This window comes from Zea mays, chromosome 5 (assembly GCF_902167145.1).
Source record: "Zea mays cultivar B73 chromosome 5, Zm-B73-REFERENCE-NAM-5.0, whole genome shotgun sequence".
NCBI classification, from domain to species: Eukaryota; Viridiplantae; Streptophyta; class Magnoliopsida; order Poales; family Poaceae; genus Zea; species Zea mays.
The window spans coordinates 58589564-58660647 of record NC_050100.1 but is presented as its reverse complement, the minus strand read 5'-3'; the positions used below and the strand labels follow the sequence as shown (position 1 = coordinate 58660647).

Here is a 71084-nt window from a genome sequence, read left to right as displayed (position 1 = left end):
TGGAGTAGGCAAGTTTTTGTACTTGGCCGAACCACGGGATAACCACCGTGTCATCTCTGTGATTGATTTCTTGTGGTTATTGTGTCTTGACTCCTCTCTAGCCACTTGGCCATACTTGTGCTAACACTTAACAAGTTTTTGTGGCTTAAGTTTTGAAGTTTTACAGGATCACCTATTCACCCCCCCCTCTAGGTGCTCTCAGGACTATGGTTACAAACTAACCAAAGTTCCTCTTCTATGTGATAATGAGAGTGCAATCCGCATGGCGGATAACCCCGTTGAGCATAGCCGCACTAAACACATAGCCATTCGGTATCATTTTCTTCGGGATCACCAACAAAAAGGGGATATCGAGATTTCTTACATTAACACTAAAGATCAATTAGCCGATATCTTTACCAAGCCACTTGATGAACAATCTTTTACCAAACTTAGGCATGAGCTTAATATTCTTGATTCTAGGAATTTCTTTTGCTAATTTGCACACATAGCACACAAGTATACCTTTGATCATGTCTCTTTTATATGCTATGACTAATGTGTTTTCAAGTGTATTTCAAACCAAGTCATAGGTATATTGAAAGGGAATTGGAGTCTTCGGCGAAGACAAAGGCTTCCACTCCACTCTACTACTCATCCTTCGCCGTCGCTCCGTGTCACTCTCTATCTTTGGGGGAAAGAGCAAAAGGACCTCATCTTTGGTATAATCTTCACTCATTTATTTTATGACCAAAGGAGGAGAAAGTACTTCGTTGGGCTCTAATAATTCCGTTTTTGGCGATTCATGCCAAAGGGGGAGAAAATATGAGCCCAAAGCAAAAGGACCGCACCACCATCCTATTTTTAAAATTAATGATTTTCAATTGGTCAATTTCAAATTAGTATCTTATTATGTTCTAAAGGGGAGGAAGTAGTATTTCAAAAATGATATATCAAAACCCTCTTGAACACTAAGAGGAGGATCTCATTTAGGGGGAGTTTTGTTTAGTCAAAGGAAAAGCATTTGGATCAAAGGGAGAAAATTTCAAATCTTGAAAATGCTTTTCAAAAATCTTATTCATTTATCTTTGACTATCTTGCAAAATGACTTTGAAAAGAATTTACAAAAGAATTTGCAAAAACAAAACTTGTGGTGCAAGCGTGGTCCAAAATATTAAAAATAAAGAAACAATCCATGCAAGAATTCTTATTGGCTCAACTCCAAGCAACCTTTGCACTTACATTATGCAAACTAGTTCAAATTATGCACTTTTATATTTGCTTTGGTTTGTGTTGGCATCAATCACCAAAAAGGGGGAGATTGAAAGGGAATTAGGCTTACACCTACTTCCTAATTGATTTTGGTGGTTGAATTGCCCAACACAAATAATTGGACTAACTAGTTTGCTCTAGATTATATGTTCTACAGGTGTCAAAGGTTCATCTACAACTATACTAAATCGACTGTCTGGAATACCGTAGATTATTCCGGACAGGAGAAGCTTTTTGGAAAAACAGGCCAAGCGCGGACCGTCCCGGCCCTTGCGGCGGACCGTCCGCGACACAAGGATGACCCTCGGACAGAACCAATGCAAAAATCCGAGTCTGCACTATGGACCGTCCGGAGGATAAGCGTGAACCGTTTGGGACCTCGCTCGGACCGTCCGGCCTCAGGCGCGGACAGTCCGGTAGGCAAGGATCCGGAAAACCCGAAGGTGACGGGTTCAGAAGAATGAATTATAGCGGCCTCGCGGACCGTCCGGGGTGCACGACCGGATCGTCCGCGACTGGGTCTGTCTGACATCTGACGTCGCATTAAATGCAATATAGCCGTTGATATAGTCGTTACTGCTGACCGTTGCGTTTTCAGCCGTTGATCTACAGGCGCGGACCGTCCGGACCAGGCGGGCGGACCGTCCGCGGTCGACAGAATGGAGCAACGGCTAGGAAGTGGTTGGTGGCTATAAATACAACCCCAACCACCTCCATTCACATCACCCAAGCATTCCAACCTTCAACATTCAATACAAGAGCTAGCAATCCATTCTAAGACACATTCAAAGCCTCCATCTCTCCAAGTTTCACAATTGAGAAAAGAGATCATTAGTGATTAGTGACTTGAGAGAGAAAGTGATCCGTGTGTTATTTGTCGCTCTTGTCGCTTGGATTTTGCAATCGTGCTTTCTTTCAATCCTTCTTGCGAACAACTCAATTGTAACCAAGGCAAGAGACACCAATTGTGTGGTGGTCCTTGCGGGGAAGTTTGTTCCCGTTTGATTGAGAAGAGAAAGCTCACTCGGTCCGAGGGACCGTTTGAGAGAGGGAAAGGGTTAAAAAAGACCCGGCCTTTGTGGCCTCCTCAACGGGGAGTAGGTTTGCGAGAACCAAACCTCGGTAAAACAAATCCGCGTGTCACACTTCTTATTTGCTTGCGATTTGTTTTCCACCCTCTCGCGGACTCAATTATATTTCTAACGCTAACCCGGCTTGTAGTTGTGATTAACTTTGTAAATTTCAGTTTCGCCCTATTCACCCCCCCTCTAGGCGACTATCAACGAGCACTGCTTCCTATTTGGGATCGAGCCCGGAGCCGATCCGGATTTGCTTGGAGGCGTCGCCGCTGGGGTCGAGGGGGACGGCCTTAACCGTCTCCACTGGCTCAAAGTTGCCGGCATGACGCTTCACGTCTGGCACCTCCTTAGAGAGGCTTTCCAGGTCGGCGATGAGGGCCTCGGACTCGGCGAGGGCCTCGGCGTACTCCACGCACTCCACGTCGCATTCGAACACGTGCTTGTACGTGGGGCCGACGGTGATGACCCCGTTGGGGCCCGACATCTTGAGCTTCAGGTAGGTGTAGTTGGGGACGGCCATGAACTTCGCGTAGCATGGCCTTCCCAGTACCGCGTGGTAGGTTCCTCGGAACCCGACCACCTCGAACGTCAGGGTCTCCCTTCGGAAGTTGGAGGGCGTTCCGAACCAGACTAGAAGGTCGAGTTGTCCGAGGGGCTGGACGCGTTTCCCGGGAATGATCCCATGGAAGGGCGCAGCACCTGCTCGGACGGAGGACAGATCAACACGCAGGAGCCTGAGGGTTTTAGCGTAGAGGGTGTTGAGGCTGCTGCCTCCATCCATAAGGACCTTGGTGAGCCTGACGTCGCCGATGACGGGGTCGACGACGAGCGGGTATTTCCCTGGGCTCGGCACGTGGTCGGGGTGGTCGGCTTGGTCGAAGGTGATGGGCTTGTCGGACCAGTCTAGGTAGACTAGCGCCGCCACCTTCACCGAGCAGACCTCCCGGCGCTCTTGCTTGCGATGCCGAGCCGAGGCATTCGCCGCTTGCCCACCGTAGATCATGAAGCAGTCGCGGACCTCGGGGAACTCTCCTGCTTGGTGATCTTCCTTTTTGTCGTCGTCGCGGGCCCTGCCACCCTCCGCGGGTGGCCCGGCCCTGTGGAAGTGGCACCGAAGCATGACGCACTCCTCAAGGGTGTGCTTGACGGGCCCCTGGTGATAGGGGCACGGCTCTTTGAGCATCTTGTCGAAGAGGTTGGCACCTCCGGGGGGTTTCCGAGGGTTCTTGTACTCGGCGGCGGCGACAAGGTCCGCGTCGGCGACGTCGCGTTTCGCTTGCGACTTCTTCTTGCCTTTCTTCTTGGCGCCGCGCTGAGTAGACGCCTCGGGAGCATCTTCCGATGGGCGGCCCTGGGGCTGCTTGTCCTTTCGGAAGATAGCCTCGACCGCCTCCTGGCCGAAGGTGAACTTGGTGGCGATGTCCATCAGCTCGCTCGCCCTGGTGGGGGTCTTGCGACCCAACTTGCTCACCAGGTCGTGGCAGGTGGTGCCGGCGAGGAACGCGCCGATGACATCCGAGTCGGTGATGTTGGGCAGCTCGGTGCGCTGCTTCGAGGATCGCCGGATGTAGTCCCGGAGAGACTCTCCCGGCTGCTGCCGGCAGCTTCGGAGATCCCAGGAATTCCCGGGGCGCACGTACGTGCCCTGGAAATTGCCGGCGAAAGCATGGACCAGGTCGTCCCAGTTGGAGATCTGCCCCGGAGGCAGGTGCTCCAACCAGGCGCGAGCGGTGTCGGAGAGGAACAGGGGGAGGTTGCGGATGATGAGGTTGTCATCGTCCGTTCCACCCAGTTGGTAGGTCAGACGGTAGTCCGCGAGCCACAGTTCCGGTCTCGTCTCCCCCGAGTACTTTGTGATAGTAGTCGGGGGTCGGAACCGGGTCAGGAACGGTGCCCGTCGGATGGCCCGGCTGAAGGCCTGCGGACCGGGTGGCTCGGGCGAGGGACTCCGATCTTCCCCGCTGTCGTAGCGTCCCCCACGCCTGGGGTGGTAGCCTCGGCGCACCCTCTCGTCGAGGTGGGCCCAACGGTCGCGGTGATGGTACTCGTTGCCGAGGCGGCCCGGAGCCGCAGGCGCGGTGTTGCGCGTGCGCCCGGTGTAGACCGAGGCTTCCCGCATGAATCGGGAAGTCGCGGCATGAGGTTCCGAGGGGTATCCCTGCCTTCGGGAGGCAGAGCTCTCGGTCCGTCGGACCGCGGCGCCTTCCAGGAGATTCTTGAGCTCCCCCTGGATTCGCCGGCCCTCGGTGGTTGATGGCTCCGGCATCGCGCGGAGAAGCATCGCTGCTGCAGCCAGGTTCTGGCCGACCCCACTGGATGCGGGTGGTGGCCTGACCCTGACGTCATCGGCGACGCAGTGCTGGAAGCCCTGGGGCAGATGACGTATTTCTCCGGCCGGGGGTTGGCCCGCCCATGCCTGCCCGACGTCCCGGTGGATCGGCTCAAGTGCTCCTGCTCCCTCGTCGAGCCTGGCATGCACCCCGCGGATTTGCTCGAGCTGTGGGTCATGGCCCCCCGCCTGAACGGGGACCACAGCTAGCTCCCGTGGGATGTCAACACGGGGCACTGGCCTAGGGAGATCACCGTCCTCCGGCATGCCGAGATGATTGCCTTCGGAGGGACCCCCTAGATCGATGTGGAAACATTCGCGGCTTGGGCCGCAGTCCTCGTCGTCGAGGCTGCGGCTACCGTCAGAACAGTCGGAGAGGCAGTAGTCACATGCGGTCATGAAGTCCCGCATGGCACTGGGGTTGCCAAGTCCAGAGAAATCCCAACAGATGCTGGGTTCGTCGTCTTCCTCGGACCCAGAGGGCCCGTAGGTCGAGACGTCCGTCAGCCGGTCCCAAGGCGACCGCATGCGAAACCCCAGAGGGTTTGGACTCGCCTCTACGAGAGCGCCCGCCAAAGCAAGGTCGCTAGGCGGGTTGAGGCTGAATCCGAATGACGTGGGATGGGAATCGGTCGGTACCTCTTGGTCAACGAGCGGCGATAAAGTCACGTCGGGGACTGACTGCACCGTCGTCTCAGGTACGAGGGCGACGTCCAGCAAGCTTTGCGCAAGCGCGCTGGCGTCGTCCGCTTACTCGGGATTGGCGTGTCGCGGGGAGATGGCGCTCGTCTTCGTCTCAAGCGCGAAGTCGATACCCGGTGCGCCCCCCGTTGGGGTGCCGGCGCTGTCGACTCGCTCGACAGCCGACGAAGCGCTGCCTCCTGCTTGGCCTTGGTTGCCCTGCCTTCCCCTCCGTCGGCGGGGAAGAAGGCGGGATGAGCTCGAAGGTTGTTCTTCCGCCACGCGGGGAAGACGTCGTCGATTCCGCCGCCGGCGGGCGGGCTGTCGGTCGCCATTGTCGTTGTCGCGCGACGGTGGAAGGAGTATCATGTCGTAGCTGCCGTCGAAGGACATGAACTCAAGACTCCCGAAACGGAGCACCGTCCCGGGTTGGAGGGGTTGTTGGAGACTGCCCATCTGGAGCTTGACGGGAAGCTGTTCGTCAACACGCAGCAGGCCCCTACCTGGCGCGCCAACTGTCGGCGTTTCGAGACCGGGGGGTCCCTTGGGCCGACGAGTGAGTGTCGCCGCGTGCCTCAGCCCAGATGGGTCGAGCGCGAGGGCGAGCGCGAAGGGGGGAGAGCGAGGCGGCCGGAGACCGTCAGACCGGCGTGAGAGAGGTGGGAATCCCGCGGCCTTCGTGTTCGTCCCGCGCCCAGGTCGGGTGCGCTTGCAGTAGGGGGTTACAAGCGTCCACGCGGGAGAGGGAGCGAGCGGCCCCAAGCGAGCGCCTGTCTCGTTCTCGTCCCCGCGCGACCAACCTTCTCTAAGAGGGCCCTGGTCCTTCCTTTTATAGGCGTAAGGAGAGGATCCAGGTGTACAATGGGGGGTGTAGCAGAGTGCTATGTGTCTAGCGGAGGAGAGCTAGCGCCCTAAGTACATGCCGTTGTGGCAGCCGGAGAGATTTTGGCACCCAGCTGGTGTGATGTCGTGGCCGTCGGAGGAGCGATGGAGCCTGGCGGAGGGACAGCTGTCGGAGCGGTTGGGTCCTTGCTGACGTGCTCTTGCTTCCGTAAGGGGGCTGAGAGTCGCCGTCGTCACAGAGTACGCGGGGCGCCATCATTGCCTATCTGGCGGAGCTAGCCAGATGGGACGCCGGTCTTGTTTCCTGCGGCCCGAGTCAGCTCGGGGTAGGGTGATGATGGCGCCTCCTATTGACGTGGCTGGCCTGCGCCCTAGGTTGGGCGATGTGGAGGCTCCTCCGAAGCCGAGGTCGAGTCTGTCTTCCGTGGCCGAGGCCGAGTCCGAGCCCCTGGGTCGGGCGAGGCGGAGGTCATCGGCTGAGGCCAGGGCAGAGTCCGAGCCCTGGGGTCGGGCGAAGCGGAGTTCGTCGTCTTCTGGGACTTAGCCCGAGTCCGAGCCCTGGGTCGGGCGGAGCGGAGTTCGCCGTCTTCCGGGACTTAGCCCGAGTCCGAGCCCTGGGTCGGGCGGAGCGGAGTTCGCCGTCTTCCGGGACTTAGCCCGAGTCCGAGCCCTGGGTCGGGCGGAGCGGAGTTCGCCGTCTTCTGGGACTTAGTCCGAGTCCGAGCCCTGGGTCGGGCGGAGCGGAGTTTCCTATGGTCCCTTTCGGCAGGGCCTGACTGCCTGTCAGCCTCACTCTGTCAAATGACACCGCAGTCGGAGTGGCGCAGGCGGCGCTGTCCTTCTGTCAGGCCGGTCAGTGGAGCGGCGAAGTGACGGCGGTCACTTCGGCTCTGTCGGGGGGCGCAAGTCAGGATAAAGGTGTCAGACCACCTTTGCATTAAATGCTCCTGCGACTTAGTCGGTCGGTGCGGCGATTTAGTCAGGGTTGCTTCTTAGTGAAGGCAGGGCCTCGGGCGAGCCGGAAATATGTTCGCCGTTGGAGGGGGGCCTCGGGCGAGACGGAAATCCACCGAGGTCGGCTGCCCTTGTCCGAGGCTAGGCTCGAGCGAGGCGTGATCGAGTCGCTCGAATGGACTGATCCCTGACTTAATCGCATCCATCAGGCCTTAGCAGCTTTATGCTGATGGGGTTACGAGCTGAGAATTAGGAGTCTTGAGGGTACCCCTAATTATGGTCTCCGATATATATATATATATATATAGTATCATATTTTAACAAACTGTTTATCTAATTTAGCTAGTCAGATAACTAACTAAATTTGGACAGTGAAAGAATCAATTTGGAGAGTCAGAGTTTGACGGAGAGTTAAGTCCACCGCAACCGTTTCCACGAGCATCACGCGGTCCCCTCCCCTCCAACGACGGAAAACGGTTTGCCACTGCCTGGCCCGTGCGGCCGTGCCCATATCCCCCGCGGAAGGACGACGACGCAACTGGCAGTCACCGACGCGACGCGGGTCGTCTCCTCAGCCCTCCTGTTCAGCCTCCTCGCCAGCGATGGCTTCGGGCGCCGACGCCGCGGCGCTGGTGACCTCCGGCGCCGACGAGTGGGCAGCGGCGTGTCCGCCGCTGCGGCGGAACCTGCAGCTGCTCGCGCCTGACGAGGTGACCCGTGACCGCCGCCTGCTAATCTGTTATACTCATGTACCGAAGAAGAGGTCACGCCGTCGTACTGGCCGCCCTTCTGCTGTTGCCGATGGATTTGCCCGCGCTAGTAGATACTTCGCTCGAGCCGCGCCGATCTCACCCGTCATTCCAGTCGCCGCGGATTCCAAATTCTCTCGCTTCGTAGGCCACGATGCGATGCTCCGCGCCCTGGGTGTGCGGAGGCTCTGCCGTTTGGTTAGATTTCACTTGGTAGTTACGCTCGCATGCCGCGTAAGCGTAGGTGAATATTACTGATTAGATTGGAGGAGTTCAGGTGTGTAGCGCCTGATGATTCAACGCTGGACGGGTACAGCCAACTACCTCGACTCGCTGCCCATCTTTGAAGTCCCCTCACGTGCATGCCCGGCCGGCGGCCGGTGGGGGCGAAGTGGACCCGCCTCCACCGCTAACATTTAGGACTTCCTCCCTCCTAACACAATGATTCTAGAACAACTGTAGTTCAATTCTGTGATTTTCGTGATTGTGGCTGCTGGTTCCTAAAACAGTGCTGGTGGTGTCGTACTAGTGTGTTTAAGTTTAACTACCCTCTGCTCCTGACACAGGCCCACGGTGGGACTAGGAAGCATGGTTCTCATACTCATTTGGATACTGTAAACCATATATACTTGTGCTCGAGCATTAGTTTCCTGTGTAAAAATGGTATTACGAGTATGAATGTTTTGGTAATCTGTAGCATTCCTCTGTTCTCGATTGTGAGCAGTGTTCTTGTTAGTATAATAAATAATATAGTCCTGAGGACGAACAATTTAAGTCTAGCACAATGGTCCCCCAACTAATGTACATCTAACTCCCCCCCCCCCCCCCCCCCCCACCAAATCACGAATCGGGAAAGTACCTATTCGCCCTGGGTTCTCCCATTATTTCAGAACAAAGTGTATCTAAATGTATTAGTTCCGTCAGTGTGACGTTACCATGTTTTCTGTTATTGTTTTTCTCCTGCTACAATGATATTAATATATTATTGCCTGGTGGTTATAGGTTGAGCTAGCAAAAATGCTGTTGAATGAGGGCCAGATTCACCTATTTGAACACTGGCCTGAACCAGGCATTGATGACGACAAGAAAAGAGGCTTCTTTGATCAGGTGTGTATTTAACCTGAGAACATATAATGCAATGTAGTTTCATAAAAGTATATATTTTCTATGTTTTACAAATGTTTTGTAACTAAAGTATTAGCAAAAATCATTTTTTGAAGATGTGCCAATGTCCAAGACATCTCTTGTTTGTGAATGGAGTAGCACTATAATGTATGCAAGGAAGTCATAAACACAAATGATCAAAGTTTTTTTTCCTTTTATTCTAATTTTGTCAATTTGTGATTATCTTAGGTTCGCCGGCTTAATTCAAGCTATCCTGGAGGTCTGGTATCTTACATCAAGAATGCCAAAAAACTTCTTGCAGATTCAAAGGCAGGAAAAAACCCATATGATGGTTTCACCCCTTCTGTAAGTCTTTTTATCAACGGTTTCGTTTGGCCTAAATGTCTACCCTTTTCAGGGGCATTGTTCTATGAATAGTTTAATACAGCACAACCTGGAAAAAAATTCTTGAGATAAATTGATGCTTTTAAAATGGATGTTCTTTATGTTAGTTTGGGTAATTCTTTGCTTTTCCACTTTTCTTGATGATACAGCTAATAAACGTTGTCCTACCTTACAGGTGCCTTCAGGGGAAATTTTGAACTTCGGCGATGACAATTTTGTTTCACTGGAAGCAGCTGGGATAAAAGAAGCCCACAATGCTGCATTTGTTCTTGTAGCTGGAGGGCTTGGTGAAAGGCTTGGTTACAAAGGAATTAAGGTATGTTCTGAACGGCTAAGAGCAAACTAGTATCTAAGCTTGTGCCATGAGATAGTACAGTAGCTTGGCACACTTCAATTGGAACTCGAACTAGTTGTTGTAGTTGCTGTACTAGTATGGTGCCCCGTAACTCCAATTTTGCCAGTATTATTTGGTTATCTTTTTCTCTTACCGATAATATTATTAGGTTAACGTTTCTCTTGCTGAATGTTGATATTGCACATCATCTTGCATAGAAAATAAAAACACCATTTAGGACTTGGGTGGCGTTTGGTTCACGAAATGTAACGTAAATGGTAATGATAATGATTTACACTCAAATACCGGCGGTAACAAATTTGAATAAGACAGTATCCATTTGTAATGTGGTATCGATTACGATTAGACTTAAACAAACATGATTTAACATTATCAGTTACCTATTACGTTACCAATATATGAACCAAACGACACCTTGGTTGTAAGAAAGCTTAATGATTTACAGGTGGTAAAGTAAATTATTTCCTAGTTTAAAGCACTAATTGTATGTCTCGAAAACAGGATTAAGAGTATCTGTGCATCATTAGCTTGTTTTTTTGAACGTAATGCATCATTAGCTTGTGGCCTTGAAAGTTTAGAGATAATCCAACCATGTTTATGTAATTTCACACTGGTGATTTTGTTGCTTTCTTTGATCAGGTAGCACTTCCCCGGGAAACAACAACTGGAAAATGTTTCATTCAACATTATATAGAGTCTATCCTGGTTTTACAAGAGGCCAGCTGCAAAACGGTTGATGGTATGTACTCTACATATCTGTAGTGGATTAGTTACTTAAAAATACTTTGTCTATGGAGCCTCTCATTGTTTTAGTTCTTACAAATGAATTTCGTGCTTTACAATCAGGTCTTGATTTCATTTTATATTGTATTATGTCTCTTCGGTATCTGACGATCGCTTGATCTTGTTGTTAGTTTCAGCGAAAGGGCCTCTAGCCGAGTTGGTTAGGTGGTCTGAGTAGCACTCCTCAGGTCTTGGGTTCGATTCCCTGTGGGGCAAAATTTCATGTTGTGGTTAAAAAAATCCTCTCGTCCGTCCCACGCCAAAGCATAGGTCTATTATCCGGCCCCAATTGCGGTCGTTCTCACATGGGCTACGGTGCGGCTATGTATGGGTGGGGACTATGTATGAGTGGGGCAGGGGTTCAGGGGTTTTCTCGACCTACGTGAGAGCTAAGAAGATCTTCTTCTTAATATAATGTCGTGGGGGCGGTCTTACCGGGTCGAGTTAGTTGTTAGTTTCATTTTTTCACATAATACACTGGACCTTAGAGAATGATCAGGTGTTGATTTATTCTGATTGATAATAATCACCCGCCATGCAGATGGGTGCCAAAAAAAGATTCCATTTGTCATTATGACTTCTGATGATACAAATGCACTAACTATCAAGCTTTTGGAGTCAAACTCTTACTTTGGAATGGAACCATCTCAAGTGAAATTGCTAAAGCAGGTTCCTTCTATTGCTTTGTTCTTTTCATGTGCTAGTTACGAGAAAGAAATGTTCTTATATATGCAAAGCACATAGCAGTTACATTTGGTGTTGACTGTACATTCTTTTCCATTTTTAGGAAAAAGTAGCTTGTCTAGCTGACAATGATGCAAGGCTTGCATTAGACCCAAGTGACAAGTACAAAATTCAGGTTGGAAATTTCCATTCGAGGATCAGTAACATTGGATTTGAATATCGCACCATATCATTTCCCCATACAATGAGTTTCTGTCCACATTTCTTACTATCAGTTTTGTGACTTGGCAGACAAAGCCACATGGGCATGGAGATGTTCATTCTCTTCTTTATTCAAGTGGCTTGCTTGAGCAATGGTACGTTATCGATTAAAAAATTCACCACTGGGGATGTTTCCTTCCATTTGAAGAAAATTAGCAGCCATATATCATGAAGTAATTAAATGAAACTATACTATGTATTCTTTTGTTAGGAAGAGTGAAGGGCGGAAGTGGGTTCTCTTTTTCCAGGATACAAATGGATTGCTTTTCAATGTTTGTACACTGGCTTCCCTACTGCGTTATAATTTCACTGTTAAAAGATAAAGAGTTTTTTTACTATCCTTGAAAATGTACCAGGAGGTACCAAAATTATAGCGTGAAATCTGGCACCTAGGGTACCAATTGTAGTGCCTAGGTACCAAAAATGGGTACCTCCCTAGTAAATTGTGCTACCTCTTGGTATCTTTCCAAGGACCCTTATATATTCGTGGCTAACTGCTTCCTTTTTTTTACAGAGAACTGACTTGATTTTCGTGATTATTTTGTAGGCAATTCCGTCTGCTTTAGGTGTCAGTGCCACCAAGGGTTACAATGTAAATTCTCTCGCAGTTCCTAGGAAGGCTAAGGAAGCAATTGGAGGAATTACCAAACTTACTCATGTTGATGGTAGGTTTTACTACCATTTACCCCATTTGATTTGATTTTTTCACTGCTTTTAATTTTTGAACAAAAAATATGTAGACCATTGTGTTATTTTTAGCAAAAAGTTATGCAATGATGGCTTCAATCTTCTGTGGCCTATGGGTATGTAATCAAGAAAAATACCCTTATATCAAGGATTTAGGAGAATCATTTCTTCATGGTTCCATACTGATATTCTAATCGTCTAGTCCGTCCAATTGAACAAAATAATGCATTTCATTTCTTGTAACCACTGACGGTAGGTCTGTTTTGTCATACTTGTCATAACTCCATCTTGTGCACAGGTAGAACAATGGTCATCAATGTAGAGTACAATCAGCTTGATCCACTCCTTCGTGCAACTGGTTATCCTGATGGAGATACAAATTCTGAGACAGGCTATTCTCCATACCCTGGAAATATAAACCAGGTAAACTATATTTTCCAAAGGGATAATTTACCATATGACACGAGATCCATTGATTGTTCCGCTCTTATGATCTGGAGGTGTAATGCTAACACCAATGAGTTTTGTGGATGTTGTTACCTTCAATGTCACATTATGTGTGTTATAACCTTTCATGTTCATTTTGTCCATTGCTTTTGAAACTGGGTGGAATTTTGTCAAAGCTGTTATATGATCTTACATTCAAGCTACAAATTTTGTTGGGCTAATAAAAACACTGAGCTTTTCTAGTTGATACTGGAGCTTGGACCATACATTGAGGAGCTAAAGAAAACGCATGGTGCCATTTCTGAATTTGTAAATCCCAAGTAATTTTTTTTCTAGCCATTTGTTGTTAAGTACTATTTATAGTGATTAGTATTCTGATATTAGCCTTTATTTTATTTCTGTTTTGTGTACAAATTATATGATTTTTCGCCCTTTGTTTAACCCAAACCTCCGATCATTTTTGTCAATTTAGGTATACTGATTCGACCAAGACATCATTTAAATCATCCACTCGTCTAGAGTGCATGATGCAAGACTATCCAAAGACGTTGCCACCCTCAACAAAAGTTGGATTCACGGTAAGAGGCAGTTGATCGTCCACTAGTCAGATGCTCGTACATTGCTACATTTTTTTTATATATCACATAGATAGACTTTGTTCTAATAAAACACAAAAATATGTGTGTTCATTTGGTTAGTTGTGTGTGAATTTGGAGCCATCAAACAAGGTTCGAATCCCCACTTATGCACAAATTTACCTTATTTTTGTATAATGCTTCGCGTGTGACGCATGACAACGGTGGAACAGTAGAAATCGATGCTTTATAGTAGTAGAGATAGAGATAGAGAAGCACCACAAGGGAGTTAAAACCCTTCCTCCTTTCTTTAGGCACCTGCAACTCTGCCGATCACCACCAATCTTGGAACACAACTTCACTAGAAACAGGCGCGAGCTGTGACAAGCCAACCTGCGATAGCGCCAGGAACCAAACTTGCCTGGAAAAGACACAAGCCACCAGGATGTGCTGCACCGTTTCCTCTTCTTGGTCTAAGAGGAGACATTTCTCAGGATGGTCCAACCCGCAATGGCGCGGGAACTTTATTCTGGGTTGACCGTTGGTTGCACGCGAACTCCTTGACGGTTTTTGCCCCTAATCTGATCACTGCAATATGGAAATCCTACCATAAAAGTAGAACTGTACAAGAAGCATTGGCAAACAATCAATGGGTCAATGATATTCGGGGGAACATATCACAACAGGCTTTTGTCGAATTCTTTCTGCTGTGGGATATGCTGCAAGGTTTTGAACAATCTCCAGAGGTCTCCGACCAGCACATATGGTCTCCTTCCGCATCAGGAGTCTTTACTTCACAATCATCAAATGATCGTTTCTTTCTTGGTGCGGTCAGGTTTGAGCCGGTAAACCGTATCTGGAAGACATGGGCGTCGCCAAAGTGCAAATTTTTTCTATGGTTGGCAACTCATAATCGTTGCTGGACAACAGATCACCTAGCTCGACGAGGGTTGGAACATCTTGAGAAATGTCTCCTCTGTGACCAAGAAGAGGAAACAGTGCAACACATCCTGGTGGCTTGTGTCTTTTCCAGGCAAGTTTGGTTCCTGGCACTATCGCGGGTTCATAGCTCGCGCCCGTTTCTAGTGACGTTGTGTTCCAAGATTGGTGGCGATCGACAGAGTTGCTGGTGCCTAAAGAAAGGAGGAAGGGTTTTATCTCCCTTATGGTGCTTGTCGCATGGTGGCTTTGGAAACACCAAAACAATTGTGTGTTTGACGGGTCTGATCTAAGCACATCCAATATTATTCAGGATATAATAGAATATTGGAGAGTGGAAAGCCTTAATTGTATTGTATAGAGGAGGGTTACAATATATAGACTCAGAACCCTAACCCTAATGGGTCGGTGGCCCAACAGTGGTGTCGGCCCACATATACAACACACACAGTGTCTAACACCACCCGCAGTCGCAACGGGGGCACCGCACACGATGAGGTTGGAGTAGAAGCCGAAGGTAGGAGCCGATGGGTTGAAACGCCCCCGCAGTCGCAGCGTCGTGAAGGTACGAGTGTTGCGGCTAGAGTAGAGACCGGTGTGCACTCCATAAGGATGATAGCCCCTGGATGCCAAGGTAGCCGAAGTCGAGGTGGCCGTGGTCGGGAGACACGCAGTGGCAGCCTCGTTCTTTGGAGTTGTCGACGTTCGAGCGTCAATGATCGACAGGGCGACATAACAAAAGAAGAGCAGCAGCAGACCGAGGACCTTCTTGCTTCTTCCGTTGTCGGTCGTCGAGGAACCCCGCTAAGGAGGCCGGCAACAGCGTGCGCGTCTACGCCGGTCAGGGTGGTCGTGCCTGCGGTAGAGTAGAAGGGGTAACGACGGTTCCAGTCGGGAAAGCCACAACAACGACGAATCCAGCCATGAAGATGGCGATCCGGCCAAAGAGACGACGAATCTAGCTGGGAGGACCGCAACAACGGTGAATCCAGCCAAGAAAGTCGCGGCAACGACGGATCCAACGAAGGCGATGAAGGGGAGAGCGATGAGACGGGTCCAGCCGTGCAGGGGCCTGTGCCGGACCTAACAGTGGGGTTGACGCCGACGACGGGAGAAGCGCAAAGAAGCGGGAGGTGCTGCAAGGTGTCGACGCGGGCAGGGAGGTGGCGGCTGCTAGCGCATCTGGCTGTTGCCGCCGCTGTGGTGGCGGCTAGTGCGCCAGCAGCCTCCTCGGCGGTAGTGCCCGACCACCAACGACGGCGTCCACCCGCTAGCTCGACAAGCAACAGTGGCGCTCGCGCGTGGCTACACAGGCAGTAGGACGGCGATGCACGGGAGAGGGGGTTGCCACGCGGCCACTGGGGGCTCAGCGAAGCCGGCTAGGGGTGGTCGGCCAACAGGGAGAAGAGGGAGCTCGGCCACCATTTGCTGCACGCTTGGGGCTAAGGCTAACGACTGGAGATGGCGGCCGGTGTTGGAGGAGGCTGACGACGTCGGGGAAGATGAGCAACCAGAGCAACGCAGCGGGGAAGAGAGAGCGTCGCGCCGGCACCGGGGAAGGAGGTCGCGCACGCGCGGGGCTCCATGGTTAGTACCGCCGGGGCAGTGGGTCCGCGCCGGAGCGCGTCAGCACGGAGGAGGGGCGCAACAGGGGTGGCGACGCGACCTGGATGCGAGGGCGACGCGTCTAGGGTCGCGACCTCTTGTGGAGCCGCGCCGTGGCAGGCCACGGGTGCGCTGGCCTGGCGCGGGTGCGGGGCGGCCGGTGCGGTCCGGACGGCGAGCGCGGGGCGGATCTGGAGGCACGACCCAGAGCAGAGGAGGCTCCGCCCCGCCGTCACCTCCAGCAGCGCGCGGACGAGGGATGACTTGAGGGTGAGCAGAGAATCGGCGTCATAAGTGTTGCCGACGGGAGGGGGTAGCCAGGGGGAGGGGTGGGGGTGCTCCCAGGAGGGAATGACGAACCTCCCGGGGATAGCGGCGCCGTCAGGCCCTGGCGGCTGTTGTCCTGCTGAGGTGCAAAGGGTTAGCAGCTAGGAGAACATAATTTGATACCATATTGGAGAATGGAAATCCTTAATTGTATTGCATGGAGGGGGGTTACAATATATAGACTCAGAACCCTAACTCTAATGAGCCGGCGGCCCAACAGTGGTGTCGGCCCACATACATAACACACACATTGTCTAACATAAAAGATGCCAAGTTGTGGTGTCTAGCGGGGGCTACCGGATTGAGGAAAGTCTGGCCTTAGTTTGTATGTAGGGTCGTTGTCGTGTTCACTTTGTGCTCTCTTTTGTTTTTTTTTCTAATGTAAACAGTTTGTACCGGCCTATTTTGTGCCTTTTTCTCCTCTTAATATAATGATGCGTAGTTCTCCTGCGCGTTCGAGAAAAAAGTAGTACATAAGAGATTTAGTTTTAAGCATGTGTCGGTTAACCAACTTTATCAGTTGCACCATTAGGATCACTGGATCAGTACCCTGAAAGAGTGCCCTGTTTTCCAGCTTTCAGTTTTCTTCTACTCAATATAATCTGTGGGTCTCCCAATCCTGTTATTTTACCAATGCGGTATCTTGTTTATGATGTAGCTATAAGACAGCATTAGGATTTGTATGGATTCTTTGCAGTGCCTACACTCCAATTTATAATTATGGGCAATATCAGGAAATGAGAATTTGTATTGAAGAGTAGTTATCCACTTATCCTCACATGATATACTTTCTTAAAGAAAGCAATCTGTTTTCAGTATTCTGTTAGATATACTTTCTTAAAAAAGGCAATCTGTTTTCAGTATTCTGTTAGATATACTTTCTTAAAAAGGCAATCTGTTTTCAGTATTCTGTTAGGAATCCTAAGTGCAGTTCTGCCTTTTAGAGAAAAGGGGGAAACACCGAAACACTACAATCACAGCAGCGTGGGTGTAATCAAATGTTACTCCTGCTTCTTTATGAAGAACAACGCTAGACTGAGGGGGTGTTTGAATGCACTAGTGCTAATAGTTAGTGGCTAAAATTAGTTAGAGACATCCATACACCCTAGCTAATAGTTCAACTATTAGCTATTTTTAGTAAATTAGTTAATAGTTAGCTAACTATTTGTTAGCTAGCTAATTCCACTAGTAATTTTTTAGCTAACTAATCATTAGCTCTAGTGCATTAAAACACCCCCTGAATACCATACATGATGTTTATTATATGTGTTATTTCGTAATGGCAAAACATTCATGTTATTAACTATTATATATTTGGATTTTTTTGCTGCAAATTATTTTTCATGATTCATGCCCTAATTATCATATCCTTATCATGCCTTGGTGGCTTGATTTACTTAAATGCTAGGTGATGGATACATGGCTTGCTTATGCTCCTGTGAAGAATAATCCTGAAGACGCGGCTAAAGTACGGTTCCAAGTTCCCCAACTCACCCCACGGTGGTTTTCTTATTTTACTTGGTTAGATTTTACCATTGATTGCGAAGCACTTCTGCTAAGGGGACACAACCTTAGTTGATAGGTATGTTAATTGGTAGTGGACTAGTGGTAGGTACTTACATTGGGTCTTTCCCTGTAGTAAAGGTTCGATTTGGCTATAGTTCATTCATTCACCTCTTAGATTATCTTCAGCAACCTACTCATCCTCATACTTATATTTAAACTCCACTCTACGAACAGTACAGTCTACAGGTTAAAATAGTGCTTTAGGTGGCTATGGGTGAACTACTGGACACAGTCTAACGACACTATCTTTTTTTTGCGCATTTAAAGGTTATGTTACAGAGATTGTGCATCAGCCTTGGTCACGCTTCTGTTACTTTAAAGCACATGGCTTTCCCCCACAGATTTGCTTGCATGTGGTGTTTATATAATCATAAGATTTGATATGGCTTCTTGCAGGTTCCAAAAGGCAATCCTTATCATAGTGCAACCTCAGGAGAGATGGCAATTTACAGGGCAAACAGCCTTATTTTGAGAAAGGTGTGATTCCACGCGGACCAATGGCTACGGGCTAGTTCTCAAATTGTTTGTGCTCCAGCTTAACAGGCTCCTTTCCCTTCCCCTCCCTCTTTCCAGGCTGGTGCGCAGATAGCTGACCCTGTCGTTGATACCTTCAACGGGCAAGAGGTAGAGGTCTGGCCACGCGTAACCTGGAGTCCACGGTGGGGTCTCACCTTCCAGAGCGTCAAGGAGAAAGTGCATGGCAGCTGTTCAGTTTCTCAGAGGTCAGCTTTGGTCATCGATGGCCGGAGTGTCTTCCTCGACGGACTTTCATTGGACGGCACCCTTATTGTCAATGCTGTGGATGGTGCAGAGGTATTATGACATTAAGCACTGTCAAACCCAGAGTCCTGGCATAACACAGATGCATGCCTCGGTTCGGTTACTAATTAACTTAACCATGGAATATTTTTCTCATGCTACAAACTGTTCATGACCTGCTGCTTGCAGGTTAAAGTTACTGGTCATGTAGAAAATAAGGGCTGGACTATCCGGCATGTGGACTACAAGGACACCTCGGAGAAGGAAGAGGTCAGGATCCGTGGGTTCAAGTTCAACAAGTCTGAGCAGCTAGAGGTGAACTACACCGAGCCAGGAAAGCATAGCTTGAGTGCGTGAAAAGAAAACATTCTTGACCTGACTAGCTTCGTACCAAAATGGAAATAGCTCACATCTGGGTCGCCTCCCAGATTCTGGGAGGGAGGCCAATGCCAGCGTAGCTGAAACCGTTCTTCTCCTTCCCCCACGTACAACAAGGAGCAAAGTGCTTCACCAAGCACTCAACATTCTTTATGTATATCTTGTACAGAACTCCTCTTCAGTGCAATCAGAGTTCATTGTTTGTTTGGGATCTGATGTTTATGTTACAATTTTTTATTTTAGAAAACTTGGCACTGAATCAAGTAATAAGTGTGGTAGTGTGTAGAAGTATAGTAACGGGCTATAAGCCTACTTATGTGGCATTTTTTGTCTGTGTGGATGAGAGACATTAAAAAGTGGAGGTGGGCTCTCATGCAAGAGTCAGCTTCTATATGAGCTCTTAGATAAAAGGATGAAATAGAAAGATACACTATAATGATCTAAGAGTCAACTTTGTAGCCTGCTTTAGTATATGTGTTCTTATTGTTGGCTCTACATAATATGGCAATGATTTAGAGTTCACTGTAGGAGTGGTATACCGGATAACACATCTTTTTTCGATAGCATGTAAACAATGGAATACCCTAGTTATATCATAGGAAATGGAGAGCAATACCCTATGTTGACATGAGTCTTTGCAATCCTTTTAGGGCTGGTTTGTTGACAAAGAAATTGGAGAGGATTGAGGGAAGAAAATTCCTTGCAAAGGATTTTCTCTCCCCCTCAGGCTCGTTTGCTTACTTGTGAATGGTTCCTCTGCTGGATTGGAATGTTTATTTTGTATTAACATTGATTAGCTGGAATAGTTTGGAATGTTTATTTGTATTAACATTGATTAGCTGGAATAGTTTTTGTTCTCAATCCGATATAAACGAATGGGACCTCAATTCTCTCTGATTCCTTTATTACCAAACCAGCCATTAGTGCCTGTGTCTTTTAAAAAGAACACCTTTGCAACTTGGGCAATGGCTGTGGAAAGGAATTGTGGTGACTGGTGATGATGAGTAAGCGCTGACGCGATAACGAGATGCCGTGACGGATAGGCATTATCTCCATATAAGGGCTAGTTTGGCATCCCCATTTTTCCATGAGATTTCCAATTTTCTAAAGGAAAATGAACTAATTTTCCTTGGGAAAATGAGGTTTTCAAACTAGCCCTAAAAAGATCGGGCAAAGTTTTTTTTTCCCTGCTCGATTTGGAACCTGCATCGAAAGTCTTCCAGAATGAATTAAAGCCTCGTGTTTGACGCTTTTTTTAATAACTATAGGATGTTCGGCGTCTCTTTATCGGATGATGTAGCTAGGGTTGTTAATAAGATCTAGATTTTAGGCTATAAAATGTAGGATCGAATCGGATTAGCGTCAAACTATATTCATATCCATTTTGAACTAAAATGAATTAAGAGCCCTGTCCTAATTTATTGTGAAGAAACACCTAGATCGTTATTCATTGCCATCCCTAGATGGAGCTACTGTTTCTTAGATCCAAAATGTACATCCATGGTGATATAGCTAGTGTTTCTCAGATCCAAAATGTCCAACTTTACAAAAAAAAGTCTTCATGAAAATAAGGCCCCGTTTGGTTTCAGGGACTAAAGATTAGTCCATCCATTTTAGTTTCATTTAGTCCCTAAATTACCAAACGGTGAAACTAAAACAAAGACTAAAATATTTGTCTCTATCCTCCAATGTATGACTAAAAATAATTAAACCATATAAATTCTACCTTTTGTCCCTCCTTTGTTTTAGTTACACTAACGGCGGAAAAATGATAAGAGACATTTTAGTTCTTTTATGATTTATTTAATGTATTTTAAATACTTTTAGTCGGATAGAGACTAATTAAATTTTAGTCCTGACTAAAGCAAACCAAACGGGCCCTGACTCATGCACACGGTTTCCTCTTTATCCAAGCTTCCAAAAAATACCCACTTCCACTTTAGATTCTCCGAGTCACAGATCCAACAATATTGCTCCAAAAAGAAGTACTCCTAAATCCTTCCAGAAAAGGTGAGAGTACATATTAAACCCGATAATAGGCCAATAACCACTGTTATATCTATAGCCTATTCCTGAACATCAGAATTAGTGTTATAAACATGAAATGTGAAGGAGTTATTACAGTGAGAGCTACCGTCAGTGGTGTGGTCGGGTTTGCTAGTGTATGAAAACAGATTAGATGTGTTAAAATAAAGTAGAGTGAAAATTAATTTAAATACAATTCTAGTTGATTAAGAACATCTCCAAACGAACGACTAGTAACAGATTTGGTTTATCATTACATGTATAATTGCGTGCGGATTTTAGCACACATGGAATGAGAGGCAAACACGGGCCCAGGAACGGCCCACGGGAGAGAGAAACCCTACCCTTCCCTTCGCGGTGGTGGCATCCGAGACCCGTCCACAACCACCACAGACACGGTGCAACCCCCCCCCCCCCCCCCCCCCCCCCCCCCCCTCTTAAAAGCCGCCTCTCGCCGCCGCCCGCAAACCCTCATTTTTCTCTCTCCTGCGCCGCGACGTCCCTCGCCTTCGCCGCCGAATCCGAGACTCCGATCTCGGGTTCACCGCAGCGCACAGAGCAGCCCCGACTCCCGGCCCGATCCGCGCTCTCCTCTCCGTCGCTTCAGGTGTTCGCCTCCTCCAGATCTCTTGCTGTCTCGCTTGTTACTTTTTTGTTTGCTTTTCGGCGTCCGATCTGGTGCGACGGCGGGTCTGGGTCCATCTGGCGGTGCTACCCGTGCGGATCTGCGCCGATTCGGTGGGAATATTAGTGATTTTGACGGTTCTGGATTGACGCACGGGTTTGCGCACGGAAATACTACCTTTCCCCCCTTTCTCTGACATGCGGCTTTCAGCTCAATACATGATTTTTCTTACGTAGGATTTGATTGATTTTGTATGTAGATATAAGCGTTTTCCGGTGCTAATATGCAAAATTGCTAGTTTTGGTCATATAAAACTGTCCTGGGAAGCTCCGTAGCTTGTGTACCGTGCTTGAGTATTGGATTCAAGCTGTTTGAGCTGTGGGATGCTGCATGCTTGATGGTAATGAATTATTCTATTGTGGTAAGTCAATTTTTTTGTGAAAGTGACTATGAGATGGTCGCAAGGGTTTGCTACAGGATAAGGTTAAAAGACTGCCCTGCCCTATGTACTAGACGAGCCATTCATACCGTGCGAACTGCTAAAAGCTGTTGCTCGATTTATCGAGTACTTGCAATTATATCAGCCTGCTGTTAAGAAAGTGTAAAGCATCAATTGTCTTGGTATGGTTCTGTTTAGATTCTTTATAAACTGAAGATTGAGTTGAGCATGCATTTTGTATAAATTGTAGAGCTTGAATAATCATTTTAAGAGTACAACTGATTCCCTATTGATTCTGTTGTGAATTACTTGTCTTCTAGCATGGTGTTTGTCTTAAACATTTCTTTGCTACACACTTTTCTCGTTGTAATCTGTAGGACAGTTTGTTCTAAGCTTAAACTGTGCCATTGCTCATTATATTGTATACATCCTTTTGATCTAGGTTCATGATTAAACCTTTCTTTGTATTTGTTTGTCATATTGTCAACATGTGCTGTAACTTCTGTGTATTAACATGTTTCTTTTGCTGCAGTCATGGCAGGAATGGCACCTGAGGGTTCTCAGTTCGATGCTAAGCACTATGATTCTAAGATGCAGGAGCTGCTGTAAGTAATATGAACCTTTCTTTTTAAATTTTTTTACCTACTTGTGTTTATCATCTTTGACTTGAGAGCCAAGTGATACCTAATAACCTTTACTTCTATATGTTTATGTAATACAGGAGCACCGGTGAGACTGAGGAGTTCTTCACTTCATATGATGAAGTTTTTGAGAGTTTTGATGATATGGGCCTCCAAGAGAATCTTCTGAGAGGCATTTATGCTTATGGTAGGCTGGGAGTCGCTTGTTTTAGCATGTTGCCTTTTACATGGTATTTCTCTTACTGCCCATTCCTTGTGGTGTAGGTTTTGAGAAGCCATCTGCAATTCAGCAGAGAGGAATTGTTCCCTTCTGCAAGGGTCTTGATGTCATTCAGCAAGCACAATCTGGTACAGGAAAGACAGCAACCTTCTGTTCTGGGATCTTGCAGCAGCTGGACTATGGCCTGGTTGAATGCCAGGCCCTGGTCCTTGCTCCCACCCGTGAGCTTGCACAGCAAATCGAGAAAGTCATGCGCGCGCTTGGTGATTACCTTGGTGTTAAGGTCCATGCATGTGTGGGAGGAACATCCGTCCGTGAGGACCAAAGGATTCTTGGCAGTGGTGTGCATGTTGTTGTTGGTACACCTGGTCGTGTGTTTGATATGCTGCGCAGACAGTCCCTCCGCCCTGATAACATCAAGATGTTTGTTCTAGATGAAGCTGATGAAATGCTTTCTCGTGGTTTCAAGGATCAGGTAAACTCTTCTATTTTATTTCTACTTTCTCTATTCTTGATCATGGTACCTATATTCTTTGTTAGTGAAGTGCATAGTTTAAGTTAAGTTGAGGTTGCCACATTTGATTTCATTTGTTAGTTCCTTTTGGTTTAGCTTTAACCATTGACAAGCTTCAGTCATAAAATATTGTGCCAAACCAATTCTACACTTCTTTTATCTTCTATCGCAGCAATCTGAAAAGCAAACCATTTATCTTACTCTAATTGATTTATGCCTACTGACTTTCTTTCGTGAAATGCAGATTTACGACATCTTCCAGCTTCTCCCAGCCAAGATTCAGGTTGGAGTCTTCTCTGCTACCATGCCCCCTGAGGCCCTTGAGATTACCCGCAAGTTCATGAACAAGCCAGTGAGAATCCTCGTGAAGAGAGATGAGCTGACTCTTGAGGGTATCAAGCAGTTCTATGTGAATGTGGATAAGGAAGACTGGAAGCTGGACACACTGTGTGACCTGTACGAGACCCTTGCCATCACCCAGAGTGTCATCTTTGTCAACACCCGCCGCAAGGTGGACTGGCTCACTGACAAGATGAGGAGCAGGGACCACACTGTTTCTGCCACTCATGGTGACATGGACCAGAACACTAGAGACATCATCATGAGGGAGTTCCGGTCTGGCTCCTCCCGTGTGCTCATCACCACCGACCTGCTTGCTCGTGGTATTGATGTTCAGCAGGTGTCCCTGGTCATCAACTATGATCTCCCCACCCAGCCAGAGAATTACCTGCATCGCATTGGTCGTAGTGGTCGTTTCGGTAGGAAGGGTGTTGCCATCAACTTTGTGACCCGCGACGACGAGCGGATGCTGTTCGACATCCAGAAGTTCTACAACGTGTTGATTGAGGAGCTGCCTGCCAACGTCGCTGACCTTCTGTGATCATTTTGAAGAAAAACAGAACTAAAAGAACGGTGGTGGGGGTGATCTGGTAAGGCTTGGTTTTGCCGAAATATTGTGGGGGAGGAGTGATAAGGTCGGTGGGGTTTCTATGTTAAAGTCGTGGTCTCGGGCAATATGCGATTTTTCTTTATGCCATGTTTTGGGAAATTTTGTAGCTGCCTAGGCCTCGTGCTGTTGTGGTGGTTCATTAGTATGAAGACGAAGGCTCTGCTGGCTATGGGAGTCCTTTTTCTTTTTGTTAGTATTTTGTTTAAAACTATGTATGACCGAATTATTTGTCATCCTTGACTCAATTCTGCTGCAACCAGTTGTATCGTGCCATGTGTCTGCAGCACCGGTCGTTGCTGTTCTGAGTAAAATCTGTTTACTCTGCTTTCACCTGTTGATGTATAATGTTTGTTTAAGTGGCACCTTTTGGTGTTTTAGCGCAAAGGCTGGTCTTCGCCTTCAAGCTGTTTCTAGTTAACCTCATATAACTTTTTCCACAGGAGCCGGGTTTTTTTCCCCATTTTGAGAAGCAAGATGAATAACTCAACCGCCTATTTCAGCGAATGGATCATTATTTGACATCAATCAAATAAAACATACCTTAATTTGACACCCAACAAATAAAACACGTGAAAGCATTAAACATACCTTAATTTGACACTCATCAAATAAAACACGTGAAACCATTAGTACTTAAAATAAACTTATTAAGAGAACAAGAACTTCAATATAGTTTGCTATTTAAGAAAAAGAGTTTGTTGACTGATATGACTGATTGAATCCAGAAATGTTGGAGAGAATTCATCGAGACTCATTGATAGTTGAGTTTTGATATTTGATAATTAACATAAATGTTTATATTGATATTATTTGCAAGTTTTTTTTTATCATAGTCTAAAATACGTAAAGTGGACTTAGATGAAGTCAAAGAAGTGATTCAAAATTTTGGATGATCATCGCTTTAATTAAGATATTAGAAGATATGATTGAAGACCTTCAATTACATGCAAGAGTCCAAGACAAGATAAAAAGAGGCATATATAAAATAATGAAGAAACGAAGAAAAGTAGACTACTCAGTAGTACCGAATATATGAGTGGTACTGTATCGAAGAAGGACTACTCCAACAGAATGCACGAGACACATAGATGGATAATGAACGTCACACCAGATTTTCGCTTTACCTTCTCATGGTTAGCCTTGAGAGCCAAATCCTTGTTTGAAGATGAGCCATCTTGAGTGTTGATGTGTATGTGTTGATCTTTCATAAGATTTAAGTTGGCATGGTGGAAGAGATGTCAACTTGGTGGATCATGATGACAATATGACCATATTTCTATACTATACTTAAAGCACCAGTTTCAACGGTCATCCCACGTCATCTTTTTATAAATAACCCCTCACAACCATTTCAAATTAATCCGTTGCAGGCCTATAGATGGCCAAACGGCGGTCCAACACGGGCCAGACACCCACATGCCATAACTCTGGCCCAGGCACGTCGTGTCGGCCTGCTGACTGTGCCGGACAAGCCCGTTAGCCTGTCGGTCCATTTGATTAAATCAGCGTAAAATGGTGCAAGAGGTGGGGTTCGAACCCATGCCCTGATGGAAGAAGGGCGAGAGGCACTGGGTAAAGCTGTCCATTATAACATCATGCTTAGATGTTTTTAATATTGAATATAAATTGTATATATGTATATACGATTTTTTTTGCAAAATAAAAAAATATATAATCGTGTCGGGTCAGGCCGGACCAGCACTATGGGTCGAGGGTAAGCACGACACAACGTTCTTGGCTCTTACAAGCATGAGGTCGTTTCTGAGACCACATTAGCACAATAGGCTCCATGGTGTTTGAGGTTGCTGAATTGGATGGAGCAACAATAATTTGTCACACTAACAGTAAAATGAAAGGTTGTTTGTTGGTTTTAAACGTTAATAATTGCTATAAAGTAGAATAATTTATATGGAGCGCATCTAGTTTTTATTGTGCCTAACTTTAGCAATCACTCCATATTTTGATCTATCTTTTTTATAAGTTTGAGTTCATGTGACTTATTTTAGAAACTTGAGCTCACAAACTCTCTTATTTGGTCTCTGTATAGTGGAATTATTTCATTTTATAATCTATGTTCGTTCAGTCAGTCGTTGTGAACTCTATTCTAATCGCTCACTTCATTGGTCGTGTTGTACCAAGACATATTGCATAGAATAAACAATAACATCAGTTAGCCAAATCAAAAAATATTATACAGAGAGCGGAGATAATCAATAAAAATCTTGAATTTTTTTGATGGATAGTTTGCATGGGTATTGTTGTAAGCCGTTGTAACGCAAGGGCAACCGACTAGTATTAATTGAAATGACACTTGAAACCTTTCTCCCAACATCGGTTGTATCATGAGTTCAACTCATGCACTTCTACAAGTACATTCAAACATGAGCACATGTTGTTTGCATTTTCATGAGAAAGCATTTTAAAGGAATTTAACATTTTCGTGACTAAATAATAGTGTTCCCCATGCTTACTCTTTGTTCCCTTGTGGAATGTACATATATGCGACCATGGTGCATGACCATCTTTGTGGTTTTCTACTCTATTAAACACATCCTTGCAAAGGCTAAATGTCTCTAAAGAGGGTGTTTTTGGCATTTCTCTGCTCTATTTCTCATGATATATCTCATCACCAATTAAATTATGAGATCTTTAGATTTTGGGAGACCTTGAATAGCTACTCTAAAAACCGTCATGTCAATTGTCTTATGGTATGCCTTCATACAAAAATTTTTATATGAAAAATTGTTTCCCTCAAACACATGAGAAGACAACCTATTTTTATTGAACATCTTTTCTCTAGACGGTGAAGGCTAATCTAAAAGCACGGGGCTCTGATACTGAAAGGGAAATAGGGTCAAAACTTTTCCTAAATGATTTTGATGGTTGAATTGCCCAACACAAATAATTGGACTAACTAGTTTGCTCTAGATTATACATTCTACAGGTGCCAAAGGTTCAACACAAACCAATAAAAAGAACAAGTTAGGGTTCAAAATGAAAGGAGCAAAAGAAACCGAAGGCTGCCCTGGTCTAGCGCACCGGACTGTCCGGTGCACCACCGGACAGTGTACGGTGCACCAGGGTGGATCAACTCAAACTTGCCACCTTCGGGTTTCTGGAAATGCCACTCCGCTATAATTCATCGGACTGTTCGGTGTAGCACCGAACTATCCGGTGTGCCATGCGGAGTAACGGCTACAGCGCCAACGGTTGTCTACAAAAGCAACAGTGAACAGTGAACAGTGCGCGTCTGCGCGTGTAGAGTCAGAGCAGCGCCAGAAGGCGCACCGGACAGTGAACAATGACTGTCCGGTGCACCACCGGACTGTCCGGTTGCCCAGCTGTCAGAAGCTCCAACGGTCGAACCATAACGGTTGGGTGACGTGGCTGGCGCACTGGACTGTCCGGTACGCCCATCGACAACAGCCATCCCCAACGACCACTTTGGTGGTTGGGGCTATAAATACCCCCAACCACCACACTTCAAGACATCCAAGTTTTTCAAACATCTCACTCAATACAAGAGCTAGTGCATTCAATACAAGACACAATTAGATTGAATCAAAGCCTCTCCAAGTCCCAATTCCACTCAAAGCAATTAGTGACTAGAAGAGAGTTTTGCTTGTGTTCTTTGAGCTCTTGCGCTTGGATCGCTTTTCTTCTTTCTCTTTCTTGTTCTCAAGACACTTGTAATCAAAGCAAGAGATACCAAGTTGTGATGGTCCTTGTAGGGGTCTAAGTGACCCGTTTGATTAAGGAGAAAAGCTCACTCGGTCTAGGTGACCGTTTGAGAGAGAGAAAGGGTTGAAAGAGACCCGGTCTTTGTGACCACCTCAACGGGGACTAGGCCTTCGAGGGCCGAACCTCGGTAAAACAAATCACCGTGTCATCCTCTCTATTTCTTTGGTTGATTTGTTTTCGCCCTCTCTTTCGGACTCGACTTTATTTCTAACGGTAACCCCGGCTTGTAGTTGTGTTTAAAGTTTATAAATTTCAGATTTGCCTATTCACCCCCTCTAGGCGACTTTCAATTGGTATCAGAGCCCGGTACTTCATTAGAGCTTAACCGCTTGAAGTGATGTCGGGAGATCACGCCAAGAAGGAAGTCGTGACCGGCGAGAAGCCCGCCACAAGCCACGGGAAGACTCCATCGGGAGAGTCCGGCAACAAAGTGAAGGGATCCCCTTCACACGCCAAGTCGCATCGGAGCGGCGACAAGAAAAAGAAGATGAAGAAGGTGGTCTACTACGAGACCAATTCTTCGTTGCCATCTACCTCCGGCTCCAACGCGCTGTCCGTCACTTCTAAGCGCCATGAGCGCAAGAAGTATAGTAAGATGCCACTTCGCTATCCCCGTATTTCTAGACGCACTCCTTTACTTTCAGTCCCACTAGGAAAACCATGTGGAGTGATAAAATGAGGCATCACCTAACCTCACTCCACGCTAGTATTTGGGACATTGTTGAGTTTGGAGCGCAGGTACCATCGCCGGGGGACGAAGGCTATGACTCGGACGAAGTCACCCAAATCCGGCACTTCAACTCCCAAGCCACTACTATACTCCTCGCCTCTCTAAGTCAAGAGGAGTATAATAAGGTGCAAGGGTTAAAGAGTACCAAAGAGATTTGGGACGTACTCAAGACCGCGCACGAAGGAGATGAGGTGACCAAGATCACCAAGCGGGAAACGATCAAGGGGAGCTCGGTCGATTCATGCTCAACCAAGGGGAGGAGCCACAAGCCATGTACAAACGGCTCAAGACCTTGGTGAATCAAGTGCGCAACCTCGGGAGCACAAAATAGGATGACCATGAAATGGTCAAGGTTATTCTAAGATCACTTGTTTTTCTTAATCCTACACAAGTTCAATTAATTCGTGGTGATCTTAGATACAAGCTAATGTCTCCCGAGGAGGTTATAGAAAAGTTTGTGAGCTTTGAATTGATGATCAAAGGCTCCAAACAAATCATCGAGCGAGGCGCCACCTCAACACCCAAGGTGCAACCCGTTGCCTTCAAAGCAACGGAAGAGAAGAAGAGTCTACATCAAGTAGGCTTCCCATCGACGCCTCCAAGCTCGACAACAAGGAGATGGCGCTCATCATCAAGAGCTTCCGTCAAATCCTCAAGCAACGGAAGGGGAAAGACTACAAGCTCCGTTCCAAGAAAGTTTGCTACAAGTGTGGTAAGCCCGGTCATTTCATTGCTAAATGTCCATTATCTAGTGATAGTGACAGGGGCGACGACAAGAAGGGAAAGAGGAAGGAAAAGAAGAAATACTACAAGAAGAAGGGCGGCGATGCCCATGTATGCCAGGAGTGGGACTCCGATGAGAGCTCCACCGACTCCTCCGACGAGTACGCCGCCAACATCGCCATCAACAAGGGCCTCCTCTTCCCCAACGTCGGCCATAAGTGTCTCATGGCAAAGGACAACAAGAAGAAGAAGGTAAAATCTAGAGCCTCTACAAAATATACAACATCTAGTGATGAGGCTAGTTCTAGTGATGATGAAGATAACCTGCTTGCTCTTTTCGCCAACTTAAACATGCAACAAAAAAATTGAATGAATTGATAGGTGCTATTCATGAGAAGGATGGACTCTTGGATAGCCAAGAGGAATTCCTTATTAAGGAAAATAAGAAGCATGTTAAAGTAAAAAATGCCTATGCTCAGGAAGTAGAAAAATGTGAAAATTTGTCTAATGAGCTTAGGAATTGCCATGATTTGATTTCCAACCTTAAAACTGAGAATGCCAATTTATTTGCTAAGGTTGAGAAGTTAAATGTTTGTGATGATTCAATTGTTAGTCTTAGAAATAATAATGCTAGTTTAATTACTAAGATTGACAAGTTGAATGTATCAATTGCTAGCCTTAAGATTGAGAATGATAAATTAATCGCTAAGGCTAAGGAATTAGATGTTTGAAATGCTTCTATTTCCAATCTTAAAAATGAAAATGCTATTTTACATGCTAAGATTGATGAATTAAATGCATGCTAACCCTCTACATCTATTGTTGATCATGTTTCCATTTGTACTAGATGTAGAGACATTAATGTTGATGCTATCCATGATCACCTAGCTTTAATTAAACAAAAAAAATGATCACATAGCTCAACTTAGTGCTAAAATTAATGAGCATGACTTAGAAAATGAAAAATTTAAATTTGCTAGAAGCATGCTCTATAGTGGGAGACGCCCTGGCATTAAGGATGACATTGGCTTTCAACATGGAGACAATGTCAAGCTTAATGCCCCTAAGAAATTGTCTAACTTTGTTAAGGGAAAAGCTCCCATGGTTTAGGATAACGAGGGCTATATTTTATATCCTGCTGGTTATCCCGAACATAAGATTAGGAGAATTCATTCTAGGAAGTCTCACTCTGGCTCTCATCATGCTTTTATGTATAAGAGTGAGGCATCTAGTTCTAGGTAATCCACTCATGTTAAATTGCCTAAAAAGAAATCTCCTATTGCATCAAATGAACCTAATATTTCATTTAAGACTTTTGATGCTTCTTATGTGCTCACTAACAAATTAGGCAAAGTAGTTGCCAAATATGATGGGGCCAAGCACAAGGGCTCAAGGACTTGTGTTTGGGTACCCAAGATGCTTGTTTCTAATGTGAAAGGACCCAAGACCATTTGGGTACATAAAAACAAGGCCTAAACTTGTTTTGTAGGTTTATGCATCCGGGGGCTCAAGTTGGATCATTGATAGCGGATGCACAAACCACATGACAGGGGAGAAAAGGATGTTCTCCTCCTATGAGAAAAACCAAGATCCCCAAAGAGCTATCACATTTGGGGATGGAAATCAAGATTTGGTCAAAGGACTTGGTAAAATTGCTATATCACCTGACCATTCTATTTCCAATGTTTTCTTGTAGATTCATTAGATTACAATTTGCTTTCAGTTTCTCAATTATGAAAAATAGGTTACAACTGTCTTTTTACAGATTTAGGTGTTACTGTCTTTAGAAGAAGTGATGATTCAGTAGCATTTAAGGGAGTGTTAGAGGGTCAGCTATACTTAGTTGATTTCAATAGAGCTGAACTCGACACTTGCTTAATTGCTAAGACTAATATGGGTTGGCTTTACAATCACCGACTAGCCCATACTGGGATGAAGAATCTTCACAAGCTTCTAAAGGGAGAGCACATTTTGGGACTAACCAATGTTCATTTTGAGAAAGACAGGATTTGTAGCGCATGTCAAGCAGGAAAGCAAGTTGGTGTCCACCATCCACACAAGAACATCATGACGACCGATAGGCCGCTTGAGCTACTCCACATGGATCTATTCGGCCCGATCGCTTACATAAGCATCGACAGGAGTAAGTATTGTCTTGTAATTGTGGATGATTATTCTCAATTCACTTGGGTGTTCTTTTTGCAGGAAAATCACAAACCCAAGAAACCTTAAAGGGATTCTTGAGACGAGCTCAAAATGAGTTCGGATTGAGGATCAAAAAGATAAGAAGCGACAATGGGATAGAGTTCAAGAACTCTCAAATTGAAGTCTTTCTTGAGGAAGAGGGCATCAAGCATGAGTTCTCTTCTCCCTACACACCTCAACAAAATGGTGTGGTGGAGAGGAAGAATAGAACTCTACTTGACATGGCGAGGACCATGCTTGATGAGTATAAGACACCAGACTGGTTTTGGGCCGAGGTGATTAACATCGCCTGCTACTCCATCAACCGGCTCTACCTTCACCGAATCATCAAAAAGACATCATATGAACTCCTCACCGGTAAAAAGCCCAATGTTTCATATTTTAAAGTCTTTGGTAGCAAATGTTTTATACTTGTTAAAAGAGGTAGAAAATCTAAATTTGCTCCTAGGGCTGTAGAAGGCTTTTTACTAGGATATGATTCAAACACAAGGGCATATAGAGTTTTTAACAAGTCCACTGGACTAGTTGAAGTTTCTTGTGACATTGTGTTTGATGAGACTAATGGCTCCCAAGTGGAGCAAGTTGATCTTGATGAACTAGATGATGAAGAGGCTCCGTGCGTCGCGCTAAGGAACATGTCCATTAGGGATGTGTGCCCTAAGGAATCCGAAGAGCCCATTCAAGCACAAGATCAACTGCCATATTCAAATCAAGCATCTCCACCAACTCAAGATGAGGATCAAGCTCAAGATGTTGAAAATGAAGATCAAGAAGACGAGCCACCTCAAGAGGAGGACAATGATCAAGGGGGAGATGACAATGATCAAGACAAGGAAGATGATCAGGGTCAAAGACCGCCACACCCAAGAGTCCACCAGGCGATTCAAAGAGATCACCCCGTGAACACCATTCTCGGCGATATTCAAAAGGGGGTAACTACTCGATCTCGAGTCGCTCATTTCTGTGAACATTACTCTTTTGTTTCCTCTATTGAGCCATACAGGGTAGAGGATGCACTAAGAGATTCGGATTGGGTGCTGGCAATGCAAGAAGAGCTCAACAACTTTGAAAGGGAAATAGGCTTACACCTTTTCCTAATTGATTTTGGTGGTTGAATTGCCCAACACAAATAATTGAACTAACTAGTTTGCTCTAGATTATAAGTTTTACAGGTGCCAAAGGTTCACAAAAGACCAATAAAAAGACTAAGAAAGGGTTCAAACAAAGAGAGCAAAAGACAACCGAAGTGTGCCCTGGTCTGGCGCACCGGACTGTCCGGTGTGCCACCGGACAGTGTCCGGTGCACCAGAAAATTCCACTCCGAACTGCTCACCTTTGGGAATTCTGGGAGTCGCTCCGCTATAATTCACCTGACTGTCCGGTGCACCACCGGACTGTCCGGTGCACCAGCGGAGCAACGGCTACTTCGCGCCAACGGTCGTCTGCAGAACGCATTCAATGCGCTACAGTGCGCGCCTGCGCGCACAGAAGTCAGAGCAGGCGCCAGAAGGCGCACCGGACAGTCTACAGGACCTGTCCGGTGCACCACCGGACTGTCCGGTGGCCCAGAAGATAGAAGCTCTAACGGTCGAACCCTAACGGTCGGGTGACGTGGCTGGCGCACCGGACAGTGTCCGGTGGCACACCGGACTGTCCGGTGCGCCATGCGACAGACAGCCTCCCAACGGCCACTTTTGGTGGTTGGGGCTATAAATACCCCAACCACCCCACATTCATTTCATCCAAGTTTTCAGACTTCCTACACCTTACAAGAGCTATAGCATTCAATACAAGACACACCAAAGGGATCAAATCCTCTCCCAAGTCCAAAGATCATTCCAATCAAATAGTGACTAGTGAGAGAGTGACTTGTGTTCATTTTAGCTCTTGTGCTTGGATTGCTTTTTCTTCTTCATTCTTTCTTGTGATCAACTCAATTGTAACCGAGGCAAGAGACACCAATTGTGTGGTGGTCCTTGCGGGGACTTAGTGTTCCGTTTGATTGAGTAGAGAAGCTCACTCGGTCTAAGTGACCGTTTGAGAGAGGGAAAGGGTTGAAAGAGACCCGGTCTTTGTGACCACCTCAACGGGGAGTAGGTTTGCAAGAACCGAACCTCGGTAAAACAAATAACCGTGTCTCATTCTTTGTTTGCTTGTGATTTGTTTTCACCCTCTCTCTCGGACTTGTTTATATTTCTAACGCTAACCCCGGCTTGTAGTTGTGCTTAAGTTTGTAAATTTCAGATTCACCCTATTCACCCCCCTCTAGGCGACTTTCAATTGGTATCAGAGCCCGGTGCTTCATTAGAGCCTAACTGCTCGAAGTGATGTCGGGAGATCACACCAAGAAGGAGATGGTGACCGGCAACAAGCCCGTTACAAGCCACGGGAAGGCTCCATCGGGAGAGTCCCGCAACAAAGGGAAGGAGAAGGAATCCCCTTCACACAAGTCGCATCGGAGTGGCGAAAAGAAGAAGAAGATGAGGAAGGTGGTCTACTACGAGACCGACTCTTCATCGCCATCGACCTCCGGCTCCGACGCGCCGTCCGTAACTTCTAAGCGCCATGAGCGCAAGAAGTTTAGTAAGATTCCCGTATACTACCCTTGAATTTCTAAACGTACTCCATTACTTTCTGTTCCATTAGGCAAACCACCGGTTTTTGACGGTGAAGATTATAACATATGGAGTGACAAAATAAGGCATCACCTAACCTCACTCCACACTAGCATTTGGAACGTTGTTGAGTTTGGTGTATAGGTACCATCCATAGGGGATGAGGACTATGATTCGGACGAAGTTGCCCAAATCCGGCACTTCAACTCACAAGCCACCACGATACTCCTCACCTCTCTAAGTCGAGAGGAGTACAACAAGGTACAAGGATTGAAGAGCGCCAAAGAGATTTGGGACATGCTCAAAACGGCGCACGAAGGAGACGAGGTGACCAAGATCACCAAGAGGGAAACGATCGAGGGGGAGCTCGGTCGATTTATGCTTCACCAAGGGGAGGAGCCACAAGCAATGTACAACCGGCTCAAGACCTTGGTGAACCAAGTGCGCAACCTCGGGAGCACCAAATGGGATGACCATGAGATGGTCAAGGCTATTCTAAGATCACTAGTTTTTCTTAATCCTACTCAAGTACAATTAATTCGTGGTGATCCTAGATACAAACTAATGTCTCCCGAGGAAGTGATAGACAAATTTGTGAGCTTTGAACTAATGATCAAAGGCTCCAAAAAGATTATCGAGCAAGGCGCATCCTCCTCCGTACCCGAAGCACAACCCGTTGCATTCAAAGCAACGGAGGAGAAGAAAGAAGATTCTACTCCAAGTAGAATCCCCATTGACGCCTCCAAGCTCGACAATGAGGAGATGGCACTCATCATCAAGAGCTTCTGTCAAATCCTTAAACAAAGGAAGGGGAAATATTACAAGCCCCGTTCCAAGAAAGTGTGCTACAAGTGTGGTAAGCCCGGTCATTTTATTGCAAAATGTCCATTATCTAGTGATAGTGACAGGGACGACGACAACAAAGGAAAGAGGAGAGAAAAGAAGAGGTGCTACAAGAAGAAGGGCGGCGATGCCCATGTTTGCCGGGAGTGGTACTCCGACGAGAGCTCCACTGACTCCTCCTCCGACGAGGACGTCGCCAACATCGCCATCAACAAAGGGCTCCTCTTCCCCAACGTCGGCCACAAATGCCTCATGGCAAAGGACGGCAAAAAGAAGAAGGCAAAATCCAAATCCTCCACTAAATATGCAACATCTAGTGATGAGGCTAATTCTAGTGATGATGAGGATGATATATTTACTCTCTTTGACAACTTGAACATGCAACAAAAGGAAAAATTAAATGAATTGATTAGCACTATTCATGATAAGGATGAACTCTTGGATATCCAAGAGGACTTCCTAATTAAAGAAAACAAAAAGCATGTTAAAGTTAAAAATGCTTATGCTCAGGAAGTAGAGAAAAATAAAAAATTAACTAGTGAGCTAAGCACTTCCCATGACATTGTTTCCAACCTTAGAAATGAAAATACAAAACTAATTGCTAAGGTTGAAAAGTTTGATGTGTGTGATGATTCAATTGTTAGTCTTAGAAATGATAATGCCAAATTAATTGCTAAGATTGACAAATTGAATGCTTCTCTTTCTAGCCTTAAAATTGAAAATAAAAATTTAATTGCTAAGGCTAAGGATTTAGATGTTTGCAATGCTTCTATTTCCAATCTTAGAGATGAGAATGATATTTTGCATGCTAAGATTGTTGAATTAAATACTTGCAAATCCTCTACATCTTCCATTGAGCATGTTACTATTTGCACTAGATGTAGAGATATTAATGTTGATGCTATTCATGATCACCTAGCTTTAATTAAACAACAAAATGATCACATAGCTCAACTTAGTGCCAAAATTAATGAGCATGACTTAGAAAATGAAAAATTTAAATTTGCTAGAAGCATGCTCTATAGTGGGAGACGCCCTGGTATTAAGGATGACATTGGCTTCCAACAGGAAGACAATGTCAAGCTTAATGCCCCACCTAAAAGATTATCTAATTTTGTTAAGGGCAAGGCTCCCGTGGTTCAGGATAACGATTGTTACATTTTATACCCTGCCGGTTATCTCGAACACAAAATTAGGAGAATTCATTCTAGGAAGTCTCACTCTGGCCCTAATCATGCTTTCATGTATAAGAGTGAGGCATCTAGCTCTAGGCAATCAACCCATGCTAAATTGCCTAAGAAGAAAACTCCTAAAGCATCAAATGATCACAATGTTTCATTCAAAACTTTTGATGCTTCCTATGTGCTAACTAACAAATCAGGCAAAGTTGTTGCCAAGTATGTTGGGGCAAACATAAGGGATCAAAGACTTGTGTTTGGGTACCCAAAGTTCTTGTATCTAATGTCAAAGGACCCAAAACTGTTTGGGTACCTAAAATCATGAACTAAATCTGTTTTATAGGTTTATGCATCCGGGGGCTCAAGTTGGATCATCGACAGCGGGTGCACAAACCATATGACTGGGGAGAAAAGAATGTTCTCCTCCTACGAGAAAAACCAAGATCCCCAACGACCTATCACATTCGGGGATGGAAATCAAGGTTTGGTAAAAGGATTGGGTAAAATTGCTATATCATCTGATCATTCTATTTCCAATGTTTTTCTTGTAGATTCTTTAGATTACAACTTGCTTTCTGTTTCCCAATTATGTAAAATGGGTTACAACTGTCTTTTCACGGATACAGGTGTTACTGTCTTTAGAAGAAGTGATGACTCAGTAGCCTTTAAGGGAGTATTAGAGGGTCAGCTATACTTAGTTGATTTCAGTAGAGCTGAACTCGATACTTGCTTAATTGCTAATACTAACATGGGTTGGCTCTGGCATCGCCAACTAGCCCATGTTGGGATGAAGAATCTTCACAAGCTTCTAAAGGGAGAGCACATTTTAGGACTAACAAATGTTTATTTTGAGAAAGACAGGACTTGTAGCGCATGCCAAGCAGGGAAGCAAGTTGGCGTTCATCATCCACATAAGAACATCATGACAACTGACAGGCCACTCGAACTCCTCCACATGGACCTATTCGACCCGATAGCTTACATAAGCATCGGTGGGAGTAAGTACTGTCTTGTTATTGTGGATGATTATTCTCGCTTCACTTGGGTATTCTTCTTACAGAAAAAATCTCAAACCCAAGAGACTTTGAAAGGATTCTTGAGACAGGCTCAAAATGAGTTCGGCTTGAGGATTAAGAAAATAAGAAGCGACAATGGGACGGAGTTCAAGAACTCTCAAATAGAAGGCTTTCTTGAGGAGGAAGGCATCAAGCATGAGTTCTCTTCTCCCTACACGCCACAACAAAATGGTGTAGTGGAGAGGAAGAATAGGACTCTATTGGACATGGCAAGGACCATGCTTGATGAGTACAAGACTTCAGATCGGTTTTGGGCCAAGGCGGTCAACACCGCCTGCTATGCCATCAACCGGTTGTATCTACATCGAATCCTCAAGAAGACATCTTATGAACTCCTCACCGGTAAAAAGCCAAATGTTTCACATTTTAGAGTCTTTGGTAGCAAATGTTTTATTCTTGTTAAAAGAGGTAGAAAATCAAAATTTTCTCCTAAGGTTGTAGAAGGCTTTTTACTAGGGTATGATTCAAACACAAGGGCATATAGAGTCTTTAACAAGTCCACTGGACTAGTTAAAGTTTCTTGTGACATTGTGTTTGATGAGACTAACGGCTCTCAAGTAGAGCAAGTTGATCTTGATGAATTAGATGATGAAGAGGCTCCGTGCATCGCGCTAAGGAACATGTCCATTGGGGATGTGTGTCCTAAGGAATCCGAAGAGCCCATTCAAGCACAAGATCAACCATCTTCCTCCATGCAAGCATCTCCACCAACTCAAGAAGAGGATGAGGCTCAAGATGATGAAGGAGAAGATCAAGAAGATGAGCCACCTCAAGAAGACGACAATGATCAAGGGGGAGATACAAATGATCAAGACAAGGAAGATGAGCAAAATCCAAGGCCGCCACACCCAAGAGTCCACCAAGCAATCCAACGAGATCACCCCGTGAACACCATCCTAGGAGATATTCATAAGGGGGTAACCACTCGATCTCGTGTTGCTCATTTTTGTGAACATTACTCTTTTGTTTCCTCTATTGAGCCACACAGGGTAGAGGAAGCACTTCAAGATTTGGATTGGGTGATGGCGATGCAAGAGGAGCTCAACAACTTCACTAGGAATGAGGTATGGCATTTAGTTCCACGTCCTAACCAAAATGTTATAGGAACCAAGTGGGTCTTCCGTAACAAGCAAGATGAGCATGGTGTGGTGACAAGGAACAAAGCCCGACTTGTGGCCAAGGGATATTCACAAGTCAAAGGTTTGGATTTCGGTGAAACCTATGCACCTGTAGCTAGGCTTGAGTCAATTCGCATTTTACTTGCCTATGCTACTTACCATGGCTTTAAGCTTTATCAAATGGACGTGAAAAGTGCCTTCCTCAATGGACCAATCAAGGAAGAAGTCTATGTTGAGCAACCTCCCGGCTTTGAGATAGTGAGTATCCTAACTATGTTTATAGACTCTCTAAGGCGCTTTATGGGCTTAAGCAAGCCCCAAGAGCATGGTATGAATGCCTAAGAGACTTTCTTATCGCTAATGGCTTCAAAGTCGAAAAAGCCAATCCTACTCTCTTTACTAAAACACTTGCAAATGATTTGTTTGTATGCCAAATTTATGTTGATGATATCATATTTAGGTCTACTAACGAATCTACATGTGAAGAGTTTAGTAGGATCATGACTCAAAAATTCGAGATGTCTATGATGGGGGAGTTGAAGTATTTCTTAGGATTTCAATTCAAGCAACTCCAAGAGGGCACCTTCATTAGCCAAACGAAGTACATTCAAGATATACTCACTAAGTTTGGAATGAAGGACGCAAAGACCATCAAGACACCCATGGGAACCAATGGGCATCTCGACCTCGACACGGGAGGTAAATCCGTAGATCAAAAGGTATACCGGTCGATGATAGGTTCCTTACTCTATTTATGTGCTTCACGACCGGATATTATGCTTTCCGTATGCATGTGTGCAAGATTCCAAGCCGATCCTAAGGAAGTTCACCTTAGGGCCATAAAACGAATCTTGAGATATTTAGTTTATACTCCTAAGTTTGGCCTTTGGTACTCCAGGGGATCCACATTTGATTTAATTGGTTATTCCGATGCTGATTGGGCAGGGTGTAAAATTAATAGAAAGAGCACATCGGGGACTTGCCAGTTCTTGGGAAGATCCCTGGTGTCTTGGGCTTCAAAGAAGCAAAATTCTGTCGCTCTTTCTACCGCCGAAGTCGAGTATATTGTCGCAGGCCATTGTTGCGTGCAATTGCGTTGGATGAGGCAAACCCTTAGGGACTATGGTTACAAATTAACCAAAGTTCCTCTTCTATGTGATAATGAGAGTGCAATCCGCATGGCGGATAATCCCGTTGAGCACAGCCGCACTAAACACATAGCCATTCGGTATCACTTTTTAAGGGATCACCAACAAAAGGGGGATATCGAGATTCCATATGTTAACACCAAAGAACAATTAGCCGATATCTTTACCAAGCCATTAGATGAACAAACTTTTACCAAACTTAGGCATGAACTAAATATTCTTGATTCTAGGAATTTTGATTGATACTTTGCACACATAGCTCATATATATACCTTGATCATCTCTTTCATGTGCTATGACTAATGTATTTTTCAAGTGCACCTTATACTAAGTCATAGATTGAAAGGGGAAATGGTGTCTTCGGCGAAGACAAGGCTTCCACTCCACTCCATCGAATCATTCATCCTTTGCCGTCGCTCCGCACAACTCTCCAACTTTGGTATAATCTTCACTCATATATTACTTACCATAGGGGGAGAAAGTAGTTACAAGGGCTTATATTTCACTCACAAGTATCCGTTTTTTGGCGATTCATGCCAAAGGGGGAGAGAGTATTAGCCCAAAGCAAAAGAACCACACCACCACCAATTTCAAAAATGTAGTCTTTCAAATTTGAGTTAAGAAAAGAATTTTCAATCAGTATCTTATTTTTGATTTAAAATTGGTATACCCTCTTCAAAATTAATATCTAAAACCCTCTTGAACACTAAGAGGAGGATTTCATTAAGGGGCAGTTTTGTTTAGTCAAAGGAAAAGCATTTGAAACAAGGGGAGAAAACTTCAAATCTTGAAAATGCTTCTCAAAATCTTATTCATTTACCTTTGACTATTTGCAAAAGGACTTTGAAAAGAATTTACAAAAGAATTTGCAAAAACAAAACAAGTGGTGCAAGCGTGGTCCAAAAATTCTAAATTAGAAGAAAGCCATCCATGCATATCTAGTAGAAATAATTATTGGTTTCATTCCAAGCAACCTTTGCACTTACATTATGCTTCAATTCTGCACTTCTATATTTGCTTTGGTTGTGTTGGCATCAATCATCAAAAGGGGGGAGATTGAAAGGGAAATAGGCTTACACCTTTTCCTAATTGATTTTGGTGGTTGAATTGCCCAACACAAATAATTGGACTAACTAGTTTGCTCTAGATTATAAGTTTTACAGGTGCCAAAGGTTCACAAAAGACCAATAAAAAGACCAAGAAATGGTTCAAATAAAGAGAGCAAAAGACAACCGAAGTGTGCCCTGGTTTGGCGCATCGGACTGTCCGGTGCACCAGAAAATTCCACTACGAACTGCTCACCTTCGGGAATTCTGGGAGCCGCTCCGCTATAATTCACCGGACTGTCCGGTGCACCACCGGACTGTCCGGTGCGCCAGCGGAGCAACGACTACTTCGCGCCAACGGTCGTCTGCAGAATGCATTCAATGCGCTACAGTGCGCGCCTGCGCGCGCAGAAGTCAGAGCAGGCGCCAGAAGGCGCACCGGACAGTCTACAGGACCTGTCCGGTGGCCCAGAAGACAGAAGCTCCAACGGTTGAACCCTAACGGTTAGGTGACGTGGCTGGCGCACCGGACAGTGTCCGGTGGCGCACCGGACTGTCCGGTGCGCCATGCGACAGACAGCCTCCCAACGACCACTTTTGGTGGTTGGGGCTATAAATACCCCCAACCACCCCACATTCATTTCATCCAAGTTTTCAGACTTCCTACACCTTACAAGAGCTATAGCATTTAATACAAGACACACCAAAGAGATCAAATCCTCTCTCAAGTCCAAAGATCATTCCAATCAAATAGTGACTAGTGAGAGAGTGACTTGTGTTCATTTGAGCTCTTGCACTTGGATTGCTTTTTCTTCTTCATTCTTTCTTGTGATCAACTCAATTGTAACCGAGGCAAGAGACACCAATTGTGTGGTGGTCCTTGCGGGGACTTAGTGTCCCGTTTGATTGAGTAGAGAAGCTCGCTCGGTCTAAGTGACCGTTTGAGAGAGGAAAAGGGTTGAAAGAGACCCAGTCTTTGTGACCACCTCAACGGGGAGTAGGTTTGCAAGAACCGAACCTCGGTAAAACAAATCACCGTGTCTCATTCTTTGTTTGCTTGTGATTTGTTTTCACCCTCTCTCTCGGACTTGTTTATATTTCTAACGCTAACCTCGGCTTGTAGTTGTGCTTAAGTTTGTAAATTTCAGATTTGCCCTATTCACCCCCCTCTAGGCGACTTTCAAACTTCACGAGGAATGAGGTACATCATTTAGTTCCATGTCCTAATCAAAATGTTGTAGGTACCAAGTGGGTATTCCGCAACAAGCAAGATGAGCATGGTGTGGTGATAAGAAACAAAGCACGACTTGTGGCCAAGGGTTATTCACAAGTCGAAGGTTTGGATTTCGGTGAAACTTATGCACCCGTAGCTAGGCTTGAGTCAATTCGCATATTAGTTGCCTATGCTACTTACCATGACTTTAAGCTCTATCAAATGGACGTGAAGAGTGCCTTCCTCAATGGACCAATCAAGGAAGAGGTCTATGTTGAGAAACCTCCCGGCTTTGAAGATAGTGAGTACCCTAACCATGTTTACAAACTCTCAAAGGCGCTTTATAGGCTCAAGCAAGGCCCAAGAGCATGGTATGAATGCCTTCGAGATTTTCTTATCACTAATGCCTTCAAAGTCGGAAAAGCCGATCCTACTCTCTTTACTAAAACTATTGCAAAAGATTTGTTTATATGCCAAATTTATGTGGATGATATTATATTTGGGTCTAGTAACAAATCTACTTGTGAAGAATTTAGTAGGATCATGATTCAAAAATTCGAGATGTCGATGATGGGGGAGTTGAAGTATTTCCTAGGATTTCAAGTCAAGCAACTCTAAAAGGGCACCTTTATCTGCCAAACAAAGTACATTCAAGACATACTCACCAAGTTTGGAATGAAGGATGCCAAGCCCATCAAGACACCCATGGGAACCAATTGGCATCTCGACCTTGACACGGGAGGTAAATCCGTAGATCAAAAGGTATACCGGTCGATGATAGGATCTCTACTCTATTTATGTGCATCTCGACCGAATATTATGTTTTCCGTATGTATGTGTGCAAGGTTCCAAGCCGATCCTAAGGAAGTTCACCTTAGGGCCGTGAAGCGAATCTTGAGATATTTAGTTTATACTCCTAAGTTTGGTCTTTGGTACCCGAAGGGATCCTCTTTTGATTTGATAGGATATTCAGATGCTGATTGGGCAGAGTGTAAAATTGATAGGAAGAGCGCATCAGGGACTTGTCAGTTCTTAGGAAGATCCCTGGTGTCTTGGGCTTCAAAGAAACAAAACTCAGTAGCTCTTTCTACCGCCGAAGCCGAGTATATTGCCGCAGGCCATTGTTGCGCGTAATTACTTTGGATGAGACAAACCCTTAGGGCTGTGGCTACAAATTTAGCAAAGTCCCTCTCCTATGTGATAATGAGAGTGCAATCCGCATGGCGGATAATCCCGTTGAACACAGCCGCACTAAGCACATAGCCATTCGGTATCACTTTTTGAGAGACCACCAACAAAGGGGGGTATCGAGATAGCCTATATTAACACCAAAAAACAATTAGCCGATATCTTTACCAAACCATTAGATGAGAAAACCTTTACCAAACTTAGGAATGCGCTAAACATTCTTGATTCTCGGAACTTTGATTGACACTTTGCACACATAGCTCATTTATATACTTTTGATCATATCTCTTTTATGTCTATGACTAATGTGTTTTCAAGTGTATTCTTATGCTTAGTCATAGAATTGAAAGGGAAATGGAGTATTCGGCGAAGACAAGGCTTCCACTCCACTCCATCGTATTATTTACCCTTCGCCGTCACTCCGCACCGCTCTTCACTTTGGTATAATCCTTCACTCATATATTGTTTACCAAAGGGGGAGAGAATTTCAAAAGGGCTCATATTTCACTCTAAGGACTCCGTTTTTGGCGATTAATGCCAAAGGGGGAGAGAGTATTAGCCCAAAGCAAAAGGACCGCACCACCACGCCAATTTCAAAATTTTTCGAAACAAGTTTAAGTTTTTAAATGTTTTTCAATTGGTATCTTTGAAAATTCTATCTCAATTGGTAAAACCCTCTTGAACACTAAGAGAAGAATTTCATTATGGGGGAGTTTTGTTTAGTCAAAGGAAAAGCATTTGAAACAGGGGGAGATTTCAAAATCTTAAAAATGCTTCTCGAAATCTTACTCATATACCTTTGACTATTTGCAAAAAGACTTTGAAAAGAATTTCCAAAAGAATTTGCAAAAACAAAACAAGTGGTGCAAATGTGGTCCAAAATGTTAAAAGAAAGAAAGCAATCCATGCATATCTTATGAAAGTTTAAATTGGTTTAAATTTCAAGCATCCTTTGCACTTACCTTATGCAAACTAGTTCAATTATGCACTTATATATTTGCTTTGGTTTGTGTTGGCATCAATCACCAAAAAGGGGAGATTGAAAGGGAAATAGGGTCAAACCTTTTCCTAAATGATTTTGGTGGTTGAATTGCCCAACACAAATAATTGGACTAACTAGTTTGCTCTAGATTATACATTCTACAGGTGCCAAAGGTTCAACACAAACCAATAAAAAGAACAAGTTAGGGTTCAAAATGAAAGGAGCAAAAGAAACCGAAGGCTGCCCTGGTCTTATGCACCGGACTGTTCGGTGCAATAGGGTGAATCAACTCAAACTTGTCACCTTCGGGTTTCTGGAAATGCCACTCCACTATAATTCACCGGACTGTCCGGTGTAGCACCGGACTGTTCGGTGTGCCATGCGGAGTAACGGCTACAGCGCCAACGGTCGTCTGCAAAAGCAACAGTGAACAGTGAACAGTGCGCGTCTACGCGCGCAGAATCAGAGCAGCGCCAGAAGGCGCACCGGACAGTGAACAGTGACTTTCCGGTGGCCCAGCTGTCAGAAGCTCCAACGGTCGAACCCTAACAGTTGGGTGACGTGGCTGGCGCACCGGACAGTGTCCGGTGGCGCACCGGACTGTTCGGTGCGCCCATCGACAACAGTCATCCCCAACGGCCACTTTGGTGGTTGGGGCTATAAATACCCCCAACCACCACACTTCAAGGCATCCAAGTTTTTCAGATATCTCACTCAATACAAGAGCTAGTGCATTCAATACAAGACACAATTAGATTGAATCAAAGCCTCTCTAAGTCCCAATTCCACTCAAAGCAATTAGTAACTAGAAGAGAGTTTTGCTCGTGTTCTTTGAGCTCTTGCGCTTGGATTGCTTTTCTTCTTCCTCTTTATTGTTCTCAAGACACTTGTAATCAAAGCAAGAGACACCAAGTTGTGGTGGTCCTTGTAGGGGTCTAAGTGACCCGTTTGATTAAGGAGAAAAGCTCACTCGGTCTAGGTGACCGTTTGAGAGAGGGAAAGAGTTGAAAGAGACCCTGTCTTTGTGACCACCTCAACGGGGACTAGACCTTCAAGGGCCGAACCTCGATAAAACAAATCACCATGTCATCCTCTCTATTTCTTTGGTTGATTTGTTTTCGCCCCCTCTTTCGGACTCTGACTTTATTTCTAACGCTAACCTCGGCTTGTAGTTGTGCTTAAAGTTTATAAATTTCAGATTTACCTATTCACCCTCCCCTCTAGGCGATTTTCAGATACCTATTGAAAAGTCCACCACACGACCCTCACCATTATATTGATTGTGTTTGGCTGCAAATTTGTTTTTTTTCTAGCAATCATGCTTCTAGCGTCGACGTAATGTTGGTTTAAAAATTTTAATTAGTCCATGGCATGTAAAAAGAAAGATAAGCGCTAATTGCCTTTGTAATTGTCACACCCGGCTTTAAGGAACAAAGCCAGATGCATCTCATACATGCGCCAAAGAGGACAACACATATAATAACAGAGTGTATAGAGATAAATGTCATAACAATCAAAGTATTTAATACATAGCGGAAGTCTTACAAAATGAAAGGTAAATATAACACAAACTAAGGATCGTCGACGCCAATATCAACCGAGAAACGCCACCTAGATCAGATCGAACTCCTCGCCTTGTGGCTCCTCCTGAACCACCTGCTCTTCTCCTATGGGGGGGTGTGAGACAGCAAGGGTGAGCTCACACATGTTCATCGCTCAACAAGTTGTGGGGAATAATGTGGCATGAACTCACAGAGGTGGGAGTTCATGAAGTGTAAGGCTGATCAACAATAGAGGTTAAAACTGAGCATTGCTTTTATGTAGTTGGTCAATATTTTATTAGCAGATACTAAGTGTAAGTAAATACCAAACCATAATAAAATAATAGAACAAAATTAATAACAAATCGCATGCAAATGCAAATGACAAATTGAGTTTAGGTTCCATAATTTAATCATCGGAGAGTCCTGAGCCGCTCATGACCGTGAGCTCGGCTAGTATACCAGTTTTACACTCTGCAGAGGTTGTACCCTTTACCCACAAGTCGTGTTTCCCATGTCGCCAGGGTTAGCTAGGCCCTTAGACACTACCAAGGTGAATGGCTAGGGATCCACTACGAGGCCTTTACAAAGTTCCACTAGCTTCCGAAAACCCGCTACAGTTTATAGGAAGTTCCAATGCAGGGTTCTTGTCTGACCGCCATCGCAGCAAAATCAACCAAGGACCTCCCTACACTGACCACTCCCCTACTGCCCTTGCCCCTTTCGGGTAAGGTAGTCTTCCACTAGCTTTCCTAATTAGTCAGCCAAGGGGTCCCATTCCTCCCTTGTGGTGGCACGTGTTTCTCAAGTTAAGCTCCATGTTCCAATTAACAATAATATAATGATCTTGACATGAACATAAATAGAATAACAAAATAACTGGAACATGGATATAATGAAATATTAACCCAAAACCATGTAAAGCAGTAGCAGAACTACCCAAGTGATTCAGGGGTAAACAAGGTAATGAGATGAACAATCTAGGGTGACCTATCGGGTCCCATAAAAATTAAACCTATGCATGGTAAATGATTATAAGGAACATTATTGGGTAACAAAAGTGAATCAAGGGCACAACTTGCCTGGCACTTGAGATCCAGTTACCAGGGTGATCTTCAGGTGACTCGAAACCTCGCTGCTAGTCGTAGCAATACAAACAAACATGGTATAGATAAAATTAACATCACACCAAACATAAGTACAAACTAAATAATAATGATCTACTCGTTGCTACGAGCCTAACGCAACTCGAACGGATCAAATCGGAGTTAAACGGAGGAGTTACGAATTTCCTAAGGTTTTATGTATTTGATACGAGATTAGTTAAGAAATAAATTTTAATACCATTTTCATATTAAAACAGAGGTGCTATGTAATAAACAACACTATTACAAAATTATAGGAACTGGAATCATTAAATTTGGAGTTATATTTATTTAGTTATGAATTTCTAAAGTTATTAAGTACTTAGAACAACATAATTCATGTGACTAATTTTTAATTTATGTTTCATGGCTAGACAAATTTACTAAGTGATAAAGAATATTAAAACAAAATTAATGTCTCTGGAATGACTCAGTTTGGATAAAAATGGATTTTATACGAATTATACAAGTTTCTGGAATTTCTTTTGCATTAAAAATTGATTTCCATATTTAATTTCTCTATTTTTATTTCCCTTGGACTGCGCCTCAATAACCAGGAAATACAGGGACTAACCCGCAAGATCGCCAAGACACAGCGCGCCTCTGGTCTGGACCACGGGTTAGTTTTACAAAAACAGAGGGTCTCTTTTGTAGTTTAGCCATGCGAACGGGTATCATCAGATCTCGACCGTTGGATTAGATGTGAGCGCACCAGATTAAATCCGAACCAAAACGGATCGGTACGGCGGTACGCGCCCAGGATCGCTGGATCAGAGATCGACGGCAACGGTTTTATGAGATCTAAATCTAATCTGAGCCGTCCAGAGAGTTATCAACGACCAAGGTTTTACGATGTACAGATCCGATCTCTACCATCGGATCTCTAATCGATGGTCTCAAGCGGACGTGTCCAAACCGATTCCTGGCTTCTAATCTTTATCGTCCATCACCGAATGAACGGCCACGGGACCATCATCCCCATCCGATGGCGCAACAGGCGACGGTGCCCTGCTCCACGGTGGCGCAATGCCGGCGAGTAGGCGGACCGGCGCACACGTGGGTGAGGTCCTACACGGGCGTGTCCTAAACGTATAGAGGGATGAGTCGATCTGGACGAGGGAGTTCTCACCGAGTGTTTTGCAGCCCCGAGCCCTGCCCACGGCCGAGCGCAGCGCAGTGGCGGAGCAAGAAGTACGACGAGAAATCCCGGCAGCCACCGCCACCCGCACAGCGATTACGAGCTTCAATCGACTTCGGCATGACCCGAAGACTAGCCGAGACGTTCCACAAGCCTTCCACGACGCATAGCGCGTGGTCCGACCATGGCGACGGAGCTTCCCAGGCCCGGAGCCTCCACCGCGCGTCTACCCTACGCGCGACGCATACCAGCGAGGCCACCAGCGCCACCAGAGACTATCGACGCCATTTCCAGGACGGAACGAAGCTCCCTGGATGGTCATGGGTGCCCTGTCATCGGTACTTGCACAGAGTCGCTGGCGACAACGATCCGCCATGGATCCCGCACGACAACGAGGTGTCCCCATCCCCGATCTTGGCTAAAGTGCCTAACGAAGTCGCGAGGAGGATGGGAGGTCATGGGTGCTCGGCTTATAACCCAGAGGCGTGGGCACAAAGCCAAGCCGGAATCCGCGGACGGCGTTGAGAGGATTTCGGAGCGTTCTGTTGGGGATTTGGTGGAAGAGGTGGAGCTGACATGCATGGCCCACCGGTCAGTGACCAAGCGCACACGAGTAACTGCCAAGGGGGTCAGCTGGGCAGAGACACGACTTCGGTTGAGAGCGCGCGGGCGAGTGAGATGCTGGCGTGGCTGACACAGGGGACCCACCCGCCAGGGACTTAATGTGCAGAGAAAAGGGGAGGACAGAATGGGCCGCGTGGTGGGAATAATGGGCTGGAGCGAAATCAACCCACACGCGGTTTGTGTTTTCTTTTCTGTGTTTTTTTATTTCTAGTTTCCTGTTTTGTTCTCTATTTGTTTTAAATTCCAAATTCAAAACCTCAATTTAAATCCAACTTTGTGGCACGTTTGTACTCAGTCTAATTGTTCCACTTGGTTTTACCAAAATGTGATGAAGTTATATGTTTATAAATTCATTTGTATTATATGATATTTCTTTCTCTCCTTCTCCATTTTCATGGTTTTGTTTTCAAATTAGGGCTTGGATGTTGTGGGCGCATTAATACATTATTATTGATACATTTATTTTTATATCCACAAATGCACAATCAAATAAACTTCAGCATGATGCACAAGTTATTTATGTGTTCTTTGTTTTAATTATCAAATTTTGAACTAGGGTTGATCACATGTAATGATAAGTAGAGGTCACAAACTATTGAGATTATCTCAATTCTCATTATTGCTCTTTTGAGTATTACAGTAATCTTAGGATGTGTTTGGTTGCAGGACAGCTGGGATAGCCGGGAACAGCCACGTCCCCTCTCGTCCGTTAAATTTTGACGAACAGCTAGAGGCAGCAATGAGATAGTACTGTCCCAACCACTGACACTAAACCAAACAACCTTATCCAAGAGATGGTCACATCTCATCATGTTATTGCAACCAAACACACTATTAGTGATTGATTGAGAAGCATCGTAGTCATTTTGCTTTCAACTTAGGCCCTATTTGGAACATCTTGTGTTAATGGTTAGTTAGCTAACAAATTTGTTAGCTAACAATTAGCTGAGTACTCTCTCCGTCCTAGGATATAAGGTGTAATCACTTTTTATTCTTGTCCCACAATATAAGGTGTGCTCTCTCTATGCATACGTATATCGATGCAATGGTATAGAGACAATTAAATGTATTTCTTGATCTTTGAATCAGATGTGGTTACGCCTTATATACTGAGACGGAGAGAGTATTAGCCAGTGGTGTTTGGAACCTCTGTAACTAGCTTTAGTAACTAACTATTGGATCTATAAGTTCTAGACAGACTTTAATCTATTATAAAAGAACACAAATACTTATAGTTTGATAACAACCATAAACCGGAAAAATCTTAACATATGTGGAGGAAGGGGATCAAATTAAACTGATTCATAAATTGTTACTGTAGCGTAGGGATGTGCTGTGCCCACTTCCAGAGTGGACAGTGACAACCCGTTGCTAATAAGGAGCTAGAGTCTGGAGGTTTTCTCGAACAAGATCTAATCTGGGTGTCGTGTGCGTCACGAATGCCAGTCTAGAAATACCGAAAGGGACGGTCTTTTCCTTACGGTCGTTTTTTACAGACGTTTTAATATTTTGATTCATAGTCTTTATCACATATCTAGATAGAAAAAAACTACAAATCAAGAAAAGTTAAAATATCTTATAATTTTTAAGAAGCATAATACATATTTAGATGCATAGTAAAAAAACTATGAATCTAAAAATCAATATACCTTATAATTTAAAATAAATGCACATCAGACTAAAAACTTACAAAAAATCGAAACGTTTGAAATAGAGGGTGTTTACCTGGAAGATCGGACATTGAAGACAGCCGAGTACAAAATCAAAGATACCACCTCAATTTTGTTTTTTCTGGAAAAGAAGCGATCTTCTTTACAATCCAGTTCCCATTTCTCGTTTAGTATTTATCGAGTGATATAATTGGAGAAGCATTTTCCCTTGTGACACCACCATATCCCCAAATTCACCGGTTTTAAACACGTCACAGGGCAAACAGATACTACCTCGTTATCGAATATTTGTCGTTTGTTAGTTCATTTTTATACTAAAACATGAAAAATAAAAAGAACTGAGGGAGTACATCACATTATCAACAACGACCGATTTGACCTTTGCTTCCAGAAGCGCCCTAAATCCACAAAAATCCTCCAAACCTGGGCGCGCTGGTGCTGATACATGGGCCCGCTGGCTTGAAGCCATCACATCAAGCCAAGCATCTTTGGAAATAGTGTTGGCCTACGTAGCCTCCGGTCATGGCTCTTTTCACATTTGCCTCAAACATCTTTGGGTTGCCACGGAGGACAGCTGCAGCTTCGTGGTTCAAAGGATCCTCGTCGTTTGGTTGCTGCAGGTAACAATGTATGTAAACATTCGATAATTCACAAAGAAGGATAAACATTAGATAAGGTTGATTTTATTTAGATGCTTTTCCAACCAAACCATAGTATTAAATATGCTGTCCTCGAAAACAAGGTTCAGAACCAAACTTACAATTTAAACTGTCACGAATGCAAGTTCCAAGTAGTTTTGCTTATACACGTGGACAAAACAGTAGACTGGTCAATGATAATAAAACATGGGATGCAACAAACTTTGCAGTTTTGAAAACCATAGTATAGCTAAATCTGTAGCCTATTTGGATTAAAAAAAATCCACTCTAGACATTTTTTTTCTAAACCATGGTTTTGCACGTCTATGGGTTCTAAAACTTCAATCTACCAATTTCATGGTTTCTTAATACTACGCTATCCAATCAAGACCTAAGAGCAAAAATATTCATTAACATAGTTAGAAGCACCCTTCAACTCATCTTTCATGAGAATCTTTTAAGGATGAAATTCAGTTTTACCAGTAACAGAACCTATTAGGTATTGCTCAGATTGGTATGTCTATTTTGGAGGTAACATCCTTGCGAGCACAATAGTGGTTACTTCTTTAAACAGCAACTCTCGAACAGCATAGTCCATGAAATAAAGTAATCGGATGACAACAATGCATGCAAAAATGCAAACACTATTCTTTCATCTTCCCAATTTCTAAATGTATTATTTCAACAATTGGGGAAACAAGATAGCTGAAATACCGTAAAAAGAAGATTCAGGCCATAAATAACGGTGTTGATGTTGAGAACAGGCTTCCAATCTTCACGCAGAATGTTCAGACAGACATTGCCTTCCAAATCAATATTTGGATGGTACACCTGAATGCATGTTTATAACAGCTAAGTATTTAATCACTTTAGAAGAAATGTAATTTAGTGGATAATCAGAAAGAACCATAGATGTAAAGAATACTGCCTTATACCTTGGTCTTGCATTTGACCTTCGGAGGATCATGAGGATAAGATGGGGACACTTGAAAGGTGAAAACGAAAGCGCCTCCCCTAAAAAAGACAGTATATTAAATTGGGGAAGGCTAAGAAAACTCACAAAGCTGGCATCTGATCATAGCAATAACTTCTAAACTATTTTTGGATACACTAAATTGATAACCTTTCCACTAGAACCACAACATACATATTATTGCAGTTGGAAAAGGCTCCCTTAATTATGCTTTGTGCAGCATAGCAACTACCCTCAAGAGTGGCACTTACATGTAATATCCTTCATCAGGTCGGATGGTGATCTCAAAATTCATCAGATCATCCTTGCCATTGGGAAAAGAAATTGATGTGGTCTTCGGCAGGTTGAGCTCACTAATATCTGGAACATTTAGAAAAAAATTAACCACATAAATAATTCATCACATACTCGAGATCATAAGAGAACCCACATATCAGTCAGGTACATCAATAAGTTTTTTTCTCTCGAATATGCAAGAGAGCTGTGTATCATTATATTAAAATGAGAGAAGAAGACCTAGGGCCCAAAACATACAAGAAAAAATTTTAAAAAACACACACAGGACATACACAAACACCACATCACACTAATAGACTAAACCCCTCATTTAAGTGTGCATGTTCTTGGCACCTGCTAAAAACCATAGCTGCAGCTCATCTCTGAACCCATCCTCTAGGGTAGCAAGGCATGGCCGAGCTCCATAAAAAACACACTTATTTCTATGTTTCCAAAGGCTACAAGCTCCAAGGTACATCAATAAGTTGGAAGGTGGCATCTCGTTTATGGATTATTGCAGCATATGCCCGCACAGCTTAAATTAGGATCACAGAAGAGTTGACAGAGATTTTAATGGGTAACTTTACTCACTAAAAGGCATCATCAGGAAGGTTGGAAAACACAATACAATCTGCACAGTAAGCAAGTTACATCATGGAAAAAAAACACTCAAATAAAAGGGAAAATGAAACACCACCTCTAACAATGCTACCATAATTTCCGTTACTGTAGCTAGCTGAAATGCAACATATAGCTCTGCATTTTGCACGCAAATGAACCCGTGAAAATAAATGCAACCCACATGATAATACAATCATTTGGAACTAAGAAGATGCAACTTACCGAATGCAATCCATGTAAATCAAGTGCAACCAAGTGAAAAGAAACAACACCTTCAAAGATGGAAACACAGCACATGGATAAAGAATGCAGCTGAAAGGCCGTGCTTTAGATGCAAGTCCTTCAAACATGATACTTGCACTAAAACATTAAAAAAATAAAAGGGACAATGGTCAGGTACTCAGGTGATTTGACCCCTATTTAGGAGTTCGATGGTGTTTTTTTCTTCTCTTTTTTCAACTCTGATTTTGCAGCCACCTTTTTTGATTAAAGTTACTGTTAGAAGAAACAGGATTAACTCATTAACAATTGAGTTCAAGAAAAGAAAAAACATGTTTGGAAAATAGACAGAAGAGCTAACTGCCCACCCCCTCCAACACACACAAAAAGGTGCTGTTTGGCAAAGCTCCAGCTCTAAAAAACAGATCTGAACCACCAAAATCCACTGTGGAGTAGAGCTTTGGCACAGCTCCACACTGAATCTTCTGGGCTGGCCCAACATCCAGCCAATTAGAGCCCATGAGCGAGAGCTCTTCCTCCCTGGACCCACATGTCAAGCTCATCTCCTACCTAGAGTCATCCCCGCACAAAACCGGGATGGATACGCCGCGGTGGGGGTGGGGCATGTTTTTTTAGACTGTCACCGGGGGGGAGAGGATCCCCACCTGATTTTCATTCAGGTCTTTTTGCCCAAAGCGGCTAGAGTTTACAGCAAGCTAGCAGCATTGTAGCTAGCATAGTTACAGGGGGAGGGCGAAGCAATGATGAGATTACATAATAGGATTAGAGAACACCAACAACCAAGCACCTAATACTTGTGCCTCTTTCCTGTTGTGCCTGTACGCCCAAGCTTTTGCTTCAGAAGCGCATGAATGCAAAGTGGCCGCAAGAGTGGCATGATCCTGACGGAAGACGACACCATTTCTGCGTTTCCACAATTGCCAGCAGCAGAGGAGGACAAAGGAGTTGAATTCTGCACCCGGAAGGCGATCAGGGCGACTGATGTTTGGCAGGTCCTGGGTGCCCAGATCATCAGCGACAGAGAATCCGATGGAGCTCCAAAATTGGCGTGCAAACGGGCAGTGGAAGATGATGTGCGAAGGAGTTTCACTGTCTTGGTTACATATTTCACAACAGTCATCATCCACAATCCCTTTTTTCTTCAGGTTCCATTTGCACTGAATTTTTCCTTGCATAAGCAGCCAACAGAAGAATTGTGCCCGCGGGGGGGCATTGTTACCCCAGATGAAAGTGGTGCTAACATCACCATGCCCCAAGGACCCTTTAAGCAGGTTGTAGAGAGTAGAGGTCTGAAAATTACCAGTGTGATCCGCAAGGAAGCAATGTCTGGTATCTGGTCGATCGGCGAGGCTTGTGTTGTTTACTATTGTTAGCACATCTTCTAGTTCCTCCTGGGCTTGTGGCGTGAGGCGCGGGACTAGGTGCAAACCCTGCAGCACCACCTCTCTCACGCAGACCTTTTGCCAAGAATAGAACGAATGGACTGGTATATGTGGGTGCATAATCAGTGGCAGGTGGATAATTTTGACCAACTTCAGAAATCCACAAGTTCTCAGAGCACCCCTTGAGGTGCTCCATTGATTTGGTGGATCTGTGAGCTAGATCCAAGTTTTTGGTGGATCTGGAGTTCGCAAAGCTGGGACATTTGGCTGAAAAAATTGGGAGTGGATAAGTTTTTTAGGATCTGGAGCTGCATGGAGCTCTACCTGCCACTGATGTGAACACAACGACTGACACCATCAAGGATGAGCCTTTTGACGCCCGCAGCCACCACCACCTCGGCACCTCCTCCTCTCCTGCTGCCGACACAGAAGAAATTTGCATGTGTGAGCTGCTGCTCCATGTCCAGGAACTCTCCCAGCGATGCCGGCAAGCTCATGCTGCATGAGGCAGCCCTAATTGCAGCACAGATGGGTGGTGTCCAAGAGAGGCCATCACACAGGTAAGCATGGCCGAGCAGGGCCAGCGCGTGCCTGTGCGCTGTCGTGAGGCCATCCGCAAGGCCAGGGCTGAAGCAGGCAGCGCACGGGGCCAAGGCGCGACGGTGACCGGGGCCTGACGGTGGCCATCGGTTGGCGAGGGGAAGAGACGAACAAAAAAGAATAGAACGAATGGACTGGTATATGTGGGTGCATAATCAGTGGCAGGTGGATAATTTTGACCAACTTCAGAAATCCACAAGTTCTCAGAGCACCCCTTGAGGTGCTCCATTGATTTGGTGGATCTGTGAGCTAGATCCAAGTTTTTGGTGGATCTGGAGTTCGCAAAGCTGGGACATTTGGCTGAAAAAATTGGGAGTGGATAAGTTTTTTAGGATCTGGAGCTGCATGGAGCTCTACCACTACCAAGCACCCCCAAAATAACCTTTGTGCACCCCTGCGGCCATGTGAGACAAATCCTAGAGGTGGCAGAAATTAATGGCAGCATGGGTGACACATGGGCCAGGCTACAAGTGCACAACTAGGGCTGGACGAAATACTCGTGTCTCAATAACTCGCTCGACTCGGCTCGCTAGTGGCTCGGCTCGACTCGACTTGTTTTAATTTTGTAGCGAGCTGAGCCAACACTTTAGCTCGGTGTTATAACGAGCTGACTCGCGAGCCAAACGAGCCAGACACCATTAGCATGTGAGCATGTCTGCTTGTGGTCCGACACAGGGCACATGCACAACAACGGCCAACGGTCCAGCACTTAGCCGTCCGGCGGCCCAACTCGGCAACTTCCAAGCCCATTAAGGAATTAGGAAATGAGGAAATCCGGAAATATTCTCACGCTCAGTTCTCCCCAAGTCGCAACTCTCAAGCACAAACAGCAGCCGCCACGCCAGCCCGCCACTGCAAACCCTAGCGGCTAGCAGTCACGGCCACCGCCCAGCACCCAGCTGCCCACCGGCCACCGCTCAGGCTCAGGACCATCAGGTGCTCGCTCGCTCAGGCCTCAGGTGCTCACCGGTCGTCGCTCAGCCTATTTGCCTTGCCTATTTGCTGTTGCTGTTATGTTGTTGGCCAGTTGGCCTGTAGTGGCATGCTATGGCAGTGTGCTTGCCCAGCCTATTTGCCTGTTGCTGTGATGTTGTTGGCCTGCAGAAGATTTTAGTTTGCTTGCTTGCTGTCAATCTGTCATGCTGTGGCAATGTGGCTTTGTTTCATTGCTTGTGTGTGAAGTGCGATTGAGAGTTGCAGTTTACTTCAATTTGATTTTGGTTGTTGCATATTGAAAGCAGTTTTGATGTTGAATTTTTCAAATATTGGTTGTAGTTTGTACCATCCATTTGTGCCTTTGGGCAGACAATTTGTACTTTGTACAGTTAAAATTATATAATCCACTACTTGTAGCAGCAAGCAGCATACTTGCTAGTGCTCATGTCCTGTTTTTTTACCAGGCTCGCGAGTCCAACGAGCTGGCTCGAGCTGTGCTACGAGCCGAGCCGAGCGCACTTCCTAGTTGTTACTATAACGAGATGAGACGAGCTAGCTGTTACATTATCGAGCCATAACAAGCCGAGTCAAAACAAGCCGAGCTAGCTCGATATCCACCCATATGGACAACGCCTCGCTCCTCCATTGTCGTCACACTCGTCCACATCCTCCGTGTTGTCAACTTCCGATCCCACTCATCAACCTCTTCGCCTACAGGATCACCTTCCTCATGGTGAAATGCTACAACCACATCAACTTGCAGACACTCAAGGCCAAGAGGCATAGAAATATGCCGATAAGGAGGATGGGTTGTTGCTGCAAGAGCACCACTAGCACAACGACCACAACTGACAACAAGGCCTAGCGAGTGAAACGAACCTGATTATTTAGAGCAACTCCAACAGTCTAAGTATAAATCCTAGCTAAATTTATAGTTTAGAGGGCTGTAAAAAGATAAACAGTTCCAAATGGATGGGTGTATCCAACAAACTCTCTAAATATAGATGACGACCGGTAAAAATCTCAACAACCAAACGTACTGGTGGACATATTCGTATCCTCTGTACGTTGGGCTTCCCCACGCCGCCATCGCAAAACAGAGTCCCTTCACCACGCATATAATTTAGAGATTATATTTTGTCAAGTCTGTTCATCTTATATAATGTACCTGTACTTACACTAAGGTTTTGCTAAAATTCCTAGCCATCTATCCCTTCCAAGGAGTAAGGATTACTGCTATCTTGAACAACATTTGAACTCTGAAAACAGAGAAATACAGAGACCAAAACAAAGACTGAGAAAATTAAAAAATGCTTGGTTCCTGAGAACCATCTTTGCTACACAAGCAGTTCTGCAGGCAATCCCTAGCATGCATTTGTAGCAGAAATAAGCCGTAATCTTGCAAATACAACTGCAAACACCTTTACAATCTGTCACTGCCATAATTTGATGATAACTGAATACAAGAGTAGTGAAGGCAGACAACCTTCAGATGTGAATATGCCTGAAGCAGCCACCAGCATACAAAAAATATCATGGCATTGGTGTCGGAACCTTCAGACATGTTGTAAATGGGAGGAGGCTGCAAGGAATGCCAGAACAGAAAAAATGTAGATATGTAACAATACAAATGGATCCTTCACTACACAACAGCTATGCATCACACACCACCATCTGTCCATGTCACTGCATCACACACACAGCAGGCAAGAATGCGGTGGCGCGGGCTGCACACGCCGGCGTGGTCGAAGGGCGCTGACGCGGAAACCCAAACGGGAGGGCACGGGAGCGTGAGGCCTTGAGCTGTACAGGTGGTGAGGTCGGAACGCCTCAGGCACGTGTACCAGATCGCGATGGTGCGGGCGAGGGAACTACAGCTCAAGGGTGCGGAAAACAAAAGTGGTTGGGTACAGAAGGGAGCAGGAGGGCGGGAGACCACGCGACCAGAAGATGGCGAGTTCGGAGGGCTAGCCAAAGATGGCCAGCTACGATGAGGGGATGCCGAGCAAGATAAAGTGGAGAGGTTGATGCTGAGTCTGTTGGAAGCCATATTCACAGGGGTTTTGTTTATTTTACCGAGCACGGGGTTTAGCCAGTCTGTTGGACTTGCTCTTAACCATTCTTGCCTGATTTGGTCAGTTCTGAATCCAGAACCCAGCATAGTGTACTCCAAATGTGTAATCCAATCCTTACAAGTTTGGTCCAAAAATTGTCCATTTCTTGATCTGGAGGCACCAAGGGAAATAAACACAGAAAGATGCAAGCTTTTGTGACAAACATGTGATACAACCATGGAATTTTACTTTTTTCGTGAAGGTTATGATTTCCAAATGTGGTATCATGTGATGGCTATGATTTCTTGTTGATTAATGTTGCCAAAGTGTTTTCTAAATTTGTCGAAGTTATGAATTTGAAATATATGTAGATTTTGTCCACTTTTTCTGTCAAAATTCTTTCTAAATCTATAAAAATGTTGTCTACATGTTTGAAGTCAAAACAGGAGGAAACACGAAGTACTCAAAGCACAGGAAAATCTGCATGGGAAACTAGCCAGTTTATAGCTGAATCAACATCATTAAGTTCTCTTGACAGAATAGAGGCAAACTCTGCCTTTGGTTTGAAAAAAATCAGGGGCAAAATAAAAAGAACTTCATAACAGGGACAGGAATACATGAGAGAAAAGGAATATGTGAAAAAAAAAAAACTGGCACAAGAAAATGTCTGAAAATGAAGAAGATATAAAACCAAGTAACCAACTAAGTCTCTGCCATTGGTAATGGGCAATGGCTCCTTATTGCACTCAGTGAGGGAGTCCACTCATTAACCATCTTGCGATGCGGCTGCTCCAGCCTCCTAGGGTAACTCATTGAGGATAGAACGTGGCCATGGGAGCTGAGCAGTGAGATTTGAACCAAGGTAAGTATGGGAAAGAAGAGAGTGTGAGAGGTGTGAAGATTAAAAAAGTTAATAGGAGAGGGTCTAGGATAAACTAATACTTTTTTAAACATCTAAAAGGTGTACGTTATATATCAGCCCATATTAAGACAAGAGGAAAGGAAGTTGGAGATGTCTACCCCTACTAGTAAGCACTAAGCTCATTAGTCATTAAACACTACCTTGGTTTATATTGGTATATGTGGGATGTTTCATATTGAAATAAGTAGTGGCAAACAGTTTGCTGTTTTATGAAACAGATAAGATAACTTTTCAGTTATTTGGGATTATATAAATACATGTTGTGTATTAAAAACAAGGAGCAGATTGATACAAGAAATATTTCACCTATAATTCAACAAACCTTTATGAAGACGGAGCTCCCCAGCAGACTGTTTCTTAACAGGGGCCTTTCCAGTAGCACTTGCTGCCTCATCTTTCTTTTGACCCTTTATTTTGAAAAGATTAATCATCTTTCTGCACAAAAAAAGGGGGATACAATCAGAGATCAGCATGCAGAACTAATATTCCCTTTGCCATAGAATCAAAGCATGGAGACAAGAATATTGATGAATATGTTAACCATAGAATCAAAGCAAGGTGGATGAAGTGACGTAAAGCATCTGACGTTCTATATGTCAAGAGGGTATCACAGAAGCTAAAAGACAAGTTTTATAGGACGGCGATTAGACTTGCTATGTTGTATGGTGCATAATACTTGCCTAAAAACACCACGTTCAACAGATAAGTGTTGCAAAAATGTGGATGTTGCATTGAATTTATGGTCATACAAGAAAGAGTCGAGTCTGAAATGGTGATATATGTGATAGGCTACAGGTACGCCAATTAAATAAAGGCTTGTCCAACATCGGTTGATGTGGTTTGGACATGTCCAACAAAGACCTCCAGAGGCGCCGGTGCGCAGTGGGATCCTAAGGTGCGATAGCAATGAGAAGAGAGGAAGAGAAAGACCGAAGTTGACATGAGAAGATGCAGTAAAAGAAGACTTGAAAGGATAGTATATAACCAAAGATTTAACCTCGAATAGGAGTGTGTGGAAAACAAATATCCATGTGCCCGAATCTTGCCTTGTAAGTTCTATTGGTTTTTTAGCTTTAGCCTATCTCAACTTTCTTGGGACTAAAAGGCTTTGTTGTTGTTGCTGCTACTGCTGCAAAACGAGACCAACTTCTTATCTATACAAATTTGTGAGTTGAGTCATGTAGTTCTGCTAGGTGAGTGGTCATGGTTTGCTGTTTCCATGAGTAACGTTGTGCTCTTCTAAGTTCAGCTAAACAAAATAAATTTTACAGGTGGTCTGTAGTTTGCTGAATTCACTGCAACTAATTTTATTCAGGAAACATTTATGTGTTATACACTAGCAATCTCAGTTAATGTAGGTTTTTTTTTGCTTCAGGTACCTTCAGATTTTGCGATTTGTGGACAATGATTGCTTAATCTTTTCGTACTTTGTAATGCTAGATTTAAAGGATTGCTATCTGCCTCTCTGTGAATTTGCTACACATTCAACAGATCCCAAAACAATACTATAGCTAAGAAAGACTCACAAGACACAGTTAACACACCTTCCTTATGGAAAAGGTTGCAGAGGTACATTTAGGCATTCAGACATGATTGTAATTTGTAAATAAAAAGAGTTAAAAAAGTGAAATATTAGATGAAAATTTAGATCAGCACTGAAAGTTCATGAAACCATCAGATGTTGATTTGTTTCAACATCTTTTCATCCTTGCATTTACTTAAGAAGATGCTAGCTTGCCTAGTTCCATATAACTGTTTGTACCTCTGTGTTGGAATTGGAAATTGACAAATACTCACCAAATTAGCATACGAAAGGAAAAACATGCTCAAAATTCAAAACTATGTCTAACCTTAACCATGCTCTGCCGAGCGCAGGTTATGAATGTATGACTAAATCAAGTCTATTAGGAAAGAACACACGGCATGGTTATGAGCAAGGTTATTAAAACAATAAAACGTTGGAACGCTCATGGGTGAAATTTTGACTTTTAAACGTTTGAACTTTGTTTAAACGTAGTTTTAAACAACATAGGAAAAATACCAATACATTATAATTTCAGACAATAATATGAAGTTAAATACCAAAATAGAGAGGCTAGTGGCTTACCAAAACTTCACCTATGAGCTGGATTAAACCTCGAAAGTAACTAATAGACTAGGCTCAAAAGTAGTTAATGGTCTAAAATGCATAAAACACTGCGTTTTACAGTTTAGAACGCCAAAACGCACGTGGTTTCAACCTCTAATTAGAGTTTTGACGTTTAAACATAGTTTAAACATCGTTTAAACGTAGTTTTAATAACACTGGTTATGAGAATAATGAATCTAGTTATCTTCTGCCTTAATTTTTTAAAGAAATAAGATACTGATCATATCCAACTTACTAAAGTACATGCGGATTACTGTTGTTTTGCATCGTTCAAACCGACGACATATTTTCAGAGTTACACCAGCAGACTAAGAGAGGCAGGTTTACCTTGCCGCTTCAGAACGGAGCTCGCTGGAGGAGCGTGGAACGGCCTCCTTGCTTGCACTAAGAGACCTGCAGAGAGGAAGAAACGGTGAGGATGGAGAGGATCCGTGCGGCTAGCGGAGGGCCACCCCTCTCCCTGTTTAAAAACAGGAAGGCAGTGGAGGAGGAGTGCGCGCAAAGAAGCAAGGGGAGGGGAGCAGCCATCGTCGCAGAAGGCGCGGGATCCGGCCCCCGGATCCATGAATTGCGTCCGCGCACCGAAGAACGACGATGAGAAGCCGAAGGAGGGTCGCGCACCCAAAACCGATGGGACCGGAGAAGTTGCGCCGCGTAGACTCACCCGGAAACGGCAGAGGGGAACGGTTTTTCGCCGGTGGGCGAGAGGACGAGGCCTCTACAGGCGGCGGGAGTACGAACGGAGGCGTCCGCGTGCGTCGGTCGGCAGGTGGAAGGAAAGCGTCTCGGCGGCACTAGAGAAAACGACAAACATGTGCCGGATATTCATCCGTTCTAACGAGCTCAGGCATGTTTGGTTCAGCTTTTTTTACCAGCTTTTCTGAGAATTTGGCTGTGGGTAGAATCTGGCTGTGGAGAGAATCTATGTATTATTAGGATTACGTGTGGAGGAAGATAAAGGTGTCCATATGACTCAGGATATAAAAAGTGACGGATTACTACTATTGCAACGACTCAACCGATTATGTGTTTATGTTGATTTTAAATGGTTTTTACCCAAACGAAGTTTATAGAAGCTGACTGAAAAGCTGAGCGTTTGGCAGTCCGCAGCAGCTTTTGGTGGCCAGAAGCTCCAAAAAGCTGAAACAAACAGGGGCAAAAATGTATTCCGTGTTCGAATCTAAATAATTAAAATTTAATTTCCAGCGAATCTACATCTACATCTACATCACTCAATAAGACTCTAGGGTGGACGTCCACATAGTACCAATGCCCCCGCCCCATACCTTCGCCCGGATTATTGTCATCGGTCCTCCCCCACGTCGCGTCCTTCGCTCTAGATTATCGATGTCTGTCCTCCCCCCTTACCGTGCCCTTCACTCGAGGAGCTTTTTGCCATTACAATATTTTTTATATCAGGTTTCTCTCTTCTAATACTTGCAATTTTATCTTCTTTATAATATTACTCATAAGTGAGTCTATTCTTTAAAATGGTATTCTAACCCATTTTTAATTGTTTTTATTCTATTTTTTATTTTCATCACCTAAATTAACCATGTTACTCTATCAGTTCTAGTATGAATTTAATAAACTCACAAATAAACTACAAGTTGTTAATGTATGTATCTTGCTTGCTTGGATGTTATTGGCTGGATGAGGCCAGAGAGTCAAGAGCAACTGTTTGAACTTTCTTATCAGGTAGATAGTGTTCTTGTATGTTAATTTTATTTGGCATGAAGATGGAAAACGAATGACATACAAGAGGATCGTTTGGAGCTAGTCAGCCAGGCCAAGTGAATGATAGCTACTGTCCTATAATCAAACTGGTCCTAATAATAAACATATATTTGGGAACTATAACTGCGATAGCTAATAGGAGGCATGCGTTAGAGAATCGTGATGAACAGAGATGCAAAGGGAGAAAGTAAAACCGGAAAAGTAGTGAATACAATTAATTTAAGTGGTGATAAATAACAAAAGAAAATAAAAATGATTAAAAAGGGATTGGAGTACTTTTTTAAAGGATATATTCACTTATGAATACTATTATAAAGAAGTTAAAATCATAATACTAAAAGAGAGAAGCCTAATAAAACAAATATCGTAATAGCAAAAATCTCTCACTCGAGATTGCCGTTGTTCGTCCTCCCCCATGCCACGCCACACCACACTCACCCATTCCCTTCTCCCGTCAGCCTCGCTCCCTTCCTCTCTCGCGCTCACACCACTAGATCCCTTCACCTGACACCAGCTCGTACCATTCTCCCCCTCCTTTATTTGAGGATTTGGCGGAAGCTCTTGATGATGAGCGTCATCTCCTCGTTGTCGAGTTTGGAGGCATCGATTGGAAGCCTACTCGGTGTAGACTCCTTCTCTTCTTTAGTTGCTTTGAATGCAACGGGTTGCACCTCGGGTGTAGAGGTGACACCTTGCTCCAAGTTGACAATGTGTTAGGAGTCTTTGATCATAAGTTCAAAGCTCACAAACTTGTCAATAACTTCCTCGGAAGACATTAGTTTATATCTAGGATCCCCACGTATTAATTGAACTTGAGTAGGATTACGAAATACAAGGGATTTTAGAATAACCTTGACCATTTCATGGTCATCCCATTTGGTACTCCTGAGGTTGCGTACTTGGTTCACCATTATCTTTAGCCGATTGTACATTGCTTGTGGCTCTTCTCCTTTGTTGAGGACGAATCGACCGAGCTCGCCCTCGATCATCTCTCGCTTGGTGATCTTTGTCACCTCGTCCCCTTTGTGCGCGGTTTTGAGGACGTCCCAAATTTCTTTGGCACTCTTTAACCCTTGTACCTTGTTATACTCCTATCGACATAAAAAGGCGAGGAGTATAGAAGTGGCTTGGGAGTTAAAGTGCCAAATTTGGGCAGCCTCGTCCGAGTCGTAGTCTTTGTCCCCCACCTTTGGTGCCTGCGCTCCAAACTCAACAATATCCCAAATACTTTCATGGAGTGAGGTTAGATGGTGCCTCATTTGATTACTCCACATACAATAATCTTCACCATCAAAATATGGTGGTTTGCCTAGGGGTACGGAAAGTAATGGAGCGTGCTTTGAAATGTGAGGATACCGTAGGGGCATCTTACTATACTTCTTGCACTCATGGCGCTTAGAAGTAGTGGACGACTCGGAGCTTGATGTGGAGGGTGACGAAGAGTCGGTCTCGTAGTAGACCACCTTCTTCATCTTTTTCTTCTTGTCACCTCTCCGATGTGACTTGATGGAGGAAGAGGATTCCTCCTTGTGTTTGTTGCCGGACTCCCTTGAAAGAGTCCTCCCCGAGCTTACGGCCTTTTCGCCGGTCATGATCTCCCTCTTGGCGTGATCTCCAGACATCACTTCGAGTTGGTTAGGCTCTTAATGAAGCACTGGCTCCGATACCAATTGAAAGTCGCCTAGAGGGGGTGAATAGGTGAAACCTGAAATTTATAACTTTAAACACACACTAAGTTCAAGGGTTAGCGTTATAATTAAATTCAAGTTTGAAGAGAGGGAAAACAAATCAAACAAGAATCAAGGCGAGTGAACATAGTAATTTGTTTTACCGAGGTTCGGTTCCAAGGAACCTAGTCCCCGTTGAGGAGGTCACAAAGACCGGGTCTATTTCAACCCTTTCCCTCTCTCAAACGGTCACTTAGACCGAGTGAGCCTTTTCCTTAATCTCCTGGGTCACTTAGACCCCGCAAGGACCACCACACACTTAGGTGTCTCTTGCTTTGATTACAAGTCACTTGAGAAAAGAAATGAGAAAGGAAGAAGGCAATTCAAGCAACAAGAGTATAAATAAAAATAAAGTATCTCTCTCACAAGTCACTAAGTGTTTGAGATGAATTTGGGACTTGAAGAGGATTTGATCTTTTGAAATGTGTCTTGGAGTGAATGCTAGAGCTCTTGTATTGAATGTGATATTTAGAAAACTTGGATGCCAAAGGTTGTGGTGGTTGGGGGGTATTTATAGCCTCCAACCACCTTGTAGCCATTGGCCAAGGCTGCTGGCGATGGGCACACCAGACAGTTCGGTGCGCCACCGGACACCAACTGTTCATTGTCCGGTGCTTCGCCACGTCAGCTAACCGTTAGGGTTTGGAGCTGGTCGACCGTTTGAGCTTTTGTCTTCTAGTTGCACCGGACAGTCCAGTGCCACATCGGATAATTCAGTGCCCTCTGACTTCTGCGCTCTGACTTCTGTCGCGGCACTGTTGCTCACTATAGCACTTTGCAGAGTCGACCGTTGGCACGGGGAACCGTTGCTCCGCTGACTCACCGGATAGTCCATGAATTATAGCGGAGCGCGCCCTGGAATTCCCGAGAGTGGCTGGTTTAGAGTTGTACGACCTGATGCACAGGATATTGTCCGGTGGCACACAGGACAGTCCGGTGCCCCAATTTTTAGCACACCCAAGTTCTTTGCTCCAATTAAATTGTGTCCCCTAACTGAATTCTTTCTTGGTTTGTGTTGAACCTTATGCACCTGTAATAAATGAATTCTAGACAAACTAGTTAGTCCATGTGTTTGTGTTGGTCGTCAACCACTAAAATTAATTATAGGAAATGATTAACCCTATTTCCCTTTCACCAACTCCTTCTACCTTCAAGTTACACGGTACTATCCAACTCTTGATTTTACTGGACTCTAGCAGTTCTCACTGCTTCCTCAAATCGGCAATTGGGGCTTCACTGGTGGGCGTCACACCCTTGGACCACCCTCTGTCCGTCCGTGTTGCAAATGGAAGTACTATACAGAGTGTGTCCGAGTTGTGCCAAGCTGAATGATCTATACAAACTCTTCAGTTTCAAACAGATTTCAAAATGTTGCCATTACCATGTTATGATGTTGTCCTGGGCATGTATTGGCTGGAATAGTACAACCCAATGTATGTGGATTGGAAACACAAATGGCTGAAGTTTAGCTATCAGGATTCATCAGTGCTCCTACATGGTATTCAGCAGTCTGTTCCACCTGGTGCTCTATTGGAAATCTGGCACTCCGTTTCATCACCACTGGATTCAGCCCAGCTGCACTCACTGTCAGACTTATCTATGCCTTAACCCGTCAGACGTCTTCTATGTTCATACCAGTCCCTGTTTGAGGAGCCCAACTCCCTTCCACCTAGTCGATTGTGTGATCACACAATACCGTTGATTGAAGGTGCCCGACCAAACTCTATACGGCCCTATCGGTTTTCGCCAGCCATGAAAGATGAGATTGAAGCCCAAGTTCAATAGATGCTTGTCAGTGGTCTTATTCAACAAAGTTCTAGTGCCTTTTCATCTCCAGTCTTGCTGGTAAAGAAGAAAGACCTAAAAGGAAAAATGGCCTCAACCATTTCCTATAATCGATTTTGGTGTTTGACGCCCATCACAAATCTCATGAACTAACTAGTTTGCCTAGTTGATCATTTCTCAGGTGCATAAAGTTCATATACATCAATTCTAAGTCGACTGTCCGGAATACCGTAGATTATTCCGGACAGGAGAAGCTTTTTGGAAATTCACATGTGTTCCGACCGTCCACGACACTAGGGTGAGCCTCGGACAGGAACACTGCAAAAACACGCGTTAACACTACGGACTGTCCGAAGGAGAAGCAACCACCGTCTAGGACCAAGCGCGGACCATCCAGCCTCAGGCGTAGACAGTCCGGTCGTTGAAAAATTAGAAAAACCTGAAGCTGACGAGTTCGATAAAATGCATTTTAAGCGTCCTCGCGGACCGTCCGCGACTACTTTATCTGACATCTGACGACACATTAAATGCATTATAGCGGTTGATATAGCCGTTACTGCTGGCCATTGCGATTTCAACAGTTGATGTGCAGGGGCGGACCGTCCGGACCAGAGGCACGGACCGTCCATAGTGGCAGGAAGGAGGCAACAGCTAGGAAGGGTTGGTGACTATTAATACAACTCCAACCACCTCCATTCAATAGATCCAAGCATTCTACTCATACACATTCAATACAAGAGCTAGCAATCCATTCTAAGACACATTCAAAGCTTCCATTCTCTTCAAGTGCCACAATTAAGACAAGTGACCATTAGTGATTAGTGACTTGAGAGAGTGTGATTCGTGTTTCATTTGTTGCTCTTGTTGCTTGACTTTTAATCGTGCTTTTTTCATCTCCTTCTAAACACTCTAGTGACTTGTAAAGCTAGCAAGAGACACCTAAGTGTGTGGTGGTCCTTGCGGGGTCTTAGTGATCCTTGAGATTAAGAAGAAGCACTCAACCGGTCTAAGTGATTGATTGAGAGAGGGAAAGGGTTGAAAAAGACCCGGCCTTCGTGGCCTCCTCAATGGGGAGTAGGTTCATTAGAACCAAACCTCAGAAAACAAATCGTTGTGTTCATTTATATTGATCATCACCATACGATTTGATTCTTCCTCTCCCCTCACTCTAAGTTCTCTTGCTCACAATCTTTTGAGTTAGCTCCCAAAGTCATCAGCATTGATTGAGCAACTCATAGCAAGAAGAACTCTCTTCTACACTCCATATTCGTTATAATTTATTTCTAATCCTAACCCTGGGTGAAGTTCGTGTTAAAAGTTTATAATTTATAGGTTTTGCCTATTCACCCCCTCTAGGCGACTTTCAAGACCATACTTGGCATTTCTGTGTCGACTATCGTCATCTCAACGCTCTTACAATCAAATCCAAGTATCATGTTCCCATTATAGATGAACTGTTGGATGAACTCTTTGGAGCTTGCTGTTTTTCCATATTGGATTTACGAGCTGGATTCCACCAAATCCTCCTCAAGTCTGGTGAAGAGTATAAAACAACATTTCAGACCCATATGGGCCATTATGACTTTCGTGTCATGGCATTTGGTCTCACTGGGGCACTTGGCACATTTCAAAAAGCTATGAACCACACTTTGGCTCCGCTGTTGAGGAAGTGTGCGCTAGTTTTCTTTGATGACATATTAGTGTACAACACCACGTGGGACGATCACTTATCACATCTGCAACAAGTGTTTGAGTTGCTAAATAGAGATCAGTTGTATCTGCAACAAGTGCTTTCAAGACCATACTTGGTGTTTCTGTGTCGACTACTGTCATGCTTGGATTCATTGACCTAGAGTTGTATCTGGTGGTTGAAACATTGTGCTGGTTGCATTAGTCATTGTAGATGCATAATAAGAATGTTATCAAGAGACATGACAACATTGTTACTTGTTAAAAATATTATCTGTTTGCAACATTTTGTAATGTTTGCAGAAACATATAGTTGTTCTTTATTTAATTTGGGTACTAGGTAATCTTTGTAGCATGATGTTTTTATAAATAAATCATTGAGGATTGATTTTGCTTTCTGATTTGTTGGGGACTTGTTCTCAAATGCTAAGAGTTAAGAACAAGGCAACATAAAAAGTGTTAAGTGTTAAAGTCCTTCGTCCTTCGAAGCATTATGTCCCTTCGGGAAATAATGAGCTTCGGACGAAGGTCATAAGAGACATACCTTCGTGAGCATAACAAGTAATGACGAAGGATTCATATAAAGCATGAAATATAATATAAGCATCATCATAGAATCATTTCTATTTTATTGACATGGAAAAATAGAAATGATTTTAGATTACAAATGTACCTTCGGTCCTGAGAGAAGATAAAAAGCACAAGCGTGACGCAAAAGTAAATGCCAAGTCAGCGTGAACAGTACGGGAGTACTGTTCATCTATTTATAGACGCGGGACGCAGCCCACGTAAAATTACATCCATGTCCATTACATTTGTTAACGGCTTATGGAAATCTGTCGAGGCCCCCAAAGTCTTTTCATCTTTAAGTCGGTTCCCCCTTCTGCCATCGCGCCGAAGCTTCCCTGCGCACAGCTTCGGCTGCACTCGACCTTCGTCTGGTTCAGGCTTCGTCCTGGCCGTGCTCCATATTCATAATTCTGGATTCGAAAATACCTGTTCACATAATCCACTCGGAAAACATTGTCAAATCATGTTTTTGAGGACCTTCGGAGGACGAAGGCCCCCAACAGTAGCCCCTCGCAATATTAATTTGTAAATAATAAATTCAGATTGCGATATGGACGAAGGCCTTGAGCCGAAGGTCCGAAAAAACACCTTCCCTTTGCTAGAATAGCAACATCCACTGACAAGCGGGGCCTTTCAATTTTCACCGCCCTAGACGTATAAATAAGATCACATCGCGAACTCATTTGGTACGCACACTAGCCTTCTGCTTCGACCCACTTAAAATTTTTAGCTCTTGCACTAAGATTTGTTGGTCTTTTTGATTTTGAAGCTTCGGCCTCGGGAACAATTTTTTAGCGTTTCCGAAGATGTCTGAAGGCAAGAAGATCCCTGCTGAGACGAAGCTGAGTCTTGAGGAGGAGAAGAATCTGGGGTTCATTATGGCGACGGCGGAGACCAATACAGAGAAAATCACCAAGGAAATTCTTGAAGGTCTGTCCGAAGACACTGATGACAGCGACAGTTTTGATGTAGAAAGTAGCGGGGAAGAGGCCGAAGATCGACCGTGGCGACCAAGTCACGCGGTTTTCGGAAAAACGACCATCAAGCAGAGTCACATTGATAATATGAGGGGGCGATATTTCCGAGACATATCTATTGTGAGAGCTGATGCTGGGGAAAAAACTTCTCCCACCCCCGAAGAAGATGAAGTTGTAATCTTCCAAAGCTTCCTCAAGGCTGGGCTTCGTTTCCCCTTGAGCGACTTTGTTATTGAGGTACTGAAAACATTTCAAATCTTCCTGCATCAAATTACTCCCGAAGCCATCATAAGAATGAGAGTGTTTGTCTGGGCTGCGAGAAGCCAAGGTTTGGAACCAGACGCTAAAAGCTTCTGCAATATTCATGAGTTATTATACGAGACGAAGCCCTGGGGAAAAGAGCAATACCACAACAACTTTGGGTGCTACAGCTTCGGCGCCCGCTCCGGGTCAAGCTGCCCTGTGCCAACCTTTCGGAAGAGGTGGCCCGGAGCTTGGATGACTGAATGGTTTTATGTAAAGAATGACCTAACGACTCAAGAGAATGTGAAGAGTATCATTATGCGACCAATCTGGCAACGCTTCGGTCTTCGAAGGCCGAAGGTCGAAATGGACGAAGCTGCCGAAGAATGCCAAAGGGCCTTCGGAGTAGTCTGCTCGTTTATTGGGACAAGGGACTTGGTCCAAGAACACATTGCCTTCAGGGTATGGCCACTTGCAGAAAAGTGGGAAATGCCGAAGGAAACCATCAAAGAATCCGACGAAGGCGGACTAGTCAGATTAAAATACACATTCAAATATGGGGACAAATTTGTCGAACCTGACGACGACTGGTTAAGAAGCATTGAAACATTAAGTGATGATCTACTTGGGGCATATTCGAAGGCTGAAAATACTGCACTATCAGCAGCCTTCGGAGGCCGAAAAAAGAAGAGACTCAACCGGGTGTTTGATGCAGTCGGGTTCTTCTACCCTGATTATCGTTATCCCATCCGAGGGCAAAAAAGGAAAAACACAACCTCTGAAAAAGAAGAAGCTGCAACTGCTCCTAGCGAGCCAGAACTGAAAGGAAAAAGGTTAAAGGTCCTCACACACCGGCCACGCCATATTGATCCAGCTTCGGTGCCTGAGTTTACCGGAGAAGCATCTTCGGCCGCTGAAGCTGAACAGCCAACCTTGCTGCCAGAAATTGCAGTGATGGCCGAAGCACCATCCACAGAAAAAATGGAAGAAGTGAAAAAACCGACTAAGGAAAAAGCATCAGAAGTTTTGAGTCCTGCAGCAAATGCCGAAACAGCAAAAAACCAAAAGGGTCCAACAGTGACCCCAAAAAGGAAAAGAATGGTAAACGTACTAGATGTCTTGGAGACAATTAAGTCTTCAAGCACAACTCCAAAAAAGAGTGTTGAAGTTGCTGAAGCTTCTACTGAAGCTTCGACGCAACAGGCTGAAGCTGAAGCTGGGCCTTCAGAGCCCTTCAAGGAGCAAACTTTGGAAGCCGAAGCTATAAAAATATCAGAACCAATTTTAGTTGAAGAAACTGATACTGCCATCCCCGAAGCGCCTGCCAGCATGTGTGATTACATCATTCGACATGCTTCGGGGAAAAAACTATCTGAAGAAGAAACTCATGAAGCTAACCATTATGCGAAGGAGCTAAAATATCCGAAGGGGGCAGTAATATTCAATGGGACGAATGAAGATGACTTC

General features: G+C 44.6%; 3 protein-coding genes and 1 long non-coding RNA gene across 7 annotated transcripts; 2 read left to right on the top strand and 2 right to left on the bottom strand.

The window, feature by feature from the left end:
• Positions 1–7675: 7675 nt before the first annotated feature.
• Positions 7676–18974, top strand: LOC100382378 (UDP-sugar pyrophosphorylase). The gene is made up of 17 exons (NM_001175123.1): positions 7676–7847; positions 8889–8993; positions 9240–9356; positions 9571–9711; positions 10390–10489; positions 11075–11202; positions 11321–11392; positions 11509–11573; positions 11690–11750; positions 12026–12143; positions 12464–12588; positions 12856–12932; positions 13085–13190; positions 17467–17526; positions 18021–18101; positions 18198–18437; positions 18573–18974. The coding sequence occupies exons 1-17, from the start codon at positions 7740–7742 to the stop codon at positions 18738–18740; spliced, it is 1872 nt and encodes a 623-aa protein (NP_001168594.1). The 5' UTR covers positions 7676–7739; the 3' UTR covers positions 18741–18974.
• Positions 18975–21232: 2258 nt separating this feature from the next.
• On the top strand, positions 21233–24504 carry LOC541649 (translation initiation factor). Of its 2 annotated transcripts, XM_035958842.1 has the most exons (6): positions 21233–21393; positions 21671–21811; positions 22383–22455; positions 22572–22678; positions 22756–23186; positions 23470–24504. In XM_035958842.1, the coding sequence occupies exons 2-6, from the start codon at positions 21802–21804 to the stop codon at positions 24103–24105; spliced, it is 1257 nt and encodes a 418-aa protein (XP_035814735.1). In that variant the 5' UTR covers positions 21233–21393; positions 21671–21801; the 3' UTR covers positions 24106–24504.
• A 25683-nt stretch (positions 24505–50187) lies between these two features.
• LOC542170 (putative ubiquitin-conjugating enzyme family) lies at positions 50188–61711 on the bottom strand. Of its 3 annotated transcripts, XM_035958854.1 has the most exons (8): positions 61554–61711; positions 61217–61282; positions 59063–59175; positions 57251–57346; positions 51961–52069; positions 51672–51750; positions 51451–51567; positions 50188–50712 (listed from the first exon to the last, which is right to left on the bottom strand). In XM_035958854.1, the coding sequence occupies exons 4-8, from the start codon at positions 57285–57287 to the stop codon at positions 50572–50574; spliced, it is 483 nt and encodes a 160-aa protein (XP_035814747.1). In that variant the 5' UTR covers positions 57288–57346; positions 59063–59175; positions 61217–61282; positions 61554–61711; the 3' UTR covers positions 50188–50571.
• LOC109939924 (uncharacterized) lies at positions 52584–57244 on the bottom strand. The gene is made up of 2 exons (XR_002262287.1): positions 55186–57244; positions 52584–54552 (listed from the first exon to the last, which is right to left on the bottom strand). It is a non-coding gene; the product is annotated as an uncharacterized lncRNA (long non-coding RNA).
• Positions 61712–71084: the final 9373 nt, after the last annotated feature.

What these genes read in the sequence shown, in the direction of transcription:
- LOC100382378 (NM_001175123.1), top strand. Translation starts at nt 7,740, where the DNA reads ATGGCTTCGGGCGCCGACGCCGCGGCGCTGGTGACCTCCGGCGCCGAC. An exon ending in AAGTGAAATTGCTAAAGCAG is followed by an intron (nt 11,203 to 11,320) that starts GTTCCTTCTATT and finishes TTCCATTTTTAG; the next exon opens with GAAAAAGTAGCTTGTCTAGC. An exon ending in TCTGAATTTGTAAATCCCAA is followed by an intron (nt 12,933 to 13,084) that starts GTAATTTTTTTT and finishes TTGTCAATTTAG; the next exon opens with GTATACTGATTCGACCAAGA.
- LOC541649 (XM_035958842.1), top strand. An exon ending in GAGAGGCATTTATGCTTATG is followed by an intron (nt 22,679 to 22,755) that starts GTAGGCTGGGAG and finishes CTTGTGGTGTAG; the next exon opens with GTTTTGAGAAGCCATCTGCA. An exon ending in CTCGTGGTTTCAAGGATCAG is followed by an intron (nt 23,187 to 23,469) that starts GTAAACTCTTCT and finishes CGTGAAATGCAG; the next exon opens with ATTTACGACATCTTCCAGCT.
- LOC542170 (XM_008646045.4), bottom strand. Translation starts at nt 59,171, where the DNA reads ATGATTAATCTTTTCAAAATAAAGGGTCAAAAGAAAGATGAGGCAGCA. An exon ending in CCTGATGAAGGATATTACAT is followed by an intron (nt 51,751 to 51,960) that starts GTAAGTGCCACT and finishes TGTCTTTTTTAG; the next exon opens with GGGAGGCGCTTTCGTTTTCA. An exon ending in AGGTCAAATGCAAGACCAAG is followed by an intron (nt 51,568 to 51,671) that starts GTATAAGGCAGT and finishes ACATGCATTCAG; the next exon opens with GTGTACCATCCAAATATTGA.